At 43.4% G+C, this 72,089-nt stretch overlaps 1 protein-coding gene across 1 annotated transcript; it reads right to left on the bottom strand.

Annotated features, from left to right (window-relative positions):
* Positions 1-18,075: 18,075 nt before the first annotated feature.
* On the bottom strand, positions 18,076-23,169 carry LOC133384300 (uncharacterized). Its single transcript, XM_061626220.1, has 2 exons — positions 22,539-23,169; positions 18,076-19,104 (listed from the first exon to the last, which is right to left on the bottom strand). The coding sequence occupies exons 1-2, from the start codon at positions 23,038-23,040 to the stop codon at positions 18,497-18,499; spliced, it is 1,110 nt and encodes a 369-aa protein (XP_061482204.1). The 5' UTR covers positions 23,041-23,169; the 3' UTR covers positions 18,076-18,496.
* Positions 23,170-72,089: the final 48,920 nt, after the last annotated feature.

The raw sequence follows: 72,089 nt of genomic DNA on the forward strand, positions 1-72,089 counted from the left end.
CAGAGATGTTTACTCTGCACATCTTTCAGAAATGAAGATGATTAAGCAACTTTTTTTCAATCAATATTGTGGCTTAGTGGTTAAAGTGTTGTACTACAACCTGGGAGACCAGGGTTCAAATCCCCACATAGCCATGAAGCTCACTGGGTCACCTGAGGCCAGTCACTGCCTCTCATCCTCAGAGGAAGGCAATGGTAAACCACCTCTGAATACTGCTTACCATGAAAGCCCTATTCATAGGGCTGCCCTAAGTCAGAATCGACTTAAGGGCAGTCCATTTCCATTTTCACCATTCATTCACAAAATGCTTAAGTCTATGATAGTACAAAGGAGCTGCATATTCATGGCCCTATTATGAAGAGATAATTCCCTGTCATTAATGATTTTAGCTCTGAATGGGCAATTGAAAGTGATGAATGTTCCTAATAAGAAAATCTATTTCCAGATCTAGTGAATGAGACATGTCATCATCCATGCCATTGTAGAAAGCAGACATTACCAAAGAAGACATTTGGTAATGTTGCACTTTCAAGAACTGTTTAAATATTTGAAAACATATTTAAAAAGCATTCATCTTTGATACCTCTTCCCTTTTTTTTGTATCTGACTGGTTGATTTTTATCTTCATTTACTTAAATCCCCTATGATTACACAATGAATCAGAGGGTTCTCTGTGCTCATTCATAGTTTGCTGACTTTTGGATGAGGCATTCCTTTTTCAGCTGTTAATGTGAGTCCCAGATTCAATCAGTGCTTAGCTTGCGAAACGTATTCTGTAATAAATAAGTGGTTATTTATAAGTGTGTAATTCTGGTACAGATTTTTTCAGCATTTATTGTATTGTTGAGATACTTGTACACCACTTAAAGATGATTGTCATCTTTAAGTGGTGGCAAAGCAGCTACAGACACACTTGGAGGAAGCAGATTATTTAGATCCTTTCCAGTCGGGCTTCAGGACTGGACACGGAACTGAAACAGCCTTGGTCGCTCTGGTGGATGATATGAGGAGGGCGTTGGATAGGGGAGAACATACCTTCCTCGTCCTCCTGGACCTCTCAGCGGCTTTCGATACCGTCGATCACGGTATCCTGTTGAGTCGCCTGGAGGGACTGGGAATAGGAGGCACTGTTTTACAGTGGTTCCGTTCCTATCTCTCCGGTAGGTATCAACGGGTAGTGTTGGGGGATGAGGTTTCAGACCCTTGGCCCCTCAACTGTGGTGTGCCACAGGGTTCTATCCTCTCTCCCATGCTATTTAACATTTATATGAAACTGCTGGGAGCCATCATCAGGAGTTTTGGGCTGCAGTGTCACCAATATGCGGATGACACGCAGCTCTATCTCTCATTTAAATCTTCACCAGAGTTGGCTGTGGATACCTTGTCCAAGTGCCTGGAGTCCGTAAGTGGATGGATGGGAGAGAACAGGCTGAAGCTGAACCCCGATAAGACTGAGGTATTATTAGTGGGGGACAAGGGAAGGTTGGGTGATTTTGACCTGATACTTAATGGGGTGAGTTTGCCCCTGAAGGACCAGGTCCGCAGTCTCGGGGTCATCTTGGACTCCCAGCTGTCTATGGAGGCTCAGGTTTCTGCAGTGAGCCGGGCAGCTTGGTACCAACTTCATCTAGTACAGAGGCTGCGACCCTATCTTCCCATACATCTGCTCCCACGAGTGATACATGCCCTGATCTCCTCTCGATTAGACTACTGTAATGCGCTCTACGTGGGGTTACCCTTGAAGACGGTCCGGAAACTCCAGCTGGTACAAAACGCGGCGGCACGCTTAATAAAGCAGACCCGCCGCTGCGATCATATCACCCCAGTGTTGATTGAATTACACTGGTTGCCAGTTGTATACCGGGCCCAATTCAAGGTGTTGGTTTTAACCTTTAAAACTCTATACGGTTCCGGCCCAGTTTATCTGAAGGAGCGCCTCCAGTATCACCAAATATGCCGCCAAACAAGATCAGCCTCACAGGACCTTCTCTCAGTCCCACCGACTAAGACAGCTAGGTTGGTGCGGACCAGGGAGAGGGCTTTTTCGATCGTGGCCCCCACCCTCTGGAACTTACTTCCCTTTGACCTTCGGCATGCCCCCTCCCTGTTGACTTTTCGCTGAGCCTTGAAGACCTGGCTCTTCAGGCAGGCCTATGGGATCTCTGGGGTGGGTTAGGTTTTACACTGTATTAATGTAAGATGGTCTTCAGATGAGATGTTATGATATTAATAATGTGATGATTATGTATATGAGCAGATTGTATTTTATATTGTATTTTATATTGTACGTCGCCCAGAGTGTCCGTTCAGTCGGACAGATGGGCGTCTGCTAAATAAAATTTTATTATTATTATTATTATTATTAAGGAGTATATAAACTGTCAAAATAAAAATAAAATAAAATAATAAAAAATAAGCATATGAAGCTGCTTTATATCAAGCCAGAATATTAGTCCACCTAATTCAAGATGATGTTAACAGATGATGTTAGAGTCCAGTTCTCATCAGCCCCAGCTAGTGTGGCCAATAATCAGGGATGATGGGAGCTACAGACAGTAGTGCAGTGACAAATTCAGAAGTGCAGGGTGCCTTCTTGATAGTCACACCACATCCCCTGACAGCCACGCCCATTCGCTCACTCCCTTGCTCTCCCTTGTCATCTCCACATGTCCCTAGGAGCCAATCTGCATGAAAGGGGAGTGTGTTAGCTACTGAGGAGAGTCTTTTCAATAGCTGACTCACCTCCTTGCACTCTGATTGGCACCAATCATCAGGAAAGGACACGGAGGCATGTTAGAAGAATATTCTCAGTGGTCAGCACACTCTCTTTCATGCTGATTGGCTCATAGGACACTGGAGACATAGGGACCCTGCTGGGACCTGGCTCCCCCAAAAATAAAGGGTCTAAGACTTCCTGAGACCCTGGACCACTACACCCCTGGCTGTAGACTAGCAACATCTGGAGGACACATTTCCCCGTGCCTAGTCTACATGGACTGGAAGCAGCTCTCTGGCATTTCAAGTGAGAGTTTGTCTGAGCCCTGCCTGGAGATGTCAGGGTTTGGGACCTTCTGCATGCAAATCAGGTGATTTAACAATCAACCATTGGCTTCCTGGCCTGCCCCTCCCTATCAATTCCCTTTTCACTGTAACATGCGACAAGAGCTGTAGCTAGTGCATGATTACTCTGGACTCAGTGTTAGCTGCCAGCTGATGAGGCTAAGAAGGAATTTTACCTGGGACTGGAACTGGTCTCAGGGCTTTTGCCTTCCTTTGAGCCATCTTATGATGTCATTGTTGATGCCCCAGCAAGGGTGGTTTGTTGTTTCGTGTCACAACTTTGATGTATCTATCAAAGGGCACTAAGGTATAAGCAGGATCCTTAACGGTGAGGGAGTTTGGGGTGTGCTCCCCACTCCCTCACAAAGGAGAGACTCCCTCAAGGGACTTTGGTGCATGGACATCTATTGTCATCCATGACAAAGTTATTGAACATTGGTTTAATTTTTTTAAATATAATATGAGTAACAAAAACAAAAGTTTAAATAAAAAGAAATACCATTTCTCAAAGGGATTTTGAACATCCTTAGCCCTGCCATCCTTTTGGTTTTGAGAAACATTTGCAGTTCTGTCATCTCATTATCTTCTATTCCCATTACGAACAATTTGGAAGATGACCCCAGTTATTCCTGTTTAAGTCTACTAGACAATATCACTGGAAGAATCTGAGAATCGCTGTTCCAGAAGGCTAATCTCATCAAGCTAGATACAGATTTAGGTTATGTTGCGGATATATCTCTTATATACCCTCACACCACACACATGCGTACCATGGAGTTATTAATGGTTTGGTTCAAAATCATTCCCATTTTCCACAGTGTATGAAGACAGGCAAGAAGCATGAAAGCTGCCAGGTAGAGCAGGTGGAAAATCAAGTGTGAAATTGGCAATTTTTTTGAGTTGCACACTAGGAATTGGGCTTTATTGTTAGACATGAAGTGACGGGAACGACAGCATTGAGGTGATGCTCTTCATGCAATGTCTATTTATCGTGTTTCAATAAGAGGGTTAACCTGGCTTTGAAAAACATTCAGGAGATTATGATTTAATTGACAAGGGACAAGATACGACAAAGAAATGGGCTATTGGTGCGGCCAGTGGTTCAAGAACATCACCACAAACAGGTACAATCAAATATTCTTTTTGGGGGGTGATAACCAATGTTAGTCATACTCAGAGTTAAGGATGGAGGAATCTGACAGTTTTGCTCTCATTTTTTTTCATTTCCCCACATTTGTCCACTTTTCCATATCAGTTTGCAAACAAAAAAAACTTGTGAAAATTTGTCAGCATTTTTGTGTACACTTTTTCTAATACACACAGTTTTGAAAGCTCTAAATATAATGCATTTTGTACATTTTTTAAAACAAATACTGTTTTCAATGTCTTTTTTCACTCTTTTTATCGAGTATTTCATGTATGTGGTGATTTTTCTAAACCACCAGGCTAAAACCTTTTTGTTCCCTCAGGTAATTAGGTTGCCTTCTGCGATGGTGCTCATCTTTTATTGGGGTGGGTAGGACTTGTCCTTGTTAATATATTATTGGATGAGCATTTTATGTATTTCGCAGTGTTCATTGTTTTCATTTGTTCTGGTTTTAAAATGCTTTTAATTCTATATTACCTTAAGTCACTTTGAATTTTTTTCTTTTGTTTAAAGTGACTGACGAATGTAATCTATAATGATGATGATGTCGATGATGATGAAGACATTTGAGTAAGCGGTATAAATAAAAATACATATTTGATATGTGAGTGTGAGCTGCATTTTGGTTTGAATATTATTTCATAAAGTGTGAATTAGGTAAGTGTGCATTAAAATATGGAGGGAACCAAATTTCTTCCCCATCCTGGCTCAAAGATAAACCTACTGAAATGATTAAGTCCATTGATTTCTATTAGACCGAGTGGCCCCGAAACGTCCTCTCCCCCTGGAAAGATCCCAGACAGCACCATGGTATGCACCACGGTTGCGTGCTCTGAGACAGGAGGTGAGACGACTAGAGCGCCGGTGGCGTAAGTCCCGCTCCGAAGATGCCCAGACACAAGTTAGAGCAGCAGTAGCTGCCTATCATGTGGCAATAAAGGCAACAAAGAAATATTACTTTGCTGCCTCTATTGCATCAGCAGAATGCTGTCCCAGGAGGTTGTTCCAAGTGGTCCAAAGCCTGGTCGGTCCAGTTGCTCAGGAACCCTTGGAATACTCAAAGGCCTCCTGTGACAATTTAGCAAAGCATTTTGCTGATAAAATCGAACATCTAAGAAGCTCGATTTCGCATACCGTGAATGCAGATAGTGGACCAGAGTTGACCAGTCATAATGTGATCCAATGGGATCGGTTTCGGCCTCTTCCTTCTGAGGATGTGGACAAGGTGCTGTCAACTGTGAAACCTACCACCTGTCTCCTTGATCCATGCCCGTTATGGCTCTTGATGAGCTGTAAAGAGAAATTGGGCGAAGGGATCAAGGCGGTGGTAAATGCATCCTTGAATGAGGGTGTATTGCCATTAGCCCTCAAGGAGGCAATTATAAAGCCCATCTTGAAAAAGCCCTCCTTGGATCCCCAAGATTTAAACAACTTCCGCCCAATTTCAAATCTACCATTCTTGGGCAAGGTCATTGAGCGAGTGGTGGCCAATCAGCTGTCAGCGCACTTGGATGAAACGGATTATTTAGATCCATACCAATAGGGTTTCAGAACTGGACATGGAACTGAAACAGCCTTGGTCGCTCTGGTGGATGATATGAGGAGGGCATTAGATAGGGGAGAATCCACAAATTCATGGAGGACAGGGCTATCAATGGCTACTAGCCATGATGGCTGTGCTCTGCCACCCTAGTCAGAGGCAGCATGCTTCTGAAAACCAGTTGCCGGAAGCCTCAGGAGGGGAGAGTGTTCTTGCACTCGGGTCCTGCTTGTGGGCTTCCCCCAGGCACCTGGTTGGCCACTGTGAGAACAGGATGCTGGACTAGATGGGCCACTGGCCTGATCCAGCAGGCTCTTCTTATGTTCTTATGTTCTTATGTTCTTATGTTCTTATGTTCTTTCTTGTCCTCCTAGATCTCTCAGCGGCTTTTGATACCGTCGACCACGGTATCTTGCTGGATCGTCTGGAGGGATTAGGAATAGGAGGCACAGTATTAAACTGGTTCCGTTCCTTTCTCTCCGATAGGCACCAGCAGGTGGCATTGGGAGATGAGGTTTCAGACCCTTGGCCCCTCAATTGCGGTGTGCCACAGGGCTCTATCCTTTCTCCCATGCTATTTAACATCTATGTAAAACCGCTGGGAGCTATCATCAGGAGGTTTGGGCTGCAGTGCCACCAATATGCGGATGACACTCAGCTCTACCTCTCATTTAAGTCCTCACCAGAGTCGGCTGTGGAGACCATGTCCAAGTGTCTGGAATCCGTGAGTGGATGGATGGGAAGAAACAGGCTAAAGCTGAATCCTGATAAAACTGAGGTACTGCTCGTGGAAGACAAGGGGAGGTTGGGAAACATCGACCTGGTATTTAATGGGGTAAAATTGCCCCTGAAGGTCCAGGTCCGCAGCCTCGGGGTGATCCTTGATTCCAAGCTGTCCATGGAGGCTCAGGTTTCATCGGTGTGCCGGGCAGCTTGGGGTCAATTGCGTCTCATACGAAGACTGCAACCCTACCTTCCTGTCCACCAGCTCCCACTCGTAGTACACGCTCTGGTCACCTCTCGTTTAGACTACTGCAATGCACTCTATGTGGGGTTGCCCTTGAAAACAGTCCGGAAATTACAGCTGGTACAAAATACGGCGGCTCGTCTACTTACGAACACCCGCCGTTATGATCATATTACCCCAGTGCTGTACAATCTACACTGGCTTCCAGTTATTTTCCGGGCTCAATTCAAGGTGTTGGTATTAACCTATAAATCCCTGTACGGTTTCGGCCCAGTATACCTGATGGAGCGCCTCCAACGTCATAAATTGTGCCGCCCTACAAGATCTGCCACTCAGGGCCTCCTCTCAGTCCCGTCAACTAAAGTGATTGGGTTGGTGAGGACTCGGGAGAGGGCCTTCTCTGTGGCGGCCCCCACGATTTGGAACTCCCTCCCAATAGATCTTCGACATGCCCCTTCCTTATATATATTTCGCCAAGGCCTGAAGACTTGGCTTTTCCATCAGGCCTTTATGAACTTGAGACTTCTAAGGTGAACTAGCTTCAGAATTGTATTACTGACAACTCTACTAAATATTGTAATTTTGCATTGTGCTGTACTGGTTATATTGTTTTTATTGTATCATATTTTACCATGTATTTTATCGTGCTTTATTGTACGCCGCCTAGAGTGGCCATTGGCCAGATAGGCAGCCTATAAATTAAAGTTTATTATTATTATTATTTGTCTATTCTCACTAATATCGGGTATCACCTATTATGTTTGATGATTTCTTGTATATATGCCAGGAGGGCACCTGCAAAAAATTATGGCAGGAAGTGAGGATAGCTGGTTATTTTGGAACGTTTGGAACATTAACCCCTGTGCACCTACACTGACTGGCAGCAGCTCTTCCTGATTTTAAATGGGGGTCTTTCCCAGTCTCACCTGGAGATGCCAGGGATCAAATCTAGGACTTCCTTCCTGCAAAGCATGGGCTCTTCTGAGCCTATACCTTCAGACTGTTGTCTGTCAAAGCTTGTGAGAAACTTCAAAGCCAGAGTAAGGCAAGACCTTGTCCCACTGAACAGCTTCTGAAGAAAATTCAGACCACAGGCCTCTGTCTACATTGAAACAGCCTCGGTGAAACCTTTGCTTGTTTGCACCGACCACTTCTTTGCCTCTTCCTGGGGGTCCATCAAGTATTCTTCAGTAGTCCTCAGATCAATGGGTAGCACAGTAATCTTTCCTGTGTTTTTGATCGCATGGCTGTAAAAAGGAAGAATGGCATTTTTCCCCTTTCAATTTGCTTATATTTTGCTTTCTGGGCAAAGAAGAGAGGGCAAACCTTCTGGGGAAAATGAAGAGGAGCATGGCTTGGATGAAGTGGTGGTGTCTCTCCTGTCAGCTGTCCTGGCTGAGCCAGTCTCCCACTAGGCACGAAATGTGCAGGCAGGTGGGAAGCCTGCTGGCAGTATCCCCACCAGTGGACTCCAGTGGAACCCCCCAAATGGGAGATTCTGGGGGCAGGGAGGGGTTGGTGCTGATGCAGCCCAAGATCTGTTGGATCATGAGATGGTCTCCCTGTCATTGCTTACAAGCTCTGGGTCCAGTCTCGACCCAATTGCTTGGAGCTGGCACAGGAATGAGGGCCTGATTGTCTTGCCCTTGCTTCTGCCATGGCTGCCATGAGTGACCAGTCTGGAAGTGTGGTTTTGCTGCTCTGAAAAGCCCCACCACTGGGGTGGTGGTGGTGAAGATTAGGATTGCACTGTAAATGTGCTAGAGGGTTCTACTGCTTTCCACTCCTGTGACATACAGACACGTGTCATGTATTCATCTTAATGGCACAGGTTCCCCAAACTTATGATGTGAGATAAATTCCTGATGAGATTAATAGGAAAGTCGATCAATGCAGGCTGCTACACTTGTCTTCATTTACAACATGACGTCCCTGGCAGATATACACAGAAAATGATCTACAGAAAGTGCTTAGAGGGGGAAAAACCTGACAGGTTTTTAACACTGGTTGTGTGGAATCTATTTTGAGCCTAATTTTCTAAATACTGAAAGCTGCTACTTATGTGAGTGAGCAATTAAGATTAATCAGTGTGAGATGGACTGCAATCAAAGGATCACTTAAATAAAGCATTTTCCCCATACATACTCAGTGATAGTCTGCATACAGGAGAAAATGCATACAAAAATCTATACTATCAGGTGTGAGGAACAGGTGAATGTCTTCTAGAGAGGCCAGCCATACTATGTGACCACTTTTGACCTGTTTTGTGGTATCACCTTGCAGCCATTCAAAGGTCCAATGGAGGAAACAAAGCATAGACATTAAAAATAATCTTAAGTGTAAAATACTATGTGTGTGTGTAAACTAAAGCTTAGATCTAGCCTTGCTCTTCTGTGAATGCAAGGACTTCTCTTCATGCTAATTTGTACTAATATGCTATGATACTAATATACTGATATGCTGATTTGTACGTCGCCCAGAGTGGCTGGAGAACCAGCCAGATGGGCGACTAAGAAATTTAATAAATAAATAAATAAATTCGTAGAAAGAACTGTAATCCAGTTGAGGTTCCCACTGTAGAAGGGAGAGGTGATTTTTGTCAGTTCCCTCTTCCCTCTGCAGTCCCCAAGGTATCCCCCACATTGTTCATGACAGTCCCCACCTCTCTAAAGCAAATGTTCAGGGGGCTGCAGGTAGGGATGGAATGAACGATCTGTCAATTTCAGTTCTCTCATTTTCTCATTTTTCTAATCTTAAATTTGGTTCTCCACATTGTTGCAGCAATTTGTGATTTTTTTTTAAAAAAATCCTAATTAAAATTCTTCAGCATTTTAGTGCACATTTTCCCTAATAAATGCATTTTTGTATGTAATTTTGACAAATATACATTTTTTCCAGCAATTTCTCCTAATATAATGCATTTTTGTATATTTTTTCACAAATATATTCATTGTGTGCACACTGTCCCCTAATATATGCATCTTTGTAAACATTGCTTGGTTGGAGAACGGCATTGCAAAATTCAGATAAATTCAAATTTTGAAGGATGACTGTTTCGGTTCTCATATTGTTTTGGAAAGTGTGAATTTGATAAATTCAGCTTTAAATGTGAACAGAATTGAATTTCTCTCCCATCCCTAATTGCAGGAGGAAGGGGAAATCACCTACCCTCCTTCCACCAATGGGAGTATCTTGTGAGTAGAGTTCCACTCACAAGTCATCAAGATCTGAGCCCCAAAAAATGATTTTACCTAACATACATACATCACCAGAAGACAGATACAAAATACCAGCAGCAGTTAATATGACAATATTAAATGTTATGCTACTGCCACAAAAGTGATGTTTTCCTTCAACAGGGGCTGCCAAAATGGCACCCTCCAGGAGTGATATTGACTCCAACTCCCATCCACCCCAGCTAACAAGGCCAAGTGTCAGAGATCATAAGCGTTGTAGTCCAGCAACATCAAGAGGACACGTAGGCTACCCCTGTCCTACAGTGCGGTAAAAATCTAAAATCTCACAGTCACATCAGTTGGGCTAATTTCATGAGCCCTTAACACAAAATCAGCACACACACACCATGAGATGTTGATTCTGTGGTAAGAACCCAACTGAATGGTACAATCATTGTGATTGAGGAACTTTAAACATTATAAAACCAGAGAAAATCGGCTCCTATAGTGGACTGTGGTAATGTGTAGAGAGCAGTTTGGACATCTTTACAACTGTGCTAGGTGTTCAGACCCTTAATGTTTGATCTAAACTTCTTCTTCTTCTTCTTCTTCTTCTTCTTCTTCTTCTTCATCATCTTCATCTTCATCATCTTCATCTTCATCTTCATCATCATCATCATCATCATCATCATCAAGCATAAAAAGCATGCTTTTTGCTGCCCCAGTATTCAAACAAGTATTTCTGGATGTTATAGGGAATGAACAGCTGCCTCTGAGATGCAAGTGATTATCTGAGAAAGCTGGATAATTTATAAGCAGCAGTCTTCTACTATCCACAGTTGCAATGTTTAGCCCTAGTTATGTGTGTAACAATGGGAAGGGAATTACAGCTGAGTTGCAGTTTCTTTGGATCTACTTTTCTCTTCTTCCTTTTTTCTTTTTTGTAGCAATCAATTGACATAGTGTAAGCAACATTAACCTGCAAGGAAGATTTTGCTTCTTGGCAACACTTTTTTCTTTTATGCCAAGTAGTGATGTTCTTTGTCTCTTGCTTGGAAAGAGTAAATGTGTGATTTGTGAGACACTGCAAGTGAAGTCTACATTTAATATCTTTCATTAGGAAACTTGCTGTATAAGTGGACCAGAGTATATCGGCTGTGAACCTATACTCACCTGGGGAGTAGATCCCATTGAAGACACTAAGAGTTGCTGTTGAGTAGATATGTATAGGACCACAGTGTTTTATATGGCAAAATGTTTCAGGCCCACATTGTGATGGCTCTTGCAATTTCCATTTGTGAAAAGAGGTACTGAATGTTGTCGAAGCTAGCATGCATGGCTAGCTGAAATGGTACTTATATATGTTATACACAAGTTTTTGGAAGTGTTATTATCTTCTACCTTAGTTATCCAATAAGTTTTTAAAAAGAAAATCAACCTGCAGCAGCTGTACAAACCTACATGGATAGAAGAAAACTTGGGGACTGCAAGAAACAGGAAAAAGATTAAGATTTCAGGGCAATAGATTAGTCTTAGCTCTCATAACAAACACCTAATGAAGGTTTCTTCTAGGCAGTTTATCAGTACAGCATCATAGCAACCCAAGAGTCCCCTGAAAAGCTTCTGTTTCCAAAATATATTTTGGATTCCTTACAAATCTACATTGTCAGCTAATGGCTGATTTTTCATAAGTCATTTACCAGGATGGCCTATGTGGTGTCCTGTAGATATTGTTGAACTCCATCAGCTCCAGCCAACATGGTCAATGGTCAGAGATTATGGGAGATGTAGTCTAAAAAATCTGAAGAACACCATGTTGACTACTTATGTCCTGAACTATGAAAAATTCTCTCTTAAACACAAAAACCTTTCATCTTCCTGCTACTATTAAGAAGAGATCCTAAAAACACCACCATAGTGAACATGTGGTTAGAGATCCAGAGGAGCATTCACACTTCTGATCCTCACATGCACCTGATTTTTTCTTAGGGCTCCTCTAGATGACCTTTTCATTGAGCATTCATCCTCCCCCCTGCTGAGTTCTACGAGGACAACACTGAGACTAAAGAGGAGGAAGCTGACAGACAGGGCCAGCCTGTGGAATGGTTACAAGTAAGAAGGTAGGCATGTGGGGATGGCTGCCGGCACACTGAGATTGCTGGGACAGTTCTCCATTTGCTCAATTGGATCAGTCACCACTGGGATCTGTTCTTATCCAAGCTTAGAGTAGGCTAATTGAAATAAAAGGGACATGTTAGCCACAATTTAAATCCCACAGATTTCAGTAGGTCTTCTCTAAGTGTGATTAAGTCTGGCTCCAACCCAGAGTGGAAACTGCAGGGTTTCTTTTTAAAAAATTTGGCTTGCCTTACTACTAAGATTGATTCTGGCAGCTGTAAATACTAAGGCAAACTCTGTCTATCACTACTAGTGAAACAGTGCTTCAGTACTTCCATTGTCATTCATAAGCCATTATCCATTTATAAACTCAGTGTATGCATCTTGCACTATTAATTTCTATTCATTTTTCCTGCAAAGGCAGGTTAGGCTCTAGCTCCATAGGTGATATCCAACTTTAGTCAGGCCCAAAGTAGACCAAATGAAATCAATGGACTTAAGTTGCTTAAGTCCATTGATTTCAATGGGTCTACTCTGAATATGACTAAGGTTAGATATCCCCCCAAATTCTGTAAGAGCCAGCTTTGCACAATTGACTTCCAATCATACAGCATCTTTTTTTAAAAAGGCCCTTTTATCTGGCCACATGAGATAAAAGGAGTGAGAGGAAGGGAGAGGGCATTTGCAGAAGGCACATTGCACAGAAACAGAGGGCTCATCTACATGGTGGTTTACTGTGTGTTTGATGCAGAGCTTGGAAAAGTTACTTTTTTCAACTACAACTCCCATCAGCCCCAGCCAGCATGGCCACTGGATTGGGCTGATGGGAGTTGTAGTTCAAAAAAGTAACTTTTCCAAGCTCTGGTTTGATGCTACTCACTTCTCCTTTTAATTTGCATGAAGTTACTGGCAAACAGAAGCTATCACAGTTTCCCCTCTGTAAATCCATACTAACCCAATCCACTGATAATACAAAAAGTTTAGAACAATACCACTCCACTCCACACGTCTTTGCAGATGGTTTGCTTCTATGGTTTTTAGTGGGTGGGTGAAACATCACTTTCAGCTGCTCCCCTTTCTCTGCCCGCTAACTCTCCTATGAATTCCATTTTATGTCCGGTGGTTTTTCCAGCAGCTTTTGACTGCTCTGTCCTCCCCCCTTCACAGTTTGCTGCAGCCCTCCCTTCTTTCCCCCCTTTCTCCCCGAGTAAACTTCCTTCACTCCTTCTAAGTAGCAATGGGAATTGCCATTGGATTTTATCATTCTTTCTCACATTCTCTATCTTTGCAGAGAGAATTTTGAAGTAACATCTCTCCGCACTTGGTTTCTGATTTTTTTTCTAAAAAAGCTAAAGTGGATTTTTAAAAAGTCACCTCAAAATATTGATATTAATATCAGTATTTTGGGAAAATATCAATATCAATATTGATATTTTATTTACAATATCAATATTATATTGATTTGTTTTTCCAGCGGGGGGAAATTAACTCAGAAAAGCAAGGGGCAGCGGAGAGAGAAGGTGCCTGTGAGTTATATCTTTTTCAACTGCCAAACTTCAGGAAGTGTGGAGGTAGGAGGGAGTGGAAATACTATGCAGGTCAAAAATATTTGCACATGCTCAGTAACTGAGCAACCAGAAGGAGTAAAAATGTAAAATTTGAGGGCAGGGCCACAAGGAAACAGCAACACTAATCCTTCCTAGAGGAACACCTATTTGTGTGAATGGAAAACAATGGATTTGAAGCTACCATTGAGCATGAAGTGTGGACTTTGCAAATCTATTATTACAGTAAAAACAGTGTATTCGCTATGAAGAAAGGGTCCCATGTGGATAAGCCCATAGTGTAGTTTTAGAGCATGAAACTTCACCGTGGATGGTGGTAGTCTACTTATTTTGTTGCACCACAGACAATAGTATTTTTCAAGTAATTATAGAAAGCAACACACATTTCATAACGACATAATTTGTAGGAGGTTTTCTGTTCTTCACCTGTTTTCCATTCTTAAAGAAAAAGTGTTGCAATTGCACTCTAAAAAATACCCTAAGTGCATTTCCCCCCAGTTGCCATATTACTCAGTCGATTTAGCTGAACCTCAAATCCTGCAGTGGAGAAATTTTCCAGAGCTTTGGAAACTGCTTTATATCAAGTCAGATCATTATTGTCTGCATGCTGACTGGCAGTGGTTCTGACATGAGCCTTTGCTTGGCCTGATCTTGCAATGCTAGGCGTGGGATATGAGACATTTTGCATGCAAAATATGAGTTTTGCCACTGAGCTAGAGACCTCCCCTAACCAACATCTTGATGATGCAGGAGAATCAAGTGCCCAGATCCAAGAAGGGGAGATTTACAAGTGTGAATAGTTTTGTGTATAGTCAATGTAGATGTAGATGAGCTTCTTGATGCATACCTTCATCCACTTCAGGGTCAAAGTTCCATTGAAGTATCTGGATGTGTCTTTTTGATGCAAAATAAGGACACACATTTCCATCCAGGGCTATTGGCTGTGATGCATGACTAGTTGTCCATGAGTAGAGTTGGAGTGGGTACAGAAGCTTCATGATTTTAATGTGTGCATTTGTAAAAGACAATGGTGATATTTAAAACAAAACAAAACACACAAACTTTAAAATTCAACTAATTTCTCACATTCAGAAAGATCCAATTTCTATAGCAGCTCTATAACACCAATGTTAAAATGCCCTTAACATAGGATATACAATCAGTTCAACTTTTTTTGAAGCATTGACATAACAATGCAAATAAGGTTTGAAAGCACCATGAGCACAGATGCAGCAGAAGCAATGCAGCATTTAATTTCTCTCTGCAGAACTTAAAAGCACACAAGGCAAAGATTTGATTCATGACTGAGTAACTGGTGAATGCAAACTCTCTCATACTATTCAGTTTGTGATTTTTTTAAAAAAAATCTTTTCATTAATTTTTTTCATCACCTTTAACCCCAGAAAGAGTGCACTCCTATACGTAACTACTCAGAAGTCAGTCCTGTGGGGGCTTATTCCTAAGTAAGTAGATATAGGATTTCAGCCTTAAAGGTCAGTAGCAAATTCCTTGTTAATACCTCTTGGCCTAATATAGTTGGTCCATATGGTCATCTGTTGCTTTTTAATTAAGACAGTCTATTAGTGATTGGAGGATCCAAAGTACTGAATAGACCAAGAACTAAGAGCAGAAAAATTGTTGCCAACTTTTCTAGAACAAGCAATAACATGCTTCTCATCTGGATCTGAGCCAAAGAGCTCTGTACAAGGAAGTCATGCTGGAGAACTACCAGAACGTGGCTTCTCTAGAAGGGCCTCTGATGCCTAAATCTGACCTCATCTCCTGGCTTGAAAAAGACAGCTTGTGTGTCCAGGTGATGGTAACAGGCAGGGATGTGTGGAAGGCAGACAATGAACGCCAAGCACATCCCACATTTGAGGAAGGTGATAACTGCACCGAGGTGGACATTGGGAATCGAGGTGGAACCCAGGAACAGGAAGGCAATAAAAATAAAAGGAGGAATAAGCTTTTCTGGGTGGCAGCTTCTATGAACTTCCACTCCATCCAAAAGCTCATAAGAGAGAGAAACGGAAAGAATGTCCTACTTGTGGGAAAAGGTGGACAAGAGAAGAAACCCCAAAAAGGTTCTCTATAATAGCGCACAGCCCTGGCATCAAGGTGTTTCTGAGCAGGAGTTCAGCTACTAATTAGAAATACTGGAGAGCCTTGCAAGATGACATGCTTGCCGAGGGGTATGTTAGAGCCATGTGTCAACTCCGTGCAAAATGGAAGCGTCCGAAGATCTACTTTTTCAATCAGGGCATAGAGGCGGTCACCAGACAAGTCCAAGTCAAGCATCCTCCCCCCTTCTATAAAGTAGTAAATTTGATCTGGATTGCATCCGGGAAGCCACCCTTTGGGGAAAACAAGAAGCCAGCATCTTGCCTTGAATGGACATGTGAGGAGATGCTGTGATTGCTCCTCCCCTTTCTCATCCTCCCGCAGGAGCGGTGGTGCCTGTAGTGGGTCTGCAGCATGGGATACATGTTAGATGAGCCTTGGTGGGAAGGACCATGTGAAGGGAGCAACAGCAGTCCAGAACTATTGCCCCAGCTGGGCAAACAGGAGTAGCTCCTCACTGTAGCAGAACCTCCTGCCTGCAGTCTTTCCTGGAGGTAAACATCTACTGTTGGTCGGGCAGCCCTACACAGCAACAGTAGCAGCCGGCGGTGCCTACAGCTACCTGGCCTTGGTGTTGGCACTGGATCTTCTGGACATCTGCTAGCATAAGAACTCCATCAACCTGTGCTCCTACATCAACCTGAGTGCCTTCAATGACGAGTTCCTGGCTGACTTCTTCCAGCGCAGCAGGCAGCAGGAACGTGCAGCCAAGGCTGGTGGCCTGGAGTACAGCAGTGGCATCGGTATCGGGGCAGGGATGCCAGGTGGTGGGTTCCCACAGGGTGGTCGTGGCGGCCCACTCTACAGCTATGCCGACAAGCTGGACCCCACTGCAGTCTACGAGCACCTAGGTGGGCCCCCCCTCTGCTGTCCGGCCTTTGCCCATTGCTCATCAAGCAGGAACCCCATGAGGACGACGAGGTGGTGGGGCTGGCCACCCTTTACCTGCCACCCCGAGGGGCAACTGCAGCCACTTCCAGTACCAGGTGGTGCACTGTGTCTAGAAGACGGTGCACCTGCAGCCCAGCAGGTAGCCCACGCCGCTGCCCACACCAGCACTCGGCCCGCACGCCGTTGCTGCCCATCAGCACCTCCATCAGCAGCACCACCATCAGCTCCATGCCAGGGCCACTCCATCATCGGGCAAAAACAAGAAGGCTCTGGACATTGTATTGTTTGTATGGTATTTTATGTTTTATTGTATATTTTGTACGTTATTTTGATATTTTATATGAATTGCCATCTACCTTAGTGTTTATTCATAAAAACAAGCTTTAAGCTGTTTTTATGATGATGTAAGTGGATGTGAACAATCCCCAGGTCCCTTCTTTGTTGCCAGACTCTGGGGGTGAGCTGTGTTTGCATCCTGGGTGAGAGCCAGGGCCCTGAGAGGGTGTGTATGTTAGAAGCAGAAGGGACTGATATAGGGTTTATTTAATAGTACTCTGTATTGGTGCTACACTTGTATATGTATTATTGTGCATTTTTGTAACATTTGTTGTTTAAGCTTACTTTCTATTACTTTATATTTTGTAGCATTATAGGAGGATAGTTTGATTACTTCTGTATTTTTTTTCATTTCTATGGTTGTAAACCACCTTGAGTGCAGTGATGTAGAAAGGCGGTATACAAATTAAAAATGAAATGAAAATGAAGTGAAAGCTGCAACTGACCCAGTGGCATCACCAGGGTTGGTGTCACCCAGTGCCTGGGAATGCCGGCGCATCTCCCTCACCCTGCCGACGCTGCTCCTGGTCTTGCCCGCCCGCCCGCCTGCCTCCGAGGAGGAGTTGGCTGCTCCGACGCCTACCCGGAGCGCTTTTTGGCTCCTTTGCTGTGCAACGGCGTGGGCACCCTGCTCCGTGACGGGGCGGCTCTGGGTGTCACCTCCCTCATGGTGTCACCCGGGTGCGGTCCGCACTCCCCGCATCCCGCTAGTGACGCCACTGAACTCACCTTCTTCCAATCTCTTCCCATCTCTACAATCACAGAACTACACTCAAGTTCTATCCATATAATTCGATCAGAAATAAAGGGTGCTGCCCTAAGCATCCTTTCTTGGCAGCAGGGATAGAGGGAGATGTCAATTTGATTCTCTCCATTTCTCATTTTTCTAATCTTAAATTTGGTTCTCCACATTTCTGCAGCTATTTGAGTTGTGTTTTTTTTAAAAAAAACAATCATGAATATTCTTCAGCATTTTAGTATGACTTTCTTCTAATAAACACATTTTTGCCTGTAGTTTTGACAAAAGTATACATCACACAAATAATTTCTCCTAATTTTGTTTGTTATTTTCACTGATTTATTCATTTTTATATACACCCCCCCATAATACATACATTGCCCCCACACAAAGAAGACTTGTGACACCAAACTGGTATAATGTTATATTTATTAAAATATAACATCCTAAATCCAATGCAATACAGCCAATTATTCAAATCTATATCTTTTCGGGCAGGTGAGGCTAAACCTAACAACGAGGGATTACACCCTCACCTTCTTAAGGCATCACTTCTCATCATCACGTGACTCCATAGTCAAGGATGTGGGTGAATTCCTCCCTCCTTGCTCCTGGAGCCAGCTGTGTGGTTCCAACCCCCACACCATGGCCCCGCCATACAGGCGTTCACCATGATGCGCAAGCAGGTCCCACAAGGACACAACACAGATCCCCACCGGACACAAAGCCCTGATGGTTCCCTAGGAAGTGCCCCTTTTTCATGATACCTTAACCACCTAATTTTAACCCCCATATACCTCACCTGCCCGAATTCTATGCCACAAGAGGGGATCAGCTTAAGCTTGGTCCCCTCCACCCAATGAGGATAACAATCCCCTTAATCCCCCCATAAGATCCTCCAAAAACAGGTCACACCCTTGCTCAGAAAGATGAACTCCATCATCTCGAAATAGATGTGGGGCATGGAACCTAATCCTATCATGAGAAAGAACTGCCCCACCAAGAGACAAAACGAAATCCCTAACCTTCCTATTGACCCATTTCCTAGCTCTATCTATCTTATTGGGGTGAACAGCACCCCTCCAAACCCTTCTAACAAGCATTTCAGACCATACACGCAGAAGATGGGGATATGATCTAATAAGCCACGTGAGATCACGCGTAACTTTTAGCAGCAAATCCAACCCAGGATGCTGCACCAAATCATTTTCACCCAAATGAATTAACAATATGTGCGGCCTGTCAGCCAATGACATGATCCGGCACACAGCAGGCAGCAACGCATCCCATAACATGCCCCTCCGGGTTTCCCACTGAATCGTAGCTGTGGCAGAAAGCTGCAGCTGTGTTCCATAAACAGACGAGGATGCCCTCCGATGAGCCCAAAACACAATTGAGTGGCCACACAAGACGATCCTGACAGGAATTGGGATGTTTGTCAAACCTACAGGAAACAAAAACAAAGTCATCTGTTAAAACCTGACGTAAGACTTAAATGCATCGGAACACCACTTTCCGATCGCCTGTATCTCGCTGATACTCATGCCCACAAGGGCCGCAGCTGTAACTGCACCAATCCGGAAAGAATGCAGCCCATAGACTCCAGCATCGCGACCACTGGCCAGCAAGGCCCGCCGAACAACGGCCCAAAATTGAAATTGAGTCAGGGCAGTACCATCCATATGTATGAACAAATAATGCTGGCCCGCTGGCCGAATGGATAAGAATTGTCGCATTGCAGACACAGGGCACAATACCTAGACCTGGCGACTTCGTAAAAGCACGAATACTGCCATGGCCCTTTGATCGGTCTTAGAGACCCGCAGTGAAAACCTCACTATATCTGCACCGAATGTGCAATCACCAAAGCATAAGGCTCGATAAGTCACATCGCACTTAGAAGGGGGCAATACTTCGCTAGGGCGAAAAGCACCATAAAACATCATCAGAGTTACTGCGGCGAACAGGTGCGACTCATACTGAGATGAGCATAAAGACTTAAATAGCGCCAGGATCTGGAGGAGGACATCGGGTGTGATTGGCCTCCTCCGGCCAGCGGACCTGGGAGCGGAACGCGACCAACCCACAAGGACCTATCTGACCCTAAAATCTACAGAATGATCCGGCAGCCCCCTTTCCTTGGAAATAAAGGCTAGTGCCGAGAGGTGACCAGCGATAGTAGAAACAGAATTATTGTGCCCTTTTAAATGTGTCATAAACTGCAATAAATGCTCCACAGGAATAGGCCACTCCAAAGGCAGCTCCGTGCCTATACGGAAAGTCTGGAACTTAGCAAATGAACGCTCATACGCATTTTGAGTACTGGGAGCCAGAGCGGCAGCAATCGCAACCCCAACTTCTAGTTGCCAAGGTTCCACAGGAAAGGTGGGATTGGTACAGGATCCAGAGCCGCTCCAGGTGCAAGCTCCCAAAAGCGCGCCATCTGTAAGCGTGCAAGTGCATCAGCTACTGTATTCTGCAAACCTGGAACATGTCTGGCCAGGAATAAAATATTAAAGCGCAAGCATTGCAACACAAAAGCGCGCACCAAGCGCATGACACGAGGAGACTTAGAAGTTTAGGCATTAATCACGCTAACTGTGGAAATATTATCGCACCAGAAGTGCACTGTGCGGTTTGTAAATGCCTTTGGCCAGATACGAACAGCGACCACAATTGGAAAAAATTCCAAAAATGTCAAATCAGAAGTAATTCCGATATCTCGCCAACTGTCAGGCCATCGCTCAGCACACCACTGGGCTCTAAAGATGACCCCAAAGCCAATGCATCCGGCAGCGTCAGAATGCACCGGTAATTTCGCTTCTAAGATTAATTCCTCCCTCCAAAAGGAAAGGTGATTGAAATCCTTCAGGAATGCAAGCCACATATACAAATCCTCTCTCATCCCTGACGTGATCCTTATGAAATGGAAGCGAGAGTGAACTCCCTTCATGGCGTCAAATAAACGCCTGAGGAACGCACGACCAGGGGAAATAACTTTGGAAGCAAAAACTAAGTGGCCACAAGTTCCTGTAACCGGGCCAGTGTGATCTTTTTCAACCCTATTACTAAACAGAGCAGTTGACGCAGTACTACCAACTTCTCAAGCGGCAAACGTGAGGACTGAGTCACAGTATCTAACTGAATCCCTAAGATAATAAGGGAAGTAGTAGGGCCCTGTGACTTTTCGGGAGCTAACGGAACTCCCAATCGTCAGTTAAAGTGTCAAAAGATTGCATCAAATGAAGGCTATGAAAAGACACGGCCGGTCCCACAAATAAAAAAAAAAATATCAAGATAATGAGCAGAAAAGGAGGACGATGCTTTCCTCATCAATGCCCATTCTAGAAATGTGCTAAATGCTTCAAAAGCAGTGCACGACACAGAACAGCCCATTGGCATAGCTCTGTCAACGTAAAACTGATCTTGAAATTTAAAACCAAGCAAATCCCCATCCTCAGGGTGTACTGGCAAAAGGCGAAAAGCAGATTTTATATCACACTTTGCCATTAAAGCACCCCTTCCAGCTTTTCTAACTACTCTAACCGCCTCGTCAAAAGAAGTATATCTAACTGATGCAAATGATGGGGAAATGCCATCATTGATAGAGGCCCCTTTTGGGAATGACAAATTATGAATCAGGCGATATTCTCCAGCCTGCTTCTTAGGGATAATACCTAAAGGGGAAATCCTCAAATTTTCCAAAGGAGGAAAACGGAAGGGGCCTGATATCCGATCAGCAAGTATCTCCTCATGAAGCTTGGCCAAAACTACAGGCGCTAAATTACTATAAGAGGGCTGATTGACTAGCGATGTAGCAATCCTAGGACCCTCATAAGGGATACGGAAACCATCCGTAAAACCCTGGAGTATAAAACTAGCAGCCTGCCGATTGGGATAATGCTCTAACAGCTTCGCCAAAGGAGCCAGCTTGATCGGGCTACTGGCCTTGCGACGTACAGCCGCTATTGCCAGACCGCGTTTTGGCTGTGGGTGCTCCCCTGTACCCTGTCGAGCTGTACGTGCCCTCTGGCAAGAGGAACTAGAGTGGTTGCCTCAGCACAGTGCGCAAACATGTCGGAACCTACAGGGTCGTCTAGAGCATCGGCCATTGCTATTAAATGTCCAGCAGACTTGTTGGGATTGAACCCACTGCCCGCCTTGGCTGTAGCCAGAGGCGGAAGTCTGCGCACGTGCCAATAAATGCCCGCTATCGGCCCTATCTCCAAGAGAGGGCCTGGCGGAGGTCATAGAACGTAGCCACAGTCCAGTATGTTCAATGTCGCAACGAAGGGTAGGATCTAATGCTGCTCTTTGTTTAAAATGCTGATCATACCTAAGCCAAGCGGTTCCAGAGAATTCTCGGAAGGCCCGATGCACTATATCCTGATATTTTATCATGGATAAAGCCCTAGACGGATAAGCCTGTGTCATAACACCCATATAAATCGTATAGGCGTTCAACCAATTAGGCCACACCCTATCCACCTTCCTTTTGATCACTGCCTCATGCTCTTTCCCTTCCTGACCGTCCTTAGGCTTAGCCTCGTGCTCACGAAACAGGAGAGTAAGCAAGTCAATATACTCTCCCCTCCAAATTTTTTCTTTTGTTCATATCGCCTTGAGGATAAACCCCATATGGAAGGAACAAAGAAGCAGGTGATTGAGAAGAGGAAATCGAAGGCGGCTGCCAAGGACTCACTGCAGCCGCCGGCCAAGGAAGCTGTGGGTGCTGGGGTACCAACACCCCTCCCATAAACACTACTGGGTGGGCAGCTGCTCCCAACGAAGGAGAATCAGCTGTTTGTATATCCCTGTTAAGGGCAGTGGAATCCTGTGGATGTGTATTGCGAGCTTGTGAGTGCATGATTTGCTCACCTGTATACGCCGAAGGAGAGGCAATCACAGAAGGTGCTGCAAACCCAGAAACCATTGGAGTTAACGCTGCAGCATCATGCGGAACTGGCTGCTGACTTCGCATATGCCCGGCAGCTGACAGAACTGAAGGTGTGACAGCAGAAATAGGTGCTTGATCAGCTGGTAAACACGCAGTATGCGTACGGATTGCTGGCTCCTCACTGGGTACCGCAGCTTCCAGAACCCCGATTCTAGAAACTAAATCAGCAAGAATACGATTTTTAGGCTTTTTGGAAGCCAACCGTGCAGATTTCTTACCTGCTGGAGTGGTACTTGTGCCAGCCTCAGCATCCAGGGGCTGTCTGCGTTCCTTTTCCAAGGCCTCCACCCTAGCCACCAAGGCACGGATGGTCCCAAAATCCTCCTCTTTGTCAGAAGACAGGTTCTCCTGTGGTAAAGGGCACTTTGTAGTTTGCTTGACCACCCGCACCCCTTTTTTCCGCTGAGCCTTCCTGGGAGGCATTTTGTAAGAAACAATAAACAACAACAATTATACAAAAGACCAAAATGCTATTATAATCTAATTATGGAGTCAACAAATTATAATAATAATTAGCATACACCAAGTGCCTATAACACTACAACTAATAAATTAACCCAACCTCTTTGGTTATTTATATATTTTATTTATTTACTTATTTACTTATACATTTATTTATTTATTATATACAGAGGGAAAGTGGAAAAAGGATTGAAGGTAAAGGGAAGTGGGAAGGGGGGGTAATTTATATTTTTAACACTAATAAACAGAATAAATAATGACTAGTAAATGAATTTTAAAGTAATGGAATACCTTAGTTATTAAATTAACAGAAACAATACTTATTATATCTTTAAACCTTTGCTCTAAAATTAATTAGGTAACTACCAAAGTAACCAAAAGGATTAACAATCTAAATGGAATTACGCAACAAGAATAACTGGAGGGGGGGGCAAATATCTCAACGTTAACTAAAGCAAAGGCAGAATTAATTTAAGACACACAAACTAAAACAGGAACAAACAACCAACCAACTCAAACCCTCGTAACTGAAACTTAAAAGGCAATAACACTAAAGGGAACTAAACTAGCAAATAAGGAAGCTGGATTGCCGCCCCGCCGCCACGGGCGTGTAGGCGGACTCCCGACGCCCAGCTGATCGTCGGAGATCCGATAATAGTAAGTAAAGGCTCGAAAAGGAAAACGAGAGGCAAAGGAATCACAAGCAATGAAAAAATCTCCGAACGAACGCCAAAGCTGCCAACGGAGCAACGTGGAATGAGGATCAAACGCAGCTGCCGCGAGGTGAAAAAGGCAAGCGCAGGAAGAATGGAGCAGCCTTATATCTGCTGCTCAGCGCCCTCCCTGATAGGATGATTGATCTCACGTGGCTCCTAGCACTTGATTCGAGAATGTTCCCAAGTCTTCCCTGTAATTATGGTGGGGGCAAATACGCCCCTAATTAGGAACGACATTTTTGTAAATATTGTTTGGAGAACTGCGTCACAAAATCCAGGTAAGTGCAAATTTTGAAGGATGACTGTGTTTTCATATTGTTCCAGTAAGTGCTAATTTGATAAATTCAGCTTTAAATGTGAACTGAATCAAATTTCTTCCCCACCCCCAGGTAGGGGAAAGTCCCACTGCACCCAAAAATAATTAGTTTTGAGTAAGCACCAGTAGTGGTGCTGGTGCAGAATGAGGATGGTGAGACAACATGGTGGTGAGGTTGGGGGAGCTCCAGGCTGGCAGCATCAGCATCCCACAGGTACACATACACTTGCAGGTTGCCCTTCCAACCTGGAGTTGCCTTTCCTTGCTTTGGTCCCATCCCAATCCTGGCAAATACAACACCACTTTGGGACATTACCACCATGCTCCATCCCTTCCCATGCCACTCTTGCAGCTGAGAAATTACCAAGACTTCCTCAACTGCATGCACAACTCCAGACTGTATGCCAAGCACTTTGACCTTCTGAAGTACATCCACTTCAGGGTAAGACGAGTAGGACTGGCACTGAGAGTAGGAATGAACATGTGTGTGGAGGTATGCCTCTGGGCTTGAAAATGCAGAAGAGTTCTTGACAACACTTGCAAGCTGAAGGTCGGAGCTAGGTCTGCAGTCTGGCCCTATAAAGAAAAGAGATCCCAGGTTCAATTCCTGGCATCTCCAGGTAGGACTGGAAGAGCCTCCTGCCTGAAACCCTGCAGAACTGCTGCCAGTCAGTGTAGAAGATACCTAGCTAGATAGACCAATGGCCTGATTCATGATAAAGGCAGCTTCCTATGTTCTTAGATATTCCCAATTTTTCAGTCTCAGAGCATGGAAGTGCTTATGAATTCTCTAAGGGAAGAATGAAAAGAAAAGAAACCACTAAAACTTTTGCTGCCTTTTCTGCAAAAAGGATCGGGCATTTGCTTTTAAAATGCCCAAAAGGATTTAAACCTACATTACTGTCTGATTATCATTAGCCATGCCACCTTCAATAGGAAGCTATAGCTCAAAGAGAGTTTTCAAATGGCTCTCCTTGGTAATGTATTTCTGGGGGGGAAATACTGCTGGGGAAGAGGGAACCTGTTACAGCCAGCAGAAGGGAAAATAAAAAGAAGAGTACAAATTTAGAACCCCGGGGAGAAATGGAACAACTAGGGCTATACAAAATTACTGCTTGAAGGTGGCGATCCTATACTCAATTACCTGGGAGTAAGATCCACTGAACTCAATGGGGCTTACTTTAGAGTTGTCATTTTATAGCCTTGTGCTGTAAAGGAAACTTTTCATTTAGTTGCTTGCACAATGTTTATTCCCTCACACTCTTTGGAAATTGTGCGGAAATTGCCCCTTCCTAACAATACCAATCAAGTGTGTAGAAGTCGATTCCATATCTCCAAGTCCTCTCAAAACAGTTCTACACACATGCATTTTTAGATGTAGAACTGAACCATTGTCATATATTTCATCAATTCCAATCTCCTTGATTTGATCATTTCCAATCTCCTTTTGACTTCCCTTCCCAGTTTTGGTATTTTTATTTGGACTGATTTCTATATTTACTTATTAACATATTAATTCTTTGACATAACTTTACAAACCTACATAGGATTTTTTTTTGGGGGGGGAGTGGCATTATAACACCATAAGCCAATGTATCTTGGGATAGTAAAATGACTGAGAAGAAGCCATGGGTGTGTGTTGTCAGAAGAAGGGATTTCTTCTTCCCTGGATCAGTTTTTGGTTGAAAAATCCCATGGGACCCAATACTTTCCATTGGATGTGGTTAAAAAAAAAGTACTTCAAATGCAGGGATCGGTAAGGAATTCTGTTGGATATATATAACTAAAAGCATTTCTAAAGTGCTTAATATTTCAAAAATCTCTAAGTGGTATACACTATGTATAATATGAAAACAATATCCATTAAGATAAAAACACAGTCTAACCCCTATAAGACAAAAGTTTAAAAACACATGAAAGCAAATAAAACAGTGATTCAGAGGATTAATGCATATAAAAGAGGATCAGATCTAGGGAAGTGCTAAAATTCCACCCAATTCTGATTTGGTACTGAATTTTCCATTAATTCATTTATTCTCTATTGTTGCGGACTGAATTTTTTAATAGTGATTTTCCACTGCTGTTTTTGAAAATGGAGGTTTTTTAATAAAAAAAAATCCACCTTTAAACTGTTGATATTAAGAACTATAATTTTAATCTATATTTAATCCATATTTCCTTTCATTTATCAATATTTCCTTTCAAAATATCGATATTTCCTTTAAAATTGTCTATATGTCCTTTAAAAATATCAAAATTCATATAAATATTTTTTGCGAGGGGAAAAGTACAGACCAGTAAAAACAGTGGCTAGTGGACAAAGAACAAACTCAAATCAATACTGGTCTGTTAAGTCGATGGAGTGCTTTCAAACCACCACTGGCCAACAGATTCCATCCCTAGTCAAATCTTATGGGTCAGGGAAAGCCTGGACAAAAAGATAAGTCTTTACAAGATTTCTGAAGCAGCTGGTGGATGATGTTTCACATATGGCAGAGGGAAGAGCATTCCACAGTACAGGATCACCAGCAGAAAATGCCCATTATTGGATGATTGCCCTATGATATTCTGTAGGGTATGTTGCCATGAATAGAATTTCCCCGGAGCCTAGGCTTTTTCTTCCCAAAAAGAAAATTCTGTCTGGGCACTTAAATCTCCTTCCCTGGATCAGTTTTATTCAGAACCCATATTCTACTGATGCGGTCCTGGAATAATGGCTAACAAGAACGAGGATGATGGCTCGACAATTCACTTTGCCTATCTGCAGCAGAAAAACAGAAATGCTCCCACTAATCCCCATCAAGATCAAGTAATTCCATCTTTCCCTTGGCCCCTTTAAACAAGATTTAATTAAACGAGCCTGCTTCAGTGGACTCACAGCCTGGAGAGAAGCAAAACGAGTCTGGAAGATTTCCTTAGGTTTAAATCCCACACTAGTATGCCAGATGCTCAGAGGTGGCTGCTGTGCTTGGTCTTCAGTGTTTCTTTAGATTCAGTTGTTGAGTATTGCCTTTGTTTTGGTCCTCCAGACCGGAGTTAGGGAGAATATCCAAGTTTTCCTCCTAGTCTATCTATCCCTCCTCCTGCCCCTTTGCCGTTAACAGATTCAGCCGAAACCAATGAATGAGATGATCACAGTGATGGTGGTTTCACTGCAGCTCACGTACAGCTGATACGTGAATAATTTAAACAGTATTAAATCTGTATTTGGTGTAGGGAGAGGAGTCAGGGAAGTTTTAGAGAAATCATGAAGCAGAAAGAGAGGGAAAGACTAAGGGGAAGGAGAACAGAAGAGTTCAGTTGGATGGAGATTTATTTATTTATTTGTTGAATTTCTATACCGCCCGACTAGCATAGGTCTCTGGGCGGTGTACAACAGAAAAGTATAAATATACACAATAAAATCCTATAATTCAGTACAAAAACATATAAATAAAAATCCACAAATCTAAATCAATTTAAGCATATTTAAAGACTAATGTGCTACCCGTGTTGGCTGGGGTTGGACTCCCCTTAAGTGCACAGTTTGAGAGCACAATTTGAAGTGTACATCCCCCCCCCCAGTGTGCTGTTTGAGGGCTTTCCTCAATTCAGCGCTATCTATGGAGGCACAGGTGTGAAGCCAGGAGTATCTTTATCAGCTTTGGATGCACCACCAGCTGCATCCCTATGTAGAGAAAACAGACTTTCTTAGAGGTGCCTCTTCAGCGTATGTCATTTTCATAATAAAAAGAATTGCTCACAACACCGCAGGGAGGGAAATGAATACCTTTAAAGACACCCAGCCAAAAATCCAAAAATCGGTCTGTAATTTGGCAGATTTCTTACTTAAGAGCACCTTTCTCATATATACTAATTTCATACAAATGGGCACAAAACTAGATCATGTTAATCTTTTTGAAACCACCCCCCAAAATGTTAAGGGTGCCTTGTAGAAAATACACTGCTGTCATCTTTATGAAATCTGGCAAAATTCATCCCATCAGAAGGAAATTGAATCTTGGAGGCATGAATCTTGGTTTTTCTGAGTTTGGTTATGGAATTGAACAAGCACTTAAGATTGAATTGGGCTGTTTTCTCAAGTGCTAAACTGGAGTCTGAATCGATCATTGTAGTTAGTGTACACCCTTAATATATAATACCAATACTGTACCAGCTGCATTAATTGCCAGTGCATTTCATGGACAAATGTAAAGTTCTGGTCATTACCTGTTAAGGCCATAAATGGCCTTCTTAACTCCCTTGATGATTCTCTTCACTAGGGATGGAAGGATCTGTCCATATCAGTTCCCTCAGTTACTTATTTTCCCAATCGTAAATTCAGTTCTTCACATTTCTGCGGCAATTTGTTTTTTTAAAAATGTTAATGTGTATTTCTCCTAATAAACACATTTTTGCATGCAGTTTTGACTAAATGTACACATTTTTGCAAGCAATGGTTCATCACATAATGTTTTTGGTATGTTAATTTCACTAATATATTCATTTTTATGCACATTTCCCACAAATATATGCCTTTTCGTAAATGCTTGGTTGGAGAACTGCACCACAAAATTTGGATAAGTGCAAGTTTCAAAGGACGGCTGTGCTTTGGTTCTCGTACTGCTTTGGAAAGTGCAGCCTTTATATATTCAGCTTTAAATACAAACTGAATCAAATTTATCCCCCATCCCTGCTCTTCACAGTCCCCTGATGACTTCACAACTGACTGGCTCTTTGACCAATCACCAAGTTCTCCTTGGTGTTCTGAAACCTCACAAGCTTATAACTACGGACTACTAAGTTTCTATAGAAGGTTCATTAAAGGACCTATCACAACCTGTGAGTTCAGTTGACTGAGTTCCACTGCCAACTCTCTGATTTGAGTTCTACTGAATAACTGAAACCTTACAAGTTCATCACTTTAGCAACAGAATCAGTTTAACTGCTGCTCGGTAGACTGAACCTCAGTACAAAGTATCTCTATGGCTTCAGTTAGGTATAAAAAGACCATTCTTTTCCTCATTCATACAGTTAACAGTATTTGTAATCTACACCTTGTTCCTCACTTCCACTCCTCCCATGGCTGGGTTCTTCGTTGCCCATCTGCTGTGCCCACTGGCCTGTGTGTGGTGTTTAACGCCAGATCGGTACGCAGTAAGACCACACTCATCCATGAGGGTACCTATTTGGTGTGCGTTACCAAGACCTGGGTGGGTGAGCTGGGAGGGGTTGATCTGACCCAGCTTTGCTCACCTGGATACTCGGTGCTGCACCAGCACAGGCTGCAGAGAGGGGGAGGCAGCATTGCTGTGATCCACAGAACTTCCATCTCTGTCACCAGGAAACCACTGTGCCTTGGAGCTGGCTGTGAGGGCCTGTACCTGGTGTTGGGCCAAGGAGAAAGTAAATTAGGGTTGCTGCTGGTGTACCATCCACCCTGCTGCCCAGGGGCCTTTCTGATTGACCTGGTGGAGGCCATCTCACTTGTGGTATTGGAGGAGTCCAGAACAATAGTCCTGGGTTATTTCAATGTCCATTCTGAGGTTGCCTCTAGTGTCCAGCTCAGGACTTCATGGCCTGTATGGCAACCATGGGGCTATCTCACTGACCCGACATGACACAGGGCAGGGCACATCCTTGACTTGCTTTTTACTCCAGGTGGAGGAAGCTGTGGTCTGGAGATGGGGGTGGGGTAAATGTCATCCCATTCTCATGGTCAGAGCACTTACTGGTGAAGTTTAGTCTTACAGCTCCAATCCTTCCCTGCAGGGGTGATGGACAGATTAAGATGGTCCACCCCTAGAGACTAATGGAATCCACTGGATTCCTGAATGCCCTGTCAGAGAATATAGAGCATGTGACCCTGTTGAAGCCCTTGTCACATTGTAGAACAACAATGACTCTTAACATGGTTGCCCCTGAGCGCCCTCTCTGACATTGTGGAGCCCTTTTGCACCCTGGTACACCAGTGAACTAAGGGCAATGAAACAGGCTGGAGGATGGCTAGAGCACAAACGACATGCTGTGAGGCTGATTGGGCATGAGTAAAGCATCATAACCTTGCCTACTGTGTGGAGGTGAGAGCATCAAAGAAGGCCCACTTCTCTGCCACCATTGCATCCACAAGGAGCCATCCAGTGGAGCTTTTCCATATTGTCAGGAGTCTGTTGACATCAGGAAATGGAGCTTTAGACCTTTTGGAGGCCCACTGTGAATTGTTTGCAAAGCACTTTGAGGGTAAAGTTGCTCGCCTCTGTAGCAATCTTGATGCCCTATCCACATCTAGTGTAGTCCCCAATGAGGTGTCCAATGCAGCATCTGCTGCAACTTCTTGGGATTGGTTTCAGTTGATGTGGCTTATGACGTGGACAAGGTGCTTGCAATGATCTAGGAAGTGGATCCAGGGTGTGGTCAACATGTAGTAGTGGGGGGGGAGTCACCTTGAAAGAGGCAGTGATTCGACTGCTTCTGAGAAAGCCCACTCTGGACCCACTGGTTTGTGATAACTATTGCCTGGTTGCAAATACCCCCTTTTTAGGGAAGGTGATTGAGATGGTTTTGGCACAGCAATTGCAGTTAGTCTTGGATGACAGATTATCTTGACCCATTCCAGTCTGAATCAGCCTTGGTCACCCTGATGGATGACCTTTATCGGGTGAAGGACACTGTTTACAGTGGTTCGGATCCTACCTCTAGGGTTGCTTTCAGATAATAGCATTGGGTGATTGTCTTTTGACCTCTGTCAGTTGTGCTGTGGGGTGCCGCTTGATACCTTCTTGTCCCCCATGCTGTTTAACATCTATATGAAGCCCTTGGGAGTGGTCATCAGGTGATTTGGGGCAAGGTGTCAGCAGTATGCTGATGATACCCAGCTCTATTTCTCTGTGATATCTGAATCGGGGGAGGCCGTGCAAGTCCTGGACCCATGCCTGGACTCAGTGGTGGGCTGGATGAGGGCCAATAAACTGAGTCTGAATCCTAGCAAGACGGAGGCACTGTGGGTTGGTGGTTCCTGAATTCGGATAATTGATCAGTTGCCTGCTTTGGATGGGGTCATACAACCTTGGAAAGAACAGGTCTGTAGTCTGGAGGTGCTCCTGGATCCATCTTTGTTACTAGATGCCCATGTGACCTCAGTGGCTAGGAGTGCCTTTTGCCAGATTTGGCTCTTTATGGACTGGGATAGCCTGACCACTGTTGCCCATGCACTGATAATCTCCAGGCTGGATTACTGTAATGCACTCTATGTGGGGCTGTCCTTGAGGTTGGTCTAGAAGTTGCAATTGGTGCAAAAAGCACTGGCAAGACTGCCCACTGGAGCAGGGTATCGCCAACATGTCACCCCATTGCTGAAAAAATTGCACTGGCTGCCCATTAACTACCAGGCCAAGTTCAAGGTTCTGGATTTGGTGTACAAAGCACTATACAACCTGGGACCAAGATACCTGAAAGATCATCTTACCGCTTATACACTCAGTTGATCACTATGCTGTGCAGGTGAGGGCCTCCTGCTGATACCATCATATCAGGAGGTTCATTCTGCACAACATAGGAAAAGAACCTTTAGTGTGGCGGCACCTATCCTGTGGAATTCCCTCCCCTTAAATATTAGACAGGTGCCATCTCTGTTATCTTTTCAGTGCCTTTTGAAGACTTTCTTCTTTCAACAAGCCTTTTAAGTAGAGATTTATCCCAGTCTGTGTCTGTGTTGGAACTGCTTTTTAATACGTTTTTAAAGCTTTTTCAAAAGGATGTTTTGTTTTAATATGCTTTTTAAGATGTTTTATTTTAATATATTTTGAAGTCTGTTTTATGATGTTTTAGAGTGCTTTTAATGTTTTTGTTTGCCGCCCTGGGCTCCTACTTGGAGGAATGGCAGGATATATATAAACAAGCAAGCAAACAAACAAACCTTGTTATATTTTAATTTCCCCTCCTAAAGATAGTTTTTTTCACAGAGAGCCTCACAGAGATCTCCTGGTCCACATAATATTGGGTACTTCCTCATGTCCATGAAAGACAACAACTGTGGTGTAGCTATTGACATAACATCGCCAATTGTGGTATAAGTGGACTATATCACAGCAAGCTCCTTCAGGCTATCCCTGCGATGATCCAGTCCAAAAGTTTGCTCTGAATCTGAACCCCTCCATCTCCTAAAGTTCTCTGACACTTTGACATATTCTTCCATGTACTGCCACCCTAGTGATCAAACTGGAAGAGATTCAGGGACATGTTTGGGCATTTTAAAATTGAATTATTAGAGTAAAATTGTATTTATGCTAATTTAGCTATATTGTAAGCCACCTTATGAAGATTTTTGATGTGAAAAGTGGGGTATAAATGTCTAAATCAATTCTGAAAATACATTGATCGTGAGGATTGACATTCGGGTGAAATCTGTAAAACCAAAATGGAATAGTAAGAGAGATTTTTTTATTGATACCCAGACCTACTTTAGTTCCATTACCAGACTTATTTTATTACACATTATGTTGTATCTCTCAAAAGTATTTTAGTATTCCTGCTTTATTGTTGTACTTTTTATTTTTTATTTTCTTGATAACAGTGGGTTGTGCTGTCTTTGCATAAACTTTAATAAAAACATATTCAAAGAAAAAGAACAAGAAAAAGCACTTGTGAACATGGACACCATTTAGGAAAGATCTGAAGTCTGATGTTCCTGTTAAACAACAGAGGTGGCCAGGTTTGAGATTTTGGGGATCTGCTTTTTTATTATTATTGAAATCCCAAGGTCCACCAGCTAGAGTCAGGTGAATCATAGTGACTCAGCTGCAGAGAGGAGGGCACATAGAGTTCCTTCGATCTGAAAAAAAAGCAAGTGTCCTTGATCACATGCTCTGCCCAGGAATTTGTTTTAGCACTAGAACTGAACTCTCAGTCATTTTCCACAAAAGGCCACTCCTGGTTTTCTCCCATGCTTTCTTTGGCTTCTCTCAAATAAACCTGGGAACTGTAGCTTACCCCTCACAGAGCTACGATTCCCAGCACCCTCAACTAACTACAGATCTTTGGGGAAGTCATGTGCCTTAAATGTATGAGGTGTATGCAGCCTTTGTTAACATTTTTTTGTGGGCGGCTTTTAGTTATTATTATAGTCAGAAGCAGAACCCAATCCCGCCTCCTTCCCCCTGTCAATCTTGCTAGGGCCAACACTTTAAAACGCCTCGCTGCACCCTTCAAGCAGCAATTCCTGCCTTCATCTATTTCCCCTCATGGTGCAACCTGAAGTAGGCCACTTCCCCATGCTACATGGCAGTTAAACAATTGAAAGTCAGAAACCTTCTCCAGTATACTGTATATTAGCCCAAAATCTATGAGTGGATAAGAACTTACCTTTTGCCTGCCCCAGCATTGGACCAGATGTGGTCAGCTCACTGGTTCTATGCACAGAGAAACTGAACTGTTATGAAAAATGTTATGAACAACAAAATGGCCCAATGTTTACATGTGCATACCAAGGGCACATATAAACACAAAAATAAGAGCAAACACTTGTGTTGATAATATTGCTACAGGTATTTAGGAAGTATAAAGTGGTACTCACAACTAGGATGGGGGAGAGAATTAGATTTTGTTTGCATTTTAATGAGAATCATGAGAAACTGAAATTGACAAATGCGTCCATCCCTAGCAACGCATGCTTTCACAATATGCTGCTGTTGTATAATTTTAATTTGAGTTGAAACTCTGAACAGAACTTTGACCAAACTCTCTGTGTTCCCTGCCCACCACTGAGATCTAAAATGTGAAGTTTGCCAGTTAAGGCTTTTTCCTTTTGGTCTAATGGTGACCTTAGCACAAATTGCTTCTCCTTAAAGAGGTGTTCACATCTACCAGAATTACACACAGCTTTTCAGAACACTTTACGAGTACGAGTGAAACTGGTCTGAGCCCTGCTTTCCAAACAGCAAGGTCCTTTTATTCACTGTTCTTTTCTTCTTCCCGCCCTCTCTGCTCTTTTAAAAATCATTACTTCATTTAATAGCACATTAATGGAATACAAGATAACAGCCAAACAGCTCAATACCATGAAAAGTAACACACTCAAGGTTAAATGTCCATGACCTGGCAGTTATTGTGTTTAGAGAGAAAAGCTCAACTGCACTGTGTGAATGTTTTAAATGGCAAAGGACTTGGAAGGCAGCCAGAGTCTGGAGGAAAGAAATCATCCACGTGGCATTTAAATAACAAACAAGCCAAAGCACAGTTTTGGTGATATTGATGTTAAACAAAATCTTAGTTAATCCACGTAAGTTCCATGTCACTCTAACCCCCTATAAGCTGATGCTTGGAAATGCCTTTATTCAGTTGTTTGATGTTACAAATTTTTGTGCATCCCATGTGCCATTTCAAGACATGGTGTGTCACTACAACTTTATTACAAATAGGGCAATGCCCATTATTATGATGGATGCAGTGCTCCAAGTGGGATAAAATAGGATGGGAGCCCATCCTTCTTTTCAGACAGACTTTTAACCATCCTGTTTCTTTTCAGATGGACATAACCACCCTATTTCCCTTTTTCTCCCAATTAGGGAATTGGATGGACAAATACATCTGAAGGATATAGCCACTTTGGATTGGAACGCATGACTTTATACACATCTGAGACCTCCTTTTCAGTGTCCAGGGAATAAGCCCTTCTTGGAACACAAATGACTGGAGGAATTACTCTAGTGCCAAGGAAATCTCTTCCTACTGTGGTTGTGGCTCTGTTCTGCTGGAAGACACATTGCTATTAGTCTGGTAGAGTTGGCCCAGAAACTACCACATATATAAAATACACAGGAGCACAGTGTATATTTGCATATTGCAAGGAACCCTGGGAGTATATCAAGATTCTACAACAAAGGGTCTTTCCGTATATGGAGTGAGAAATGCCAGATGTCCAAGCTGGATTTAAAAAGGGAAGAGGCACCAGAGTTCCTGTTGCAAACATACATTGGATAATGGAACAGACCAAGGAATTTCAGAAGGAAATCACCCTGTGCTTTATAGATTACAGCAAAGCCTTTGATTGTGTAGATCATGAAAAACTCTGGAATGCTTTAAAAGAAATGGAGGTGCCACCACATCTGATTGTCCTGATGTGCAACCTATACTCTGGACAAGAGGCTACTGTAAGGACAGAATATGGAGAAACCGATTGGTTCCCCATCGGAAAGGGTGTGAGACAGGGTTGTATTTTATCACCCTACTTGTTTAATCTATATGTTGAACATATCATATGGAAAGTGGGATTGGACCAAAATGAAGGAGGTGTGAAAACTGGAGGAAGAAATATCAATAATTCAAGATATGCAGACGATACCAGTAATGCAGATATGCAGAAACCAGTAATGATTTGAAACGAATGCTGATGAAAGTTAAAGAGGAAAACACAAAACCAGGTCTATAGATGAACGTCAAGAAGACTAAAGTAATGACAACAGAAGATTTATGTAACTTTAAAGTTGAGAATGAGGACATTGAACTTGTCAAGGATTATCAGTACCTTGGCACAATCATTAAGCAAAATGGAGGCAATAGCGAAGAAATCAGAAGAAGGCTAGGACTGGGGAGGGCAGCTAGGAGAGAACTAGAAAAGGTCCTCAAATGCAAAGATGTATCACTGAACACTTAAGTCAGGATCATTCAGACCATGGTATTCCCAATCTCTATGTATGGATGTGAAAGTTGGACATCGAAAAAAGCGGATAAGAGAAAAATCAACTCATTTGAAATGTGGTGTGGGAGGAAAGCGTTGTGCATACCATGGACTGCAAAAAAGACAAATAATTGGATGTTAGAATGAATTAAACCAGAACTATCACTAGAAACTAAAATGATGAAACTGTGGTTATCATACTTTGGACATATAATGAGAAGACATGATTCACTAGAGAACACAATAATGCTGGGAAAAACAGAAGGGAGTAGAAAAAGAGGAAGGTCAAACAAGAGATGGATTGATTCTATCAAGGAAGCCACAGACCTGAACTTACAAGATCTGAACAGAGTGGTTCACGACAGATGCTACTGGAGGTCACTGATTCATAGGGTCGCCATAAGTCCTAATTGACTTGAAGGTACGTAACATCAACAACAGCCTAATCTGTATACAGAGAAACTTGCACAAACACCCTCGTGGGAGTTTTGTCTGTGAATTTAGGGTGATCTAGAATCAGTAGCGCAGGGTGGATTTTACCCCCTTGGCGATGTTGCCTATAAATGCAGCACCTTAATTTTTGCCATAGTAGTAGTAGGAGCTAAACCTGTTTCTGGAGCTGTGCAAAGTCAATAATTGAGTGGCAAATCTGATCTGAATATTGCACATCCTTGTCTGCATAGCTTCATGGGATGGAACATTGGAAAGTGGCATATAGATCTAGATATCAATATTAACACAGATAAAGATTGAAGTCATGTTCACACCATTTCAGAAACCCAGAGCTCCACTCCCATTGCTCCTTTCAGTGGCTGGAAGGCATAACTTCATTCCCACCCACTCCCTGAAAGCCAGTCCAAGCAATACTACATCCAGGGCTGGTGCTATCATTAGGCCAACTAGGCAGCCGCCTAGGGCACAGACCTCAGAGGGGCGCAGTACTGACCTTTATACATGCCCAAGCATCAGCACTTGACCTGAAGGAATTGGTGACAAAATTTGCAAAGGAAAAGGGACGCAAAGTGAGATTTTGATGTGCCTGAGACTGAAACTTTTAAGAGACTTAGATTTTAACATCACAATTCACAAGATTATTCAAAATGATTTGGGTGCTAAAACATTTTGTTTTGTATTTGAGAAAGATAATCAAAGATTGTTGTATTACTTATTCTTGCAATTTAAAATAAATTTAGCAGTTTCAAGTTTTGTGCTTTTCATTTTTTCTACAAGACATCTGTTTTTGAAAATTGAAGTTAGCAATTTTTTTGGGGGGTGCAAGTAGTTAGCCTTGCCTAGGGCACAAATTAGCCTGGCACCGGCACTGACTACATCACTCATGAAGGGTTAGCCTATCAATGGCTACTAGGCACAATGGCTATGTACTGCCTCCAGTACAGGAAGTGGTATGTCTGTGATGTGAATACCAGTTGCTGGGAATCACAAGTGGGGAAAGCACTGTCATACTTGCATCCCACTTGTGGGCTGCCCGTGATGAGAACAGCATGCTGGACTAGAGCCACATTCATGCCATACATTTATTCCACTATTAACCCACTTTTAAAAGTCATGGCTTACAGCCAGTCCCTCTTCCCAGAGAACTCTGGGAACTGTAGCTCTATGAGGGGAATAGGGGGTCACCTAAGAATGAATGAATATATTTATTTATATCTCACCCTTCCTCCAAGTAGAAGCCCAGGATGGCAAAAAAAGCACTAAAATACTCTAAAACATAAAAACAGACTTCAAAATATATTAAAACAAAACTCCCCCTGTCCTACTCCTGATAAAAGCCATCCATCAGGTCGACCAAGGCCGATTGCATCCCATAACCAGGCCTGAACAGAGACTGGGATGGGTCAAAATAATCTGTTTCATCCAAGAGTACTTGCAATTGCTGTTCCACAACCCTCTCAATCACCTCCCCTAGAAAGGGGGTATTTGCGACCAGGCAGTAGTTGTCACAAACCAATGGGTCCAGGGTGGGTTTTTTCAGACGCAGATCACCGCCTCTTTCAGGGAAAAAACCAAAGCCCAAGTCGAGGGTGTGCCCTGCCCTATGCATCAGGCCAGTGACAACTTGGGACGGCCCCAGGTTGTCATGGTGGCCATGAAGTCCCGAGCCGGAACACAAGAGGCAGCCTCAGCATGGACATTGAAATCATCCAGGACTATCATTTTGCCTCCTCCAATACCACAGCCAAGATGGCCTCCACCAGCTCAGTCAGAGAAGGTGCTGGGCAGTAGAATGGATGGTACATTAGCAGCAACTCTAGTTTACTGTCTCCTTGGCCTGACACCAGGTGCAGGCCTTCACAGCCAGCTCCAAGACAGAGTGGTTTCTTGGTGATAAAGATGGAAGTTCTGTAGACCACAGCAATGCCTCCATCCGTCTCTGGAGCCTGTGCTGGTGTTGCACCTAGTATCCAGGTGGGCAAAGCTGGGTCAGATCAACTCCTCTCAGCTCACCCACTCAGGTCTTGGTAATGCACATCAAATTGGAACCTTCATCCATGATCAAATGTTGGATGAATGTGGTCTTATTGTGTGCCTGTCTGGCATTAAACAACACCACACCCAGGCCAATGGGCACAACAGATGAACAATGAGGAACCTGTCCATGAGAAGAGTGAGAGTGAAGAACAAGGCATAGATGGCCTTGCCCTTGTTTTCTATGGTAGCTCACCATATCTCCATGGCTATACTCTGGAGCAGAGTATACTCTACTCATGATCACTGAGATTGGGGTGTCATCACCCATGTTCCTCCTTACTAAGACTCCTCTTAAACATGTGATATGGAACAACAAGAGCCCACCATCAAAATCTACTTGAACCAGTTATCCCAGTAGGCCTCTGGGAGAACTGGGAACAGTCAGACCCACTCAATATCTTTCACACAGGGCACCACAATTCTCAGCAACCTTCACAAACTACACTTTCCATGATGGTGTTTGTCCAGGGGTGATGGTGGTGTGGGGTAGTAGCAGCCTGGGTGGGTGGGTAGGAGGTCAGTGTCAGCCTAGGTCCAGTGCGGTGGCAGTGTTTGTCCAGGGTGGTGGCCACAGAAGCAGCAGTGGTGGAGGAACAGGAAAGGCAGATGATTTGATGAGAGGAGCAGGGGGACCTGAGGGGGTGGTGGGTGGTGAGGGGAGTGGGTTGCCTGGGAGTGCAGGAGGTTGGGGTGTGACAGGAGCAGGGGTTTGGCAAGTGGAGTGAGCAGGGGGTAGTTGGTGAGTGGATCAAGCAGGGGGCATAGCAGCCCTAGTTCACTCATATGATCATTTTTATGCACCCTTCCCCCTAATATATACATTGATCTAAACGTAGTTTCATTGGAGAACTGCACCCCAAAATTTGGATAGGTGTGAATTTCAAAGGACGGCTATGTTTCAGTTCTCATATTGTTTCAGAATGTGTGAATTTGACTGAATCCAATTTCTCCGCATCCATACTCAGTGAAGGCCTATTGAAATCAACGCGTTTAAGTTAGGCTGCAGTCCTAACCTTACGTACCTAGAAGTAAGCCCCATTGAATTCAATATATCCTACTTCTGAGTAGACATGGTTAGTATTATGCTGTTAGTCATGAGCAAGGTACGCCCACTGATTTCAGTGGAACTACTCTGAGTATGACTTAGATATAACTCTTTGTATATAGTTAAAAAAGTTGTAACATGCCAGAATTCTACCACCTTGTTTCTGTGCAACATCCAGTATGGTGCTCTTTTTTTCTCTTTCTATTGCAGCTTGAACTTTGTGGATCTTGCATCCATGTAAACAGAGATAGGCCATAGCAACAAAGAAAAAGAAAAGCACTTTTTTCAGCAAGAAGCACAATTGTACCAAGAGAGAGAGAGAGAGAGAGAGAGAGAGATGTGTCAATCTAACCATCATCATCATCATCATCTAACTTGCAGGCTAATAAGCTGTGCCTGTGACTCTTCAATCCTTCAGCCGTATATCATTTTGTTTCAACTTGCTCTCTTTTGCAGTTTCCAGCAACACAGCTTGCCTTTACATACACACACACACACATCTCCCTGAAGGCCCCTCAGCCTCTGTTTACCATCACAATGCTTTTGTTTCTTTCTGTTAGTAGTATGCCCCTTACTGACACCTGGATTCTAGGCATGATCCCCAAACGCACCATGCTTCATCTCGGATTATTAAGGACCCCCGATGCTCCTGAGAATAATGCAACTGATTAATCTCAGCACAAGGCAAACCAGATTTTTTGAATTCTAACTGAGACTTACAGAACAGCTACGTGTGTGTGTGTGTGTGTGTGTGTGTGTGTGTGTGAAAATAATAACTTACTATTGAATATTGGGGTTTTCTCTCTCTCCCTCCGCCATGTAGCTACTTCTGCATTATAGATTGGCTGATAATATCTAATATGAAGCCTTGCTTATTTCTAACACAAATTTGTTGCTGCATTAAACTGTTGTCTTCCAGTTAAACAGTTCCAGAGATCCAGGAGCATATCAAATGCTGCAGCAAATAGACTGTAGGGGTAAAAGAAAGAAAGAAAGAAAGAAAGAAAGAAAGAATGAGGATTTTTTTCAGTACTGATGGTGCTTAACAATATCCCAGATATTCTGCTACTAAGATAATAAAACAAGGGTCCTAAGGACTAGCTCTTCAAAGATAAGATAGACCTTCTTTGGAGCACCTTATGATGGATAAAATCAGTGATGCATGGGTAGAGAAATTCAGTTTAGATTTCAAACTGAAATCTAACTTGCACTTGCCAAAACAATATGCAGCTATACTCTGAAGTGTGCACTTCTTTGAATTTTGTGATTAATTTCTCCAGCCAAAATAAAAAATGTGCATATTAGGGGCAAGTGTGCATAAAAAAGTACATATTAGTGAAAATGACATGGAAAGATACATTAGGAAAAATTGCTTGCAAAAAAGGTGTTTATTGGCCAAATCATATATGCGTATTAGGAGAAATGTGCACTAAAATGCTGACAAACATTCATGAGAACGTGAAAACAAAAATTCCCAAACTGATGTGGAAAGATGGAAAACTGAATTTAAGACTGGAAAATGAGAAATGGAGGGAAACTGAAACTGACTGATTTGTCCATCCCTACCTGACAATACCTTCATGATGTAAAAATAGGGCTGGCCTTACCATTAAGCAGTACGGTTTTTACCAGCACAGAGACACAATTTGGATCCCCCCCCTGGGCTGGTACCCAAATGCTTTGGACTATTGCTGGTACAATTATAGTATCTTTTTTTAATGTATGAAGTCAGAAACTCGGAGTATGTCAAATTATGACCCTTGCACATTTGGCAAACCTCTTCTGTCACTTAGATTAGAGCTCTACCAACCACAGAGGGAGAAGATTTTTTGCACCTGACTGGAATGGAATGCTGCATGCCTAATTCAGTGCACCATCGTTTTGTGCTGTGCCTCCATTTAACAGAAAGGAAATACAGGGTGCAGACTGCACACTTCTAGTGAGAGATAGAAAACAAGGTTATGTTTCTTGGAGACTATGCATACTGACTGAAGAATGTCTATATTGCCAGGAGAATGTACAATGCAGTCAAGATATGCATATTCCCTAAGGCCTGTTGGAGATTATGCATAAATAGCCAGATAGCGTACACAATTCAGTTGAGATATCCACGTTCTCCAGAGCTGGTTGGGGATTATGCATAATAGCTGTAGAATATATAAAATGCAGTCAAGGCATGCATATCCCCCAAGGCCTGTTGGAAATTTGGTATATTGACTTGGAAATTCAACAATTCCCTCTTCATGGACAGTTTATGTGCCATGAGGTCCAAAAATGTGCACAATTGCTAGTTGTTATGCACATTAACCACTTACATTATCTCTAACCTATATACCACATAATATCTATAACATCATTACCAGATGATCAGCAAGTTGTGTCTAGGCTTGATAGTCAACAATTATTTCTATTAGGCAATGGGAATGTAGTAAAGTCATTCTTGAGTACACGCAGAATGCCTTCCCCTTTATGTGCAACCTGCCCTTGGTAGAAGGGGACCTACCAGAGGTCATTATGCCAATGCTCCCCTCAAACCTGAATTGTGATTGCCCCACTGACCTCCCTGAATAGCATTCTGATAAATGTCACTTAAATTTAACTGTGCACTGGATTATAGCTCTTGTTTGCAAGTCTCATTATGTCACGTAATCATTCCATAGGTAACTGAGATGCAACGAATTCAGATAGCACAGTTGAGAAATCACAAATAGGAGTGTCTCAAATCCATATAGCATGAAATAAAGCTTCACAGAATGAAAATCTGAATCCATATTTTTAAGGTTGTTGATTTCTAATGCATCATGTCAGCTGGACAGACATTCCATTATGCGACTGTGTTCTGCAAAAATCTGTATTTGATTTCTTGTTCTCCATTTCACCATTATATTTATAAAGGTATATTAGGCAAATCAATTGCATTGAATTATGGAAATTAAACTAATTAAGGCTTGTTTGTGTTTTTTTTTTTTAAAAAAAAACTTAACTAAGCCAAGGTGAATTAAATGAAGATGAATTACATTATTAAAACCAGAAGCCAAGTTCTCAAAAGATAAACAAAAAATTATGTCAAATATTTGTGAAGCAGTCAGAACTTTGAAATAGTACTAGCTTGTTTCAAAATCCTATTCACTGGAGCCAAATTGCAAACAAGGTTTTTGATAGGGTTAAAGTCCCACTTCATAACAGAGAAATATAGGATTGCTTCTCCTCTTGTGAAAGTAATTGCCTTGTGAAAGTAATTGCCTCTTTCAGTAAACAGATTTTTTAAATCACAGCTCTGGATGATCCAACATGCTTGTTACTTTCAAGGTCTTCCTGGGGAAAGGGGGTAGTAGCTTTTAACACACATGCGCGAAAACTAGACCAGTCAGCTTTCACCCTGGGGCCCGACTAGGCTTGCCAGGTCAGAAGCATCCCAAACCCTGAGAATTCAGGGGCAGGCCCTAGCGATGTCATTGGGGCAGACCCTAGTGATGTCATTTAGCATGATACATTAAGCATCAACCACAGTTGCTTGGAGCATACCATTCAAACACAAAAAAATTCTCTGATTGGAAATTAAGATAGAAATTTTAGCTAAATAAGGGTGTTTCTAGGTCCAGCAGAAGTAACGGGATCATTCCTTCTCACCTGCTTAGAGAGCTTGGGTAAGGATCATTTAATTTAGCCTACCTGATTCTGGCAAGAAGAGTTTAAGTGCCCTCAGGCCAGGTCTGTCACCAGAAAGCCATTGGAGGAAGAAGGGAGCCTAATGTTGTGGAGATGTGAGATGGGAGCACTCAGGAGTAAGATGAATGCCCCTGAAGGCTGCCATTCTAAACAAACTTATTAAGCCCCATAGAACTCAACAGGATGTACTTCTGAGAAGATATGGTTAGGATTGTGCTGTTGGTAAGGCTTGACTAGGGATTCTGTGCAATGATATCCATATCAAATCAGGGTTGGCAACTTCCTGCCTGGAATGCCCTGCCCCTTCCTTTTAACATGGTTGCTCCAAACTTCTTTACAGACTTGATCCGTCACTGCAGAGATAGATTTGAGAAATGAGTAACAATTAAGCAGATTCTCTACTCTTTCCTGCCTACTCTGTGGGCTGCTATAAACTCACATTGACAGCCAACCCAATTCCAGTGAGTAATAAACTGGCAGAGAGAAAACACACATGGTTCGGTCTACCTTCACAGGCAGTAGATTGGGAGCAACAGCAGTTGAAGCCACAATTCCCAATATGTGAATTCTCTTTTACCACTATTGAGCAAGAAACAAACTGTCATGAAACCAACAAGGTGCATCATCAGTGGGTTTAAGTGAGGTCAGCTGAGCACATGGAACCACTGTTATTGCTTCTACAGATATAAGGGAATAAGGTCAGAGATAAATGAAATGCAAATAGAAAAAGAAAAACAAAAGACAGTGATGATTTCCAAAATATAATACCATATGAACCACAACAAGATTCCTATGAGTAAGACAGAAAACTCAGCATCCTAAAACCAGTCAGGGTGTCTAACTAAAACTGAAAGAATCCTGGCAGCCGGTCAGCCAAGGTCATAGAAATCCCCATGCAGCACAACCTGACCCAGGCACTGCAGTTAGTGCAGAATGCTGCAGCATGATTACTGACATGAGTGAGACCCTATCAGCACATAATACCTCTGCCCTGAAATCTGCACTGGTTGTCAATTTGCTACCAGGCCATGTTCAAAGTATGCTTTCCATGTCATGGGTTCCACATAGTACTTGTGCTCTTGTAAGAAATTGATCATTTAGTGTGGCAGTAGTGTGCTGTCTGCTGCTTGTCTGCTGTCGTTGTCGACTCGTTCGCTTCTGCCGCTGCTGTGCCGCCGCCGTTGTCGCCCTGCCGCTGCGGGCCGTTGGTCTGTGCCGCTGGTGGTGGGCGCCTGCTGTCGAGAGTGAGAGCGTGGTGTGCGGAGTTTGGGGCGTAGCGGCGGGCCGGACCCTGTGATGGTGAGAGCGTCGCAGAAAGGGTCCAGGCTCATGTTTTAGAGGACACCGCGTGGAGCTGCACATGAGGCGGAAAGAGATTCGGCTGAGTACAGAGGACGCTGTGTGGAGCGACGCTGGAGGAACGAGACGGCCGGGTTGGCAAAAACAACGCGGAAGCCCGGGTGAACGCCCAGGGGCCATGTAGCAGCTTGTTGGTGGTGAGAGCACCGCAGGAGGAGGCTAGGCTGTCGTCGTGGGCCAGCTGGCGGCGACGGCGGCGGCAAGAAAACGCTGCGGAGGATACTCTAGAGAAGACTTGCTACGGAGGAGGGTTTTTAATGCTGGTTGTTATTGTTGTTGTTTGGCTGTATTTTAATTTGTTTGTTTGTTTGTTTGTCTGTTGTTGTATGAATGCGATTGAGTAGATGTGTGTTTGTCTTTGTGTTCATGTTGTTTAAGTGTTTTGTTGTGTTAGTTTTATCCTAAGATGTGCCTGGGAGAACATACCTCGGGTTTAGCAAGGAGTTTTTCGGGGGGCCCAATTAACGTTGTGACGGGTAATGGGAGGTACGGTGTTGGGAGGAGAACGTGCCAGGTAAGGGGAACTCATCCCAGACTAGTCGTGTCTGTGCCTTGTTCCGGTTCTCCTCATACCCACAGGATTGTTGGTTGTACTGTCAGCCAGCTCTCGGATCTCCAGGTGCTGCTTTTAAATGCTAGGTCGGTCGTTAATAAAACCCCCCTTATCCACGATTTGATTGTGGAGAAGGGCGCCGACCTTGCGTGCATTACCGAGACCTGGGTGGGTGAGGAGGGAGGAGTTGCTCTTTCCCAGCTTTGCCCACCTGGGTATTCGGTGCAGCACTGTGGCAGATCTGAGGGCCGGGGAGGCGGGATTGCTGTGGTCTATCGGAGCTTTTCTCTCTCACCAAGCACCCTGTCCAGTCGGCGACTGGTTTGGAGTGTCTTCATCTTGTGTTGGGCCATGGAGACAGATTGGGAATACTGTTGGTGTACCGCCCACCTTGCTGCCCAACGGCTTCCCTAGCTGAGCTGACGGAGATAGTCTCGGAGGTATTGTTGAGGTCCCCCAGACTGGTGGTACTGGGGGATATCAACATTCATGCCGAGGCTGTCTTGTTCGGGGCGGCTCAGGACTTCATGGCCTCCATGACAACCATGGGGCTGTCTCAAGTTGTTACTGGCCCTACACATGTATCAGGACATACTCTTGATTTGATCTTTGCCACTGGTCATGGAGATGGTGATCTGAGGGTGGGGTATTTTTCATCTACCCCATTGTCATGGACAGATCACCGCTTGCTGAGCTTTAGACTCACAACAGCCCTTTCCCTCTGCAGAGGTGGGGGACCTATTAAGTTGGTCCACTCCTGGAGGCTTATGGATCCTGTTGCTTTCCAGAGTGCTCTGGGAGTTGATAGTACTGGCTGATAGTACTGGCGCGCCTGTCGAGGCCATGGTCGACCTGTAGAACATGGAGATGACCCGGGCCATTGACATGATTGCCCCCACGTGCCCCCTTCAGTGCAGAACTCAAACAGCTCCGTGGTATACCCCGGAGCTGAGAGTGATGAAGCAAGAGAGAAGGAGGCTAGAGTGCAGGTGGAGGCAAACTCCTGATGGATGCAGTCATTCTTTGGTGAGTGCCTCCACTAAGGCGTATGTAAAAGCTGTTAGGGCGGCAAAAAAGTCTTACTTTGCTGCCACCATTAGATCATCTCTTTGCCGCCCAGCGGAGCTTTTTAGGGTGGTACGAGGGCTTACATTCTGCCCCTCATGACACTAAAGAAACATCAGAAGCCCGCTGCAACGAATTTGCGGAGCACTTCCAAGACAAGATTGCTTGCATCTGTCGGGACTTAGACTCTGATGTTATTACAGATGATTCCATTGGAGTGTCCAGAGCGCGGTCTTGTCCTTCATTGTTGGATGAATTTCAGTTGGTGCAGCTTGAGGAAGTGGACAAGGTGCTTGGAATGGTGCGGGCGTCCACGTCCGCCCTGGATCCTTGCCCATCTTGGCTGGTGAAGGCCGGCAGGGCTGTAACCACCAGCTGGGCCAAAGAGGTGATAAATGCCTCCTTGAGAGAGGGAGTAGTCCCTGGTAGTCTCAAGGAGGCAGTAGTGAGACCTCTTTTGAAGAAACCTTCTTTGGACCCAGATGTTCTGAACAACTACAGGCCGGTGGTGAATGTCCCTTTTTTGGGCAAGGTCTTGGAACAGGTGGTCGCCAGCCAGCTCCAGGCGCTTTTGGATGAAACCGATTATCTGGATCCGTTTCAATCCGGTTTTAGGCCCGGTTTTGGCACCGAAACAGCCTTGGTTGCCCTGTATGATGACCTTTGTCGGGAGAGGGACAGGGGGAGTGTGACTCTGTTGATTCTCCTTGATCTCTCAGCGGTGTTCGATACCATCAACCATGGTATCCTTCTGGGGAGGCTCGTGGAGTTGGGTGTTGGGGGCACTGCTTGGCAGTGGCTCTGCTCCTACTTAGCGGATCGTCGCCAGAAGGTAGTGCTTGGGGAACACTGCTCGACACCCTGGACTCTCCATTGTGGAGTCCCTCAGGGGTCGGTCTTGTCCCCCATGCTTTTTAACATCTACATGCAGCCTCTGGATGCGGTCATCAGGAGTTTTGGAGTGCGTTGCCATCAGTACGCTGATGACACGCAACTCTACTTCTCCTTTTCACCTTCTTCAGGTGAGGCTGTTGATGTGCTGAACCATTGCCTGACTGCGATAATGGACTGGATGAGAGCTAATAAACTGAAACTCAATCCAGACAAGACTGAGACACTGTTGGTGAGCTCTTTACCTGCCCAGATGGTGGATGTTCAGTCTGTTCTAGATGGGGTTACACTCCCCTTGAAGGAACAGGTTCGTAGTTTGGGGGTCCTTTTTGACCCTTCCTTGTCGCTTGAGGCTCAAGTGGCCTCGGTGGCGCGGAATGCATTTTACCATCTTCGCTTAGTAGCCCAACTACGCCCCTATCTGGACAGTGACGATCTCGCCTCTGTTGTTCACGCTCTGGTAACTTCTAGATTGGACTACTGTAACGCGCTCTACGTAGGGCTGCCCTTGAAGACCGTTCAGAAACTTCAGCTAGTGCAAAATGCGGCAGCCAGGTTGTTGACGGGGACCCATTGGTCCACGCATATAACACCTGTCCTGGCCCATTTGCACTGGCTACCTATTCGTTTTCAGGCCAGATTCAAGGTGCTGGTTTTGACCTATAAAGCCTTACACGGTGTGGGACTGCAATATCTGATGGAATGCCTCTCCCGCTATGAACCTACCCGTTCACTTCGTTCAGTAGCTAAGGCCCTCCTCCGGGTACCAACCCATCAGGATGCCCGGAGGATTGTTATTAGATCCAGGGCCTTTTCTGTGGTGGCCCCTGAACTATGGAACAGCTTACCTGAGGAGATACACCTGGCGCCTACGGTACTTTCTTTTAGGCGCCAGGTTAAGACCTGGTTATACTCCCAGGCATTTTAACATTCATGTTTTATATTCAATGTTTTTTACTCTGCCTTGTTGTGACCTTGTATGTTTTATTGTAACTTTGTATTTTAACTCTGCTGTTCACCGCCCAGAGAGCTATTCGCTATGGGCGGTCTATAAATAAAATAAAATAAATAAATAAAATAAATACTTACTCTTTGGAACTCCCTGTCTATTGACATTAGGCAGACACCTTCATTGTACTCATTTTGGCACCTGCTAAAAACAGCATGTAAAAGCTATTATGTTTTTTTATCTGTTTTTAACTCATTTTTGATTTTATTATTTTGAATGTTTTTAAATACCTGTCTTCAACTGTTTTTGCCCATAATTTTATTGTTTCAACTCCTTCTATAAACCATTTTGAGGGTTTTTTTTTACAATAAAGTGGTATATAAATGTTGTAAATAAAATACATAAATTTTGGAGTCACTGTGGCCCTTGGTTCTCTTTCCTCTTTTATACCAAGTCAGGCCATTTGGTACCATCTAGTGCAATACTGATGACATGGGCTAGCATTGACTCTCCAGGATTCCAGGCAATAGACTTTTCCAGAGATTGAATTTTGGACGTTTGCATGCAAAGCATGTGTCCTACCACGGAGCGACAGCCCTGTTTAAAAATGTATGCTTTAAAGTTGTTATTTTCAATTCACTAATGAATGTACAGCATATCAGGGCAGATCCACACCATGCATTTAAAGGACATTTGACAGGGAATTTTGGGATTTATTGGACCAGGGGTCCTAGATGAAATTGAAGACATAGACTTGCAGCAAATTTAGGCCTTTATTGGTTATGTGCACATGGTCAGTCTCCCATGATGTTGGTGGAGAGCTGCCACATGGCACTGCTTGCATGTGTTTTTATATATCCCAGGACAAAGGCTTTAGCATTAACAAATCAGGAGGTTACACATCAGCATTACATAGGCACTGCATGAGCTTTACACTGTCTACATTATGTTCTTAGCCAATTTGGTAATGTTCAGCACTTCACATACCAGTACATTTTCACTTTGAGCTAAGCATTTTAGTTAATGCAATCCTTTCTACATCTTGGAGAGTACAGGAATGTTCAGTGTCTGTTCAGTGCTATCTATAGAGTTCAAGCTGTACCATACATCTCAGCACAGTCAGGGAAGACAGCTCTGAAAAGAAAAAGGTTCTGGCTGGCTACTAAACAATTAAAATATTATAAACCTTTATAGCTTTATAAAAGAATATATTTTGCTTATTGTTCTTTATAAAAAAAACCCATCACATTCAACATACATTTATTATTATTATTTAATTAATTAATTTGTATCCCATCCTTCCTCCCAGCAGGAGTCCAGGGCGGCAAACAAGGCACCAAAAACACTTTAAAACATCACAAAAACAAATCCTAAAATACATCAATACAAAACAGTGTTAAAACGTTTAAAAAACTTTTTAAAAAGGTTAAAAACATTATTAAAACATATTAAGCAATTCTGACACAGACACAGATGGGGATAGCTCTCAACTTAAAAGGCTTGTTGAAAAAGAAAAGTCTTCAAAAGGCACCAAAAAGATAGCAGAGATGGCACCTGCCTAATATTCAAAAGGAGGGAATTCCACAGGGTAGGTGCTGCCACACTAAAAGTCCATTTCCTATATTGTACAGAACGAACCTCCTGATAAGATGGTATCTGCAGGAGGCCCTCACCTGCAGAGCGCAGTGATTGACTGGGTATATAAGGGATAAGACGGTCTTTCAGGTATCCTGAGCTGTATAGGGCTTTGTACACCAAAACTAGAACCTTGAACTTGGTCCGGTAGCAAATGGGCAGCCAGTGCAATTCTTTTAGTAGGGGGGTGACATTTTGGCGATACCCTGCTCCAGTGAGCAGTCTCACTGCCGCATTTTGCACCAGCTGCAGCTTCCGGACCAACCTCAAGGGCAGCCCCACATAGAGCGCATTACAATAATCCAGCCTGGAGGTTACCAGTGTGTGGACAACAGTGGTCAGGCTATCCCGGTCCAGAAACGGCCGCAGCTGTCTCACCAGCCAAAGCTGGTAAAAGGCACTCCTAGCCACAGAGGTCACCTGGGCCTCTAGCAACAAAGATGGATCCAGGAGCACCTCCAGGCTATGGACCTGCTCTTTCAGAGGGAGTACAACCCCATCCAAAGCAGGTAACTGACCAATTATCTGAACTCGGGAACCATCAACCCACAGCACCTCCGTCTTGCTAGGATTCAGACTCAGTTTCATTTGAAGCACATGAATCCCACTACAGAATCCTGGGAATTGTAGTTTGTTAAGGATGGTGGGAACTATAACTGTGAGGGGGGAATTATACTTCCCAGGATTATTTGGGGGAAGTCATGTGCTTTAAATGCAAGTTGAATGTGCTTTAAATGCATTGTGTGGATCTCCATTACTTCATAAACTTTGCCTGCGTATAAATCATTTTAATTAAATTTTAAAATGGAAATCAGCGACAAAGTTTACTGGGTGACCATGGGCTATGCATCATCTCTCAGCCTAATCTGCGGCTTAGGGTGAAAACAACAGAGGTGGACCATGACCACCCCAAGAAAGAAGGGCATTCTTAAAATGTGGAGGAAAAAATAATGTACAACCATAATATGAAATCAGATACTTATCAGGACATAGTATGAAGAAATATTTATACAAGCAGGATTGTCAGAGATGTTTATTATTTACAGAACTTGAAAAGGTATTTATAGTGCAATCCTATGCATGTTTACTCAGAAGCAAGTCCCAATGTATTAAATGGGGCTTACTCAGACAGGGAAGCATGCACAGGACTGCAATTCAATGATAAGGAACTTCACTCACCCAATCCAAAATTCAGAATCATGCCACTTTGAGCTATTTAGCAATTGCTTTATACTTATTTTATGGTTATTGGATTTTAAATGGCTGTATTTCTTGTTGTGAGCTGCCTTGGTTTCCAACCCTACCTAATAGGGTTGTTGGAAATATTCCAACTGTCAAAATCAGTTGGCCATTGCAGAACATTTAAAAAAAAATAAGTATGAGTTTCCTGCCAAATAAAAGCAGTGACACCTAAGTAAGCCCTGCCTAACTGCTTAAAAAAAGGATTGGAGGGGAAGAGAAAGATTTACAACACAATCCTTTTCTATGTTCACTCACAAGTCCCATTGATTTTCAGCACAGTCCTAACCATGTCTACTCAAAAGTAAGTTCTACTAAACTCAGTGGGGTTAACTCCCAGATATGTGTGATTAGCATTGCCCCTTTACTCCCAGAAAAGTGTCATACTGGGAAGGTTTTCAAAGCAAGTTATGAATAAGACAAAAAAATGCTGTCTTCAACAGTCCAGTAAAATTTAAACTTGTTTGACTCTTAATTAGAAAAGCATAACACTAGAGCATGAACACTTTTTATAATATGCCATTTTTTGCAAGTAATTAAAAAAACCCTGCATGTACACTTTTATGTTTACCAAGGTCCTGCTGTGATCTTCTGTTGTGGTGCAATACTATGCATGTGTACTAGAAGCAAGTCCCAATCCTGTACAGAGAAAGTGCTCTTCATGCTGCTGAAAGCTATATATTTACTGAATTCCTGATGTGAGACAAGCAGGAAAAGGAAACTGTTCTCAGAACTTGAAATGGGGTTTAGCTATTGCTATTGTCAATCACAACCCTGACTTCACTTATTGGCTAAAAACCTGAAAGGGCAGGGATTAGAGCAGCTGGTACTAACAGAAGTTGTGGGGGGGTGGCTGACATTTTGGTTTATATCTTTTGAACCAGACCATTTAGAAACTTATTTTTTTAAAATGAAAGCTAAGAGTTTGGAGATTAAGGTGACTCACCCAGAGATCCAGAGAGGACCCCCAAAAACCGGAGTCTCTGGCTGAAACCTGGACACTTGGCAACCCTAGGCTAACTCAAGTAGCTGCTACACTTCTTTACATTCAAGTAAGTTGGAGTCCCTGGGTATCCTAAGAGAGCCAAGAGATAGTTGTGTCTGTTCTTATGCATTTGGATACTTCATATACGGTCTGCCTAGTAAATGTCGCAAGACGTCACCCTGAGTTGGAAACGACTCACACTACAAGTGCGAGGACACCTTCACCTTCAGCTAGGGTTTGAAGGATCTGTCAGTTTTGTTTCTCTCAGTTTCTCATTTTTCCAATCTTAAATTCAGTTCTCCACATTTTTTGCAGCAATTTGTGTGTGTGTTTTAAAAAATTCTCATGAAAATTCTCCAGCATTTTAGTGTGAATTTCTGCACACATTTTCCACACATTTTTGGAAGCAGTTTATGCATTTTTGCAAACATTGCTTGGTGAACTGCATCACAACATTTAGATAAGTGTGAATTTTGAAGGATGGCTGTGTTTCAGTTCTCATATTGTTTTGGAAAATGTGAATTTGATAGATTCAGCTTTAAATGCAAGTTGAATCAAATTTCTCTCCCATCCCTGCTTCTAGCCCATCTTGAGTTCTCTGTCTTACACAATGTGGTAAAAGAGTTTGTACACACCTACTTCTACCTGGTGAAGGCAGTTTCTGACTGGTTGAAATCTCAAGTTACTAGATCTCAGGAGGGAGAATTGGGGTGAAAATCTTAATTCATTTCATTGCAATAGGAAAAACTCTCAGCAGATAGAACTGGATATATACAACTGTTTGATTACCCATAAACTGTGAACATTACATTGAAGATAAAGTAACACTGAAAGAGCTTTCAGGTCAGTTGGGAAGTGTCCTTGCCAAATTTCGTTCACACATACATCTACCTGTCAAGAAGAAACTGGTAGCAGAAAATGGCTGTGGTTAGTGTTGTTTCACTGGAGCTAGCCGCCAAGCCATCCTTTCCTCCTACTCTCCCCCAGAACACTTTTTCACAAAGGAATTGTTTGGTATTTAAAAAATACAGACTGAAATAGGAACTAAGTTTGGTGGTCCTATTTCTTAGCAGAGATAAAAACAAGCAGCAAAGTGAGAATGTAAACCAGTCCCACCTCTCTCTAGACAAATAGCAACAGACACAATCTTCTTAGGTAAAAGATAAAAAAACATTTACTCACGACCGCTTCATATGTTCAGAAACATAGGCTCTAGCTTAGATGAAAAGTAAAATAGAAGTCTCAGTCCATCTTAGTCTTTATAGTGATGCTCTCAGCAGAGAGCCATGCGCCATGTGGCCTCTCCCAGTGGTAGATAGATCAGCAATGGAGAATATTCAAAAACTCGAGGACAAAGGAGGAGGAAGCCAGTTAACTAACCCCACCCATTAGGAAGTTACATCATGGTAAACAGGTACATGGGATATTTCTCCAAATATCCCTTAAAGTGAGCATGCAACATTTGCCTATTCCAACAGGAATCACAGACTGAATGAAACAATAACAACACTTCTGGTGCCCAGCTGAAGTCATGTGCAAGTTAGTTGCACTATGAAGACTGGGGCAGCCACATTCAGTTAGGAACTCAAAGTTGCCACTCTGATTTCATTGAGTCTGTGACCCCTTCAACAATATTCCTGCTATGCTGAATAGGAAGCAATTAGAAGCAGAACCCACAAGGAAGATGCTTCTAATGAAAACCTCAAGGGTGTTCACATGTTCCATTCAATGAATGTACAAAATGTGTACCTGCATACACAGATAACTGAGCTGTACACTGTTACATCATTTACATGTACCATTCAATGAGTGTACCATCAGTGTAACTGTGTACACAATAAATGACCCATAACATAAACAAGTGTACCCTCTTTCACACAAATGCTTGTACGTGTGTAGAGACAGCTTGTACCTATGTACAGTATAACATGTGAACAAGCCTATAGTATCTTTGAAAAGCTACAATGATGCTTTGCCAATCTGCAAAGGCTGGCTCTACAATTCTGTTTTAGGTGACAAAAGTACCCACAAATCAGATCTGGAATAAAAACTATGGGGAGATGAAGAAAGCAATATTGTTGCCTAGATTCACTAAAAGTAACTGCAGGATGGCAGTTCCAGACTAAGCTAGTGATGACGCAATCTGCATCAAAGGCATCAGAGAAGGCTAGAAGAATAAGTAAAGACATGAGGATCTGGCAGTGAATCTGTATCCATCATTGGCTGGTACTATCTCTACAACTAAAAAGAACAGTTTCCATTGTGGCCATTGAAATCAATGGTACCCACAGTGCTTGATGTGGCTAGATTGTGCTGACTCAACAGACTCAACAGAGAAAATTGTGCATTGGATATGTAAAGATATATCTATAGCCTGAATCTATGCTGATGGAAAATGGTGCAGAGACCTAATTTCTCATGCTTCAATTTGAAAACATTCACCAATCATGCATGCATTTTTTCATTGCCTATTGAAAACTGCCCTATTTCTTCCTTTTCAGATAGTTTTATCTGACTGAAGAAGTTTCGCTATTCAGCATTCATTTTCACATTTAGTGAGCAGAAAGATAGGACAATGCAGTCACAGTCACATCCTGACGGCTCTTTTGGAATGCCAATAGCCGTTCAATGGTAGCCAGGAAGGGATGAAAGCCTTCTCGATCTCACTAGGTATTCAAGGACCACTCGAGCGGCTGGCTAATGAGCCAACTGGTTCAAAGTTTTATAGGTAAAAGCATCAGCAAGTAATCTCACTTCAACATGTATTTTTTCTCAGCAGGTTTGGCGATTACTTTGGCTTCCGCATGTTGCTCTGCTGTTCCCACTCCACTGTTTGCTTTAGGGAGTGAAGAAATCTGAAACATCACAACACTGAAAGGCAATTCTCCAACTTACATTTATTTTATTTATTATTAGATTTCTATCCCGTCCTTCCTCCAGGTAGGAGCCCAGGGCAGCAAACAAAAGCACTAAAAACACTTTAAAACACCATACAAATAGATTGTAAAATATATTAAAACAAAACATCTTTCAAAACATTTAAAAAAAGCTTTAAAAACATATTCCTAAAAAGCTTTAAAAACATCTATTTTTTAAAAAAGAAGGTTTAAAAACACTAAGAAGCAATTCCAGCACAGAAGCAGACTGGAATAACGTCTCAAGTTAAAAGGCTTGCTGAAAGAGGAAGGTCTTTAGTAGGTGCTGAAAATATAACAGAGATGGTGCCTGTCTAATATTTAAGGGGAGGGAATTCCACAGGGTAGGTGCCACAACACTAAAGGTCCATTTTCTATGCTGTGCAGAACGGACCTCCTGATAAGATGGTATCTGCAGGAGGCAGTCACCTGCAGAGCATAGTGAGGGTATAGTGGGTATATAAGGGATAAGACTATCTTTCAGGTATCCTGGTCCCAAGCTGTATAGGGCTTTGTACACCAAAACTAGAACCTTGAACTTAGCCTGGTAGCTAATAGGTAGCCAGTGCAATTTTTTCAGCAGCAGGGTGAAATGTTGGCAATGCCTTGCCCCAGTGAGCAGTCTTGCCGCCACATTTTGCATCAGCTGCAACTTCCAGACCAATCTCAAGGGTAGCCCCGCATAGAGCACATTACAGTAATCCAGCCTGGAGTTTACCAGTGCATGGACAACAGTAGTCAGGCTATCCCAGGCCAGAAATGGCCACAGCTGTCTTACCATCCAAAGCTGGTAAAAGGCACTCCTAGTCACTGAGGTCACCTGGGCTCCTAGTGACAAAGATGGATCCAAAAGCACCCCCAGACTACGGACCTGCTCTTTCAGAGGGAGTACGACCCCATCCAAAGCAGGTAACTGACCAATGAGCTGAACTTGGGAACCACCAACCAACAGCGCCTCTGTCTTGCTAGGATTCAGACTCAGTTTATTGGCCCTCATCCACCCCACCACCAAGTCCAGGCAGTGGTCCAGGGCTTGCACGGCCTCTCCTGATTCAGATGTTATGGAGAAATAGGGCTGGGTATCATCAGCATACTGCTGACACCTCGCCCCAAAGCTCCCGATGACCGCTCCCAAGGGCTTCACATAGATGTTAAACAGCATGGGGGAAAAGATGGTACACTGTGGCATCCCACAGCACAACTGCCAGGAGGTCAAAAGAAAATCAACCAATGCTATTCTCTGAAAATGACCTTGGAGATAGGATCAGAACCACTATAAAACAGTGCCTTCAATACCCATCTCACCAAGTCAGCTCAGAAGGATACCATGGTGAATGGTATCAAAAGCTGCTGTGAGATCAAGTAAGAGTAATAGGGTCGCACTCCCCCTGTCCTCCTGATAAAGGTCATCCATGAGGGCAACCAAGGCCAATTCAGTCCCATAACCAGGCCTGAACCCAGACTGGGACAGTTCAAGATAATCTGTTTCATCCAAGAGTGCTTGCAATTGTTGCACCACAATCCTCTCAATCACCTTCCCTAAGAAGGGTATTTGTGACTGGTCAGTAACTGTTGCAAACTAATGGGTCCAGAGTGGGCTTTTTCAGGAGCAGTCAGATCACCTCTTCTTTCAGGGTGGCTGGAATCCCTCCCTTCCTCCCACAAGGACACGGCCACAGCAACCCCTCCCCCCATCCCTGCAGCCTGTGCTGGTATTGCACCTAGTATCCAGGTAGGCAAAGCTAGGTCAGATCACCTCCTCCCAGTCCACCCACCCACGTCTCAGTAATGCACACCAAATTGGCCCCTTCATCCACAATCAAATCATGGATGAGCGTGAACTTACTGTGTACCGATCTGGCATTAAATAACAATACACACAGGCCAGTGGGGACAGCAGATGAGCAATGAGGAACCTATCCATGAGAGGAATGGGAGTGAGGAACCTTATCTTCATCTTCTATGACAGTTAACTACCTCCCCATGGCTATATCTCCCTCTACCCATGTTCACAGAAATTGGGGTGGCATCACTCATGTTCCTCCTTACTAAGACTCCTCCTAAACACCTGATATGGACACAACAAGAGTCCACCAACAAAACCTACCTGAACCAGTTATCCCAGTAGGCCTCTGGGAGAATTGGGAACAGTCAGACCCACTCAATATCTTCACACAGGGCACATCTACTCCTCCCTGTCTCACACCCAGGGAGGGCCAGCCTTCTGCCAGTTGCAGATTCTCACTCTGAAGGCATCTGGCAACTTCCTCCTATCATTCAGTTCACTGCACAGACTCTCTCCCTGTGCAGGAAGTACATATACACCATACACCCTCCCCACTACCAATCTCTTCTAGATTGGTTAATAAAAAAGAAATAGCATTCTCACCCTTGGGACTTCCTAATGGGCTCCCCAAAGGGTCATCCCCTTTGATGTTGTTCCTTCGGTGGTGAACCTGCTGGCAGCAGACCCACCACCCAAGGGCAGCTGGGCTTTTATGCCTCCTGACCCAACCAGGAGCTGATGCAGGAGGCTACAAGATTAACTGCAGCCTTTCTCTGGAGACAGGATCAGGCAGGGGGTCCCAGTCCTTGCAGCACTTACCAGGGACTTCAGCTCTCTCAAGAGACACAACCCAGAGAAGCGAGCAAGCAAGCACCCAGATGCTTGGATACTCACTCCCAGGGCAGGTCTTGTCCAGTCCCCAAGTGCTACAGCTTTTCCCAGCGCTGCAGCTGTTCCCTGTAAGCTGCATGCTTACAAGAGTTCTTGAAAACTGTTTCATTTTGCACCTTGGATGTTTAATTTTTTAAATATATTTCTGGTATGTGGAAAGCATTGTTATTTTAGCTCCAGTAGCCAAAATGTAACATTCTTATTCATTTGTACAATTTTCATTCTTTGGATAGTACATAACTTTTGAGGAGCGAGTCAACATGTGACAGAACAGAAGGATTAAGGGCATCAACCCAGGCACTGCTGGCAAGCCTTGCGCAAAGGACACATTGTTTTTGCAGAAGGATATACCCTTTCATGGTGTGCATTGGCTTTATGTGTACCCCAAAATAATGAGTGATTCAGATCATGATCTCCCATTCCCAAGTTGGATCATGCTACTAGCAAGGTGTCTTGAGGCAGATCAGAGGCCTCCTAAGCTTCCAAGCTGCTGTTTGGCCTTGGTTTTTTCCAAAAAAAAGTTAAACACACAGCTTTTTTCTATTCCTTTTCTTTCCCGAGAAACAAAACCAAGCTGACTGAGGAAACAACCAGAGCTTGAGAGTGGAGAGGTGGGAGGGATCTTTTGTTTTGATGCACAGGACTAGCTTTCAATCACAGTGAATTATTCTCCAAGGCCACTTCAATTGCTATGATTTGGAGGAGGGATGTTGAAGGAAATAATGTTGTTCTTCATGTGGGTCCTTTCTCCTTTGGTTTGGCTGTGAGAGGAGGGTGTAAGCGCTAAGCAGCAGATGTATGACTATTGGGGTAGCCTGCTTCTTTCCCAATCATTTTTCCCTAACAAACAATTAAAATAATAGCTCTCTGTCTTTTATCTTCACAGAGAGTACTGCTAGGATGAGGAAGTTTAAGGGTGGTGAGAAAAAAGGGTGCCAAGCTTTTTATAATAACGTTAAAACCACCTAGCATGATAGTCCTTGGACCTCTTTGTCTTAACTTTTGGCAGGTTTCTTAGGGCGCAATCCAACTTGTTGGAGGCTGGTGGAAGCGGAGCCGGAGGAAGGGGCCACCACATCCAACCTCTGTTCAGGAGCTGCTGGGAGGGGACAATGCTGGCTGCGCTGGCAGGGTATGGTGGAAGGAAATGAAATGCATGTTGCCTTCTGCCACTCCTTTTCCCAGCATATCAGTTGCTGGGATGGAGGGCTTCCAGACTGAGCCGAATGGGCTCAAGATGTGGCAAATGTCCCCCTTCCCTCGGTTCTGCTGACCCCCTGGCAATACCCCCTTTTGGGGCCTTCTGCCAACTCCACCTGCATTGGCCTTGGCTGAGCTAGCAGTGGAGTTCTCTGGCCGCGCCTGGGGGGATTTTTGCTCGCAGAGCCCAGTGGTCCTAACACCCTTCCTCCTCTGCTGCAGCTATACCAGTCTTGAAGCCCATCAGCCCAGCATATCTACCAGGAGGATCATGTCCTTACCCAGGAGCACCTCCTTCATGTTTACCACTTTCAGACTGATTGCCCATGAAAAACGAGGGGAGACACACGATGTTATGGGCAAAGATGACATAGAGACAAGACAGCTATGGATGGGTGAATCTGTCAGCTTTGATTTCTCTCCATATCTCATTTTGATTTCTCTCTACTTCTCATTTTTCCAGTCTTAAGTTCAGTTCTTCACATTTCCACATCGGTTTGTGACTTTTCTTTTTAAAAGGCCTCCTGAAAATTTGCAAGCATTTTAGTGTGAATTTCTCTTAATATATGCATTTATTTAGGCAATTTCCCCTTATATAAAGTATTTCCCCTAATATAATGTATCTTTGTATGTTATTTTCACTCACATATGTACACTTTATTGTTTGCACAGCTAAATAAATAAATAGTTGTATCCTACTAACTTACAGTTTGCTGTTGTTGTTGTTATGGCCTATAGAGATTAATGGTCTGATGTTATGTCCATTATTTTCAATTGATTTGCTCTGAGTAGGACGTCATATTGTCTAAAACCACAAGTAGTTTCAGAATCAGGGGAGAAATTCATAGGGAGCATTTCCTAATCATCCCTAAGAAGTCTCTCTTTCCTGGTGCTATATCCATGTGTATGTTTTTCTGTCTATTTCGCTGGGATCGATGATATGATGCCAGATCTATCTGCTTTTTGGAGCAGAAAAAGTGTCCTGGGGCAAAGCTTTCCCGTTTTCCTCTTGCACTCCGCCCCTTAATTTAGCCTTCCGGGAGAGTGCTGGAGACAGAGGTGGTTGCTCCCTAGGTAAAGGGCATATGGACTCTTCATTCAGGAGGATCACATGACTATATCTTTTTCCAGGAAATCTAGAAGCTTATTGGGTTTGGGAAGCAGTGTGTTACCTGGTGGGAAGAATCAACCTGACATACCATGTCAAGATCACAATGAAGTTGAGCCAGCCCTGAGGCTTAACTGGTCCAGACCTGCAGCGGAAGTTAAAGGAACAGCAGCTGCCTGGTATTTTGTTTGGATATCAGTTGGACAATTAATTCAATTAGGTTCATCTCCCTAACAACTTTTCACTGCAGGAATTGTCTTTATGCGACAAGTGGAAAATTACAATTAGCTGAAGTCTGCTAGACTGCAGCTATACACTAATTGGAGCAGGTGCTGAATTCCCTGATTGTCCCTAGCTGGTACAGAGTCTGATGCCAACTTTGTGTAAAATGCAAGCATATATTATGCTATATTCTTTGATCCCGGGGCTTTCTGCACTGATAAATCCCAAAATGTCTTGCTTATCCAATTCCTCTAAGACGTGTGGATCAACAGGAGTAGTACAATAGCCTGAAAATTGTCTCTGATGACCAGCTAGAGGAATCAATTAGACTCTTTTGACAGTGTAATAATGCCAGGTATTATTTGCTCTTCTTGATTATTAATCCCAAGCAACATAGCGATCTTGAATTTCTTCTTCCAAACCATCACCATCCAGGCGTGGCTGGTGGCTCCATGTCAGTGGGACAGTGGAATCTCCACTGGTGCTCTGGGTAGGTTTCAGCACCTTGGACAGCTCCTTGAAAGTTCAGGCTAAAACTTGGAGCAGATTCCACTGTTCCCCTGACATGGAGCTAGCAGCCACCACTGCCTCTGCCACCAAGACTACATAACACAATTAGTGCTTTTTTTGTGACAGTACTCACTGGGACAGAGTACCATCATCTCTTTTTTTTTTGCTGTCCATGGAAACCATTTTGTGCTGGCACACACAGCACCTTTATCCAGGTATGAGTATCGGCACCTCATTGCACTGATAGCAGAAAGTTAAGCAGATCCAAACGAAGGAGTAACTCTTTCTCACTGATATAAATGGGATTTAAAAGTGTTCCAGTATTCTTTAAAAATGGTCTAGTTCTAGCTTTAAATTATTTTGCACTGCACATCAGCTTAAAAAAATAAAGACAATCGATGGAGACTGCCTTAGAGCTCTCTGGGAACTCCAGATTTTGTACTTCTTGATGTTCTTCATAGAGGTCTTAAATAATAAAAGACTTTCTTTTGGTAAGGAATGAACAAATGCTTACAGCCAGTTTTTTTAAAAATAAAACAACATATTTATAAGAATCTTCACTAGTCACAAGAAAAGTGTTCTGACAAACAGCTTTTGTCCATTTATTAAAATCTGGATTCATCAGAACTTTTCTTTCTGAGTTTTAAACTAGTTTATTTGGATATAAGTTCCACCGATTTTCAATTAAATATAGGCTGTGTACACAGCATACATTTAAAGTGCATGACTTCCCCCAAAGAATCCTGGGAACTGCAGTTGTTAAGGGTGCTGGGAATTGTAGTTCCTGGAGGTGTGAACTACAGTTTTCCAGAATTTTTGGGGGGAAGCTTAAAGTTATTTATGCTACGGTTTTCATTTTGACAGGTAATGACATCTATAAGCAAATCTAGTTAAGAGTTTTGTACATTAAATTCAGTCAGCAGAGTGGCAGTTGGGCTGCATCTCCAGCCCCTCTCCATCAGAGCATAGTATTGCTCCCTAAACTCAACCAAATCAAGATAACTTTTAATTTAGTTTAGATCAGGGAGCAATCCTATGTTTCCTGGGAGTGTGGAAGATGTTCCTGAAGTGTCATTCTGCTGGTGGAGAGGGGGATTCTGCTACCATCTCTATTCCACCCGCAGTGGCAGCCAAAATGGCGCGTGTATTAGGAGTGAGTCAGGATTTAGAGGATTCTAAGACATGTTGTTTCCCTGGCACACCCCAAATACCCCAAAGTATGCCAGTTAATTCCCTCTTATTGCAGTCAGTTGGAGGAGCAAAAAAGGGACAAACATAGATGGGGGTGAGGGGAAAAGTCACCACCTACTTCCTGCCCTGATTATATTGATCTGGCATGGCATAGGAAGTGGCTGTAGCTTCATCATGGATTCTCCCTGCCCTCCCCCTCCACTACCTCCATAGGATTGCTCTGTTAATTTAGTTTACTTTGATTTATTTATTTTATTCTTTATTTATTACATTTCTACCCTGCCTTTCTTTTTCATGATTGAAACTCAAGGCGGCTTACATAAGGTTCCCAGGCGGTCTCCCATCCAGGCTCTGACCAGACCTGACCCTGCTTAGCTTCAGCAGGGTGCTGGCTTCATATGCCTTCAGCCCATAGCCTGGGTCTACCATATACCATATACCATTACCATATACCATTTCCCTCAGTGGACACACAATGAGAATAAAAACATCAACTTACTATCAAAATATGGTATCACATTTGGGAAACCAACGACAACAACCACAACAATAACAATTAATTGCAAAACATTTCCACATATTCCAATAAGACAAAATTGACAATAAGCATAGCTTAAATTTAATATTACAGTAATCTAGGACAGTGGTAGGGAAACGTTGGCCCTTCAGGTGTTGCTGAATTTTTTATTTATTTATTTATACCCCACCTTTCTTTCACCATGGAACCCAAGGCGGCACACATGTTCCCAGATAGTCTCCCATCCACGCACTGACCAAACCTGCTTAGCTTCAGCAAGGTGGTGGCCTCATGTACCTTCAGAACATAGCCTACAACTTCCATCAGTCCCAGCAACCATGACTGATGGCTAGGGATAATGAGAATTGTAGTTCAGCAACATATGGGGGCCAAAAGGTCCCCACACCTGATTTAGGGCATGCAAAATATTAAGCTCATGCAATACCTGTAATCTTTCCTACCTGCCCTCTCTGTTTGTTCGCCATTCTCTAGCTTAGAATGTAAGCTATTTGAGGGCAAAAATATATCTATTTTGTCTATGTAACCCTATAAGGCACCATGTCATCTATCTATCTATCTATCTATCTATCTATCTATCTATCTATCTATCTATCTATCTATCTATCTATCTATCTATCTATCTATCTGTCTGTCTGTCTGTCTGTCTGTCTGTCTGTCTGTCTGTCTGTCTACAGTTATGATGATGCAGGTATGTGCAAAGAAATATATACATATAGTATTTTTGTTATCCACCACTGGGTGTGATGGCAGCATTCCATGGGGACGTGAGGCACATGTTACCAACTTCTTCTAAGGTACACAGCAAGTGGATTGGACTGTGAAAGACCAATCCAAATTGTTGACCAATTTGTAGGGCAGTCCAATATCTCAGAGAGGAGGTCAGGTCTCCTGCTCCCCTGGAGTATTCACTATAGCTGTGCAATTTCCCTGCTTTTTAAAGTTTGATACAAATATCTGTTGGCTATAGGTATGTTCTTAAACCGCAAGGGTGTATTTTTTTTTTGCCAATTCGTGGATTTCTCTGCTTTTTAATCTGAGAGGTAAGAAATGGGATCCTGTGCAAGTTTGCTGAGAATGGAATGATCATTTGTATGCTTATTTAGTTCAATGGACTTTACTCCTCTGCAATCATGGTTAGGATAGGTAAAACTGACCATGGAGGAGGGGGACATGGGGGAGGAAGAGGGGATTGGAAGGGGATAGGGAGGGGGAGGGAGGGGCAAAGGAAGGGGGAGGGAAGGGGCAAAAGGGAGGGGATAGGAGTGAGGAGGGATTTGATGGGATTTACTCCTGTACAATTTGATGGGATTTACTCCTGTACAATCATGCTTAGCATAGGTGAAACTGACCTGGGGGAGGGGCAGGAAGGGGGGAAGAGGGGGAAAGAGGAAAGAAGGGGAGGAAGGGGAGGTGTAGGGAGGGAGGGGGAAGAGAGGAGATTACATGGGCAGGCACTGGACAGAGGGAAAGCCCCTTTCCTTTCCAAAAGGAAAACATTGTGAACCGTATCAGTATTTTTCAGGGTTTCCCCCACCTTTTTATTCTACAGCAGGCACATGTAGCCTCCCACCTAACTTTAAATCAATGCTTTCCTTGGCCACATCCACTCCAGACCTTTATTTCACTTCAGACAGTCATGGCTTCTCCCAAAGAATCCTGGGAAGTGTAGTTTATGAAGGGTGCCTAGAGTTGCTAGGAGAGGCCCTATTCAGCACACAAAGCTACAATCACCAGAAGGTGGCTGACTGTTAAACTGGCCACTGGAGCTATCAGGGGAACAGGAGTCGCCTAACAACTCTCAGCACCCTTCACAAACTACACTTCCCAGGATTCTCTGGGGGAAGCCATGACTGTCTACAGGGAAATAAAGGTTTGGTGTGGGTGTGGCCACCTGATCAGTCAAGCCAAAGAGCTGTGAGTCTGGCTTTTAGAACACTGACAATTGGTTCTTCCTGAGCATGCCGAACACTATAATAGACTTCAATGTCAAATTTCTTAAATTAATTAAAAACCAGCCAGGCATATTTTTAACTTTTAAACTGCAGAAGATGAAGGTCAGAATATGGGGTAAGGTCAGTAATAGGATTACAGGCACTCTGTGATCAAGGCTGATTTTTAATTAATTTCAACAAATTATGAGACCACTGACAAAAAAAGTCCAAAAGGGGTCTGGATTTTTTCTCCTCTTATTTTACACTTTGAATTCTTGATTCTCTCTGACTGTTTCGTATATCGCCATGAAAACTTACAGGGTTATTAAGCAAGCGTTTCTGAGTTCAGGACTATAAGGTTTGTATGGTTTCGTTTTGAAATGTGCTTATGGGAAGCAGCAGAATGGCATGAGGGGTATTTTTAACTTAACATTGTAGAATGCGAAAAATCCTTGCTGGCTATAGTATACAGCCACTCTCGTGGCTGTATAATTAGATGGAAAAAACTAACATAAACTTAAAAATATGAAGAAAGGAACTGAGACTGACAACTTTATAGGATATTGGTATTGCTTTATTGAATATTCATCCAACATATAAAATAATTATACACAACCACAAATGCATGGAAATCTATGGAGGAATGTTTTTGGTTACCTGAACAACTGACAGACTTTTCCCAGGACGGCGTGTTTACATTTTGATTGAAGTCTTGCTATCTTGCTGGAATACCTTCTCGACTCTCCTGGCAATATATAATTAGAACTGCTTTTGTTATTTTGTTTGATTGCATGTTAAACTCAATAAATACAAATTTTAAAAATAAACAAAAAACTCTAAGCTGTTTACATAAAATAATATAAAATGTTTGTTTATTTTTTTTCAAAAAAGCAATAAAATTAAACATTAAAAACAAGTGGACATAAAATGAATCAAAATATAGATAAAATCAGCAGTGTTAAAATAAATATGTATACTAACATTTCATTAAAATTCTGAAGACAGTATGCTAACTGATTGCTTCAAGAGTCTCAAACATAAAAAGGTAAGTTGCCTATCACTGGGGGAACCCCATGGCATTTTCATTTACTCTGAAGACCACATCCACACAACACATTTATTCCCCTATTATTCCAGTTTAAACAGGCATGGCTTCCCCCAAAGAATCCTGGGAAGTGTAGTTTGTGAAGGGTGCCGAGAGTTGTTAGGAGACCCCCTAATCCCATCATAGACCTACAATTCTCAGAGTTCTCTGGGAAGAGGGACTGACTGTTAAACCACTCTGGCAACTGTAGCTCTGTAAGGGGAATAGGGGTCTGCTACCAACTCTCAGCACCCTTCCCAGGATTCTTTGGGAGAAGCCATGACTGTTTAAAGTGGAATAAGAGTAGGATAAATGTATGGTGTGAATGTGATTGCGTTTTCTGTTTTTGTACTGAAAATTCCACAGCAGTCTAACTGAGTTAGGGATAGAAAGTTCTGTCAATTTCACTTCTCTCAGTTTCTCATTTTGCAGGCTTAAATTCAGTTCTCCACATTTCTGCATCAATTTGCTATTTTTTTAAAAATCCTCATGAAAATTATCCAGCATTTTAGTATGAATTTCTCCTACTAAACACATTTTTGTAGGCAACAGGTCTGGTGCCAGAAGACAGCCAGATTGGGTCCTGGCTGAGGGCCCCTGCAGCCCAGAGAAGCCCCTGAAGGGCCCCTCCTTAGGGTGGGAGGATGGCACTCCCATTCCATGATCTGCAGCAGCATTGGGTCCTGAAACCCAATGCTGACGCGGATCACGGAGCAGGAGATTCCAGGCACCCCCCCTATAAGCAGTATGAAAAAAATGGAAATGGACTGCCTTCAAGTCGATCCCGACTTATGGCGACCCTATGAATAAGGTTTTCATGGTAAGCGGTATTCAGAGGGGGTTTACCATTGCCTTCCTCTGAGGCTGAGAGGCAGTGACTGGCCCAAGGTCACCCAATGAATTTCATGGCTGTGTGGGGATTCAAACCCTAGTCTCCCAGGTCGTAGTCCAACACCTTAACCACTACACCACACTGTATGGGCTTCAATAAACCTGCCCATGCACCCCACCTACCTCTCCTGTCAGTGTGCATGCTGTGCACACTGTGTGTGCATGCCTACAATCACCCAAGATAGCAGTAGTGGTTTCCCTAAGGGGTTGATGCCCTCATCGCTATCTCGGTTGAGGGCATGCATGCATGCTATGTGTGCACTGACACAAGAGGTAGGTGAAGCACACGGGTGGGCTTATTAGCCCCGCACCTCCTGTATTAGGAGGGGTGTTGGGCTATGGTGCTGTAGGCCCAGGGCAGGCTGGTGCCCAAGGGCCCAGTCATGCCTGGTACTGGCATTAGCAGGCAAATTTGACAATTTTTATACAAATCTTTGCAAGCCATTTCTCATGATATAATGCTTTTTTGCATGTTATTTTTACTCATATATTCATTTTTATGCACACTTTCCCCCAATAAATGCATTCAGATAAGTACCACTTTCAAAGAATGGCTATGTTTCTCTTCTCATATTGTTTCGGAAAGTATGAATTTGATAGATTTGGCTTGAAATGTGAACTGAATTGCCCATCACCACACTGAATTGAGCTTGGACTAAGTGGTTTGCGGTATGCAGCCCATTTCTTCAGTAGCATAACTCACTGCCTAACCACAAAATGTGTTATTTGCACTGGGACTATAAGACTGTTGAATAGCCATTAAAAGCATAGGATGTTATCACAAACGGAGGAAGATAAATTATGATACCTGTTAGCTTAAAATGTGATTATGGTTATTACTGTGTAATCGATCAGGGATTTATTACTTCTCTCACACCCTATTACATACACAAACACGCAGATGAACTTAGAAATCAAGAGGTAGGATTAAATAACAAAGCTTGACATGTTTTATTAGGCTGCTCCTTTCCAGAGTCTAATGCATTTCATTTACAGCATTCCATGCTGGGTAGGTATAATGCATAGCACCAAGCACTTTCTGCCTGGAGACAGTCCTCCTGTTTAATTTCCATTGGCAATGACACTGAGCCTGCAGAAAAAGGCCCTCATGTTCTCTGTGAGACTGAAGCAAGTGCATGCATTTTTAGTCAGCCTGGTAATTATAACAAGTGGATTTGTGCTGAAATGCAGGCAGTATCAGTAAATGGAGGTCCTTCTGACCTTTTTACTGCCGGCGAAAGGGATAACACTTCACCGCACTCCACTGTGCAAATTTATGACATGCAGACAAGCCAGGGGTGGAGCTTTGCTGGAGGCAAGAAGAGGCTGTCCCCCGTGTATCCCGAAAAGCTGCTTCAGATGGTGTTGGGGCCCTCCAGAACAGGGTAGGGAAAGCATTGAGGGCTGCATGGGGGAGGGGAAATCAGCAAAAATCACCTCTGCCCTTCCTCCTGTAGGAGTCTTTGTCCTTCTGCAAAGGGAAGAAGCCCTTTCAGTCGCAGAATGGCAAATCTGGAGGATCCGGGCAGGGACAGTCTGTGAGTCTGTGATAGAGCACATATCTTGCAGGTAGCAGATCTCAGGTTAAATATTTGGCATTGACAGCTGAACAGAATAATCATATAGTCTCTTGGCTGTAATTTGTTTTAAACTGATTTTAATATTTTTGAATTTGCTGTAATAACCCATTCTGAGACTTTATGGGTAAGAACCTGAAACGACGACAGGGTTTTGGGCACTGGACCTATGAACAGCACTGGGATGTTGCTGCCAGTAGATAGCACTGGGTTAAATGTAGTGTGTGAACACCCTTGTGCAAAGTGGGAATGGCAACTCTGGGAGAAGTGGCCATCTCTCCTGTGTGCCCTTTTCCTTCTCTGCCATTTAGGATCATAGGGAGCTTGCCTTATGTTGACTCAGACCCTTGCTCCATTTAGTTCAGTATTGTCTACACTGACTGGCAGTCCAACCTGGAGATGCCTGGAATGGAACCTGGGACCTTCTGTATGCAAAGCAAATGCTCTACCACTGAGCCAAGATCCTTCCCTTTTTACCTGCAGGACAAAAACCATACAGGTATCCGTATGATAGAATCTCTCTCTCTCTCTCTCTCTCTCTCTCTCTCTCTCTCTCTCTCTCTCTCCATATATATATACACACATATTGATGTGAAACACTTTAGGGGACAGTAATTGTCTGAAAAACAGGACAAAAATGCAGCAAATAAATAAATGATCTCTATATGTTCAGCACAATGCAATAAACAATAGCTATGGAAGAGGCTGATTTTAATTGGAAAAATGACATGGAAAATGACATGCCATGTTCTCAGCCCAGCTGCTTTTAACCAAAGAAAAAGATACCGGAAGTCTGATTACAGATCTTCCCCATCTAGTCGGCAATCTCTGTGGCAAGCTTATTTCAAACACGGTCCCCGTATGGAATAGCACTGCCATGAAAGTGAACTGGCTTGCTGTCCTTTTGATTTCAGCGCAGAGCTTGGAAGTAACTCGTTATTTTTAACGAGTTACTTGTAATTCATTACAATTTTAAATAATGAGTGGGTAATTCCATTACATTTGGCAAGTAACGGAACGACTAGTAATTTCCCTACTTTTCAGCTGCAACTTTAACGTTTCCACGTTAGGTTGGATGTTACTTGGGGGCGGGAATAAGGGGAAGTCAGCTCCTGGCTGTGATTGGTTAACACAAGACATGTGCCTCACACTGATTGGACCTCTGCGCAGACTGTCTCTTCCCTTGTGATCTGTGTTAGGAGGCATGAGGGAAGAGGTGAATAGGCAGGGCCTGCTAGCATATGAGAGGAAAAAATGGACGCCGGAGGAAAAAGCCAGGGCAAGGACAATGGAGGAGAAGGCAGCAGCAGAATGGCGAAGAGCTGTGGAGGTGAGTGACGATGATTTGTGTGTGTGTGTGTGTGTGTGTGTGCCCCCCACGGCCCCTTCCGCCCCCCATGGCATTTTGCCCCCCCGACCCCCCGCAGCCCCTTCTGCCCCCCCACTGCCTCTCCTTGCCTCGTTGCCACCCCCTCCATCAATCACAAGGCACTTCTGAAACTTTGGCCTATCAGAGCTTGGAAAAGTTACTTTTTTGAACTACAACTCCCATCACCCTAGGCAACATGGCCACTGGATTAGGCTGATGGGAGTTGTAGTTCAAAAAAGTAACTTTTCCAAGCTCTGGCCTACTTCTCTTCCTTCCCCCCCTTTTTGAACTCTCCCCCTTGTTCCCATGCATAGCTGTGTGCTGTATTTATCCAGACAGAGCACTCCTGCCTTTTAAAATGCCGGCTAGCTTTTTATTGTATATTTATTTGAACTCCATCTTTCTTTTTATTTGTATTTTTGTCCTGTTTAATCACAAGACTGAATTGTATGTGGGACAAAAACTGTCTCAGTAATAATAATAATAATAATGATAATAATAAATCATTAGGCGTATAATAAATGGCTTAAGGCTGATTTTTTTGTTCTTGGTAGAGATGAGGTGAGAAGTAGGGTCCTTGCAGCTCCTCCTCTCAGTCCCCCAGCTCTCAAACTCATGTTCTGTGAGAAAGAGAGAGATTCCCAGTCCCAGAGAGAGAGAGACTGTTGACAATCTCTGCTAATATCTATACAAATGTACATAACATGCATCACCTGAACTCACATGATCTAGAGTTACCTTAGATCTTGCAAGATTTGCAAATGAGAAGCAATAGGGTTTTATATTAGTTCTGATTGTCTATTGGGCTATCATAGGTTATATGTTTTTTTTCATTTTCTATGGCAAAAACTCCAACTTCAGTGGAATTTATGTGATGTGTTCTAATCATTTGAGTTTGGCTAATGAATGCTTTATTCTTTCATCAGAACTTTAGCAGTAGTACTAAAATATTAATAAAAAAGAAAAGGGAAAGAAAAAATACTTTACATACATCATTCAGCTGTATTGCTAATTATAGATATAGATATAAAAGATAAACAGCATTTTGTCAAAAGTATTTTTGTCTACATTTTATACCTCATCCTTGGTTTTCCAAGCTTGGCATGGAATGCTTCTCATACAGAATTAATTTGAAATGCTGCATATTTATTATCATAATCATCATATTCAAAATAAAAAATATATGTACCGCCTTCAAGTTGATTCCAACTTATGGTGACCCTATGAATAGGGTTTTCATGAGGCTGAGAGGCAGTGACTGGCCCAAGGTCACCCAGTGAGCTTCATGGCTATGTGGGGATTTGAACCCTAGTCTCATTTTGTTCTCACAACAACCCTGTGAGATAGTAGGTTAGACTGGCCCAGGCAGGGTTATTCAGTGAGCAAAAATGATGCAAATTGGATCTCTTTTAATTGTGCTATCGACCTGCTTACTTCCACTCTGACTGGGGGATCTTGCAGCATGGGGAAGAGATGGGGGCACATCACAGCTGAAGTTCACCCATATAGAAGCATTATCTCTTGTTTATTACAGAGACGCCTGTTGCAGGTTTTGCTGCTGAGAGCAGCAGTCAGTTAGTGCGGCCACTTGAGTCACAGCTTGTTGATCCTGAGGAGGCAAAACTAGAAAGTGAGGTTCAGAAAGGAGGCCCTGTGCACGAGGAGGAGGAGGAGGGCATGAAGTAGTGCCAGTTGCCCACAGCCACATCTGCAGAACAGCAAGTACCATGGTTTGGCTTTGAGAAAGCTTGTACATTTGTGAGCCAGAGTGGGAAAATGTTGTTGTATGATGCAATTACTGCCTTCCAAGGATCAAAAATCTGAGATCAGCTGTTTCCTCCTCATCCAATGTGAAGAAACATTTTGAGGTAAGCCTTTGTCATGCTGGTCCTCAAAGAGTGTCCATTGTCTATTTATGTTTAAATTGTGAAGTTCCTCTTCCATTGTTTCTTGGATTCATGCTTTGTTCTTCTTCCTCAGAGGGCACACCCTGAGAAGCTGAGAGCAATTGAAGAAGCAATAAAGGCAAGGAGACATGGCCTTCCTGAACCAATGCATGACACCCCTCCTCCCAAAATGCTGAAGCAGCAGCAGAGAACCCTTGAGAGGTGGGGATCTGGCAGGGAGCCTGTGACCCAGAGCAATCTCGACAGGAGAATCATTGATTTCATTGTAGAGGAGACATTACCACTTCAGACTGTGGACAAACCATCATTCATTAATCTGGTTCGCATTGGACTCCCCAAAGATCTCACCATCATATGTGCCAAGACTCTGAGAGACAGAATTGAGAAGAGAGCATGCCACATGAGAGAAACTCTTGCAAACCAAATGGGTGCTGTGGCATATATAGCAACCACTGCAGATTGTTGGACCAATGGCAAGAAGAGTTCCTTTGGGGTAACAGCCCACTGGATCAACCCAACTACCCTGAAATGTGAGGTCGGGGCCTTGGCTTGTAAGCGTCTGAAGGGGCGCCATACATACGATGTCCTTTCAAAAGCACTGTATGATGTACATGTGCAGTACACGATCTACAACAAAGTTATGTGCAGTACTACAGACAATGGCTCCAACTTTGTGAAAGCGTTCAGAGTTTTCATGGCCAAAGAACCAGTGGAAGCTGCAGGCACCAGTGACGATGATGGTGATAACCAGGAGGAGGAGGAGGCTGAGGTGGGGTTTGTGCCTATCTGTGAGATCCTGGACACAGGACCTGAGGCAGAGGAAGAAGCTGCAGACTCAGGAGAGGATTTTGCTTTACCACCACACCAGAGATGTGCTAGCCACACCCTCAACCTTGTGGCAACACAAGACATAGAGGCCATGCTTTCTGACTCCTCCAAAAGTAGTCTTCTTGGTCCTTTCAAGAAACAGTTTCCTTCCTTGATGGGAAAGTGCAGCAAATTGTGGTCCAAGCAGAACCAGTCAGCACAGATTGCTGAGTATATCCGTGCGCAATGTGGTGTGTATCTGAAGGTACCGAATAAGACCAGGTGGAATTCCACCTTTGATGCATTGAAGCAACTACATGAGCTCCTGTCAACTGTGCCACTAAAAATGCATGCCATAATGGACCGCTGCTCCTTGTCCAGGATCACAGCTGCTGAGATTGAAGTGGTACAGGAATACACAGAGATTATGGAGCCACTAGCCCAGTCCCTAGATATCCTGCAATGGGAGAATGGCATGTTCATGGGGTATTTGCTACCAACGCTCTGCAATCTGGACC

This window comes from Rhineura floridana, chromosome 4 (genome assembly GCF_030035675.1).
Source record: "Rhineura floridana isolate rRhiFlo1 chromosome 4, rRhiFlo1.hap2, whole genome shotgun sequence".
Taxonomy (NCBI): Eukaryota; Metazoa; Chordata; class Lepidosauria; order Squamata; family Rhineuridae; genus Rhineura; species Rhineura floridana.

Excerpts from the sequence above, each read along its gene's own strand:
- LOC133384300 (XM_061626220.1), bottom strand. The coding sequence starts at position 23,040 with ATGCCTCCCAGGAAGGCTCAGCGGAAAAAAGGGGTGCGGGTGGTCAAG. Across the intron at positions 19,105-22,538 it reads CTCTCCTTCGGCGTATACAG|GTTTGACAAACATCCCAATT; the intron begins GTGAGCAAATCA and ends TGTTTCCTGTAG.